Here is a 63,679-nt window from a genome sequence, read left to right on the forward strand (position 1 = left end):
ACGTGCATGTGTGTGTGTGCGTGCGTGTATATATGTGTGTGTGTGCGTGCGTGTATATATATATGTGTGTGTGTGTGTGCGTGCGTGTATATATGTGTGTGTGTGTGTACATGCGTATGTGTGTGTGTGTGCGTGTATGTATATGTGTGTGTGCGTGTGTGGGTACGTGCATGTGTGTGTGTGCGTGCGTGTATATATGTGTGTGTGTGTGCGTGCGTGGTATCTAACAGATAGTGGGGACCCACGCTGAACCTCATGCTGGGCTCTGTGCTCCGCTGAACCCGAGGAATCCCGCAGACGACAGGAACCGCGAATTATTACGTATTACGATAAAGAAAACACACACACACACAGAGAACGACAGTAATTGCTCATATAAAAGATAACTTTTAATTTGTCTTCGATACAGCAGTTAGTTACAGATTTAAAAAACAAAACAAACATAATTCATGTAGGACCCCCCCCCCCCCCCCCCCCCCCCCACTGTCTGTACCCACAATGCACCCCCCCCCCCCCCGAACATTTGTCAGCTGCCATCTGTTCCTCCGTCTCCCCTTTAAAACGATCTAATTAAGCCGCGACACCTCCCTGCCGACCCCCCCCAAAACCCCCCCACCCCAAAACACACAGAACTCTCTGAAGTGGATACGAACTCTTCACCGGACAAGTGCTACCGCGAGGACAGAGGATACGAATTATAATAATAATCATAATAATAATAATAATACGGACGACTAGACGTAGGAAAATACTGTACAATGTCTCTCTCTCTCTCTCTCTCTCTCCTGGAACCAGTGTAAACGCGCCGGGGCGGGGTCACGGGACGGGGTCACGGGCCGCCTTCGTCAACAGGTAGTTACGATACGGTAATTCGCCGCGAACCTCCTTCTGGCCTCGTTTTCTCAAGTTATTTTGAAGAAATTCCACCGTTTCACGGCGTTTACAGGATTACGGTTTCCAAACCGGGACCTTACAAGCACTGGGAGGCGGCGCCGTTCCCAACGTGTGAAAAACACACACACACACACACACACATCTACACACACAAACACACCTACACACCTCACACACACACACACGAACGGCGAGTGTGAAATGGCGGTTTTTCATCTTGGTGGACTTTCTGAGCAGCACCTGGCTCTTCAGTCAGAACACACACACTCACACTCTTACACACACACACACACACACACACTCTTACACACACACACACATACACACACACTCTTACACACAGAGTTCAGGCAGGGGTGGAGGTGGAGAATCCCGACGCTCCTTCAGTCCCTGGTTCATCTCGCCACACACACACTACTGTAACAGTCTTACACACACACACACACACACACGCAGAGTTCAGGCAGGGGTGGAGGTGGAGAATCCCGACGCTCCTTCAGTCCCTGGTTCATCTCGCCACACACACACTACTGTAACACTCTTACACACACACACACACACACACAGAGTTCAGGCAGGGGTGGAGGGTGAGTCCCTGGTTCATCCCGCCACACTTTACAGTAACACACACAGACACGATGCAGGCCGTGTAAACGGTCCAGCCGCGGCCCGCCCGTCCCCCCCCGTCCCCTCCGTCCCCCCGCCTCACACCTTGGTGGCGAGCGACTGCACCTCGCTCTTCTGCGTCTGGGCGCTGAGCGTGGAGCTGACGGAGCTCATGTGGCCGTGCACGGCCTTCTTCAGGCTCAGCAGGCACAGGCACTGCGAGCGGAAGCGCAGGTCGAAGAAGGCGTAGAGGAACGGGTTCAGGCAGCTGTTGACGTACGCCAGGCAGGTGGCGTACGGGTGCGCCAGCAGCAGGAAGTGCAGGAAGCCGCAGGACGCGGGCGCCAGGTCCAGGTAGGACAGCGCGTCCATGCTCTTGACCACGTGGAAGGGCGTCCAGCAGAGGGCGAAGACCACCACCAGCGTGGTGATGATCTTCAGCAGCCGCCGCTTCTTCTGGTCCTCCTTGCGCAGCTGGCTGAAGTGGCGCGTGACGGTGCCGCCGATGAAGCAGTAGAAGACGGTCATGGCCAGGAAGGGCAGCAGGAAGCCCAGGGCGGACGAGGACAGGCTGAGGCCGGCGATCCACAGCGAGACGTGCCGCTCGTTGGGCGCCACGGCGCTGAAGTCCATGCCGCAGGTGGTGCGGTTGGTGGCGGCGTTGTGCATGGTGGTGCGGAACAGCAGCGTGGGCGCGGCCAGCAGGCCCGACAGCAGCCAGATGGCCCCCAGCGAGGCCAGCATGGTGGCCCGGGAGCGCAGGCGGCCGCTGGACAGCGAGTGGACGATGGCCAGGTAGCGGTCGAAGCTCAGGCAGGTCAGGCAGAAGACGCTGGCGTACATGTTGACCAGCACCACGTAGCTGCTGACCTTGCACAGCGCCACGCCGAAGGGCCAGTGGTAGCCCAGCGCCGTGTAGGCGGCCCACAGCGGCAGGGTCACCACGAAGGTCAGGTCGGCCAGGGCCAGGTTCCCGATGTACACGTCGGCGGCGCGCCGCCGGGACCTGGCGCGCCACACGGTGAAGATGACCACGCCGTTCCCGGACAGGCCGAGGATGAAGATGAGCATGTAGAGCACCGGGATGAGCGAGTAGGACGGCTCCCACTCCGAGTAGTCGCAGGCGGTCTCGTTGTCGTCGTAGTAGTCGTACGCGTACTCCGCGGTGGGCTCCATTACGCGCGGGTTCCGGGCGTGGAGACGGGGACGGGGACGGCGTGTGCGGGGCAGGGGGGACCCGGGCCGGCTTTTTAAACTCGGCGTCCCCACCCCCACGGGCCGCGAGGTCCCCGCCCACCCCATTCCGCCCCATTCCACCCCACCCGCGGCTTCCTGCCTTTTCCACGCGAGGGTTCGGGTTCGACGCGCATCGTTTTCTGTTTTCTCTCCGTTTCAGGAAAAAAAAGAATCTATATAAAAATATAAATGCAACAATTATAATAAATGTCATTAATGTTGTTTTTTTATTATTATTATTATTTTATTGCAGCGCGAGCGAAAGGTCCGGGCGGGTCGCGCGCCTCGAACCCGCGTTCCAACAGATCGGCGTCTAGAAATAAATCCATAAATCATTATTTACATTTCCAGCATTTACCAGACGCCCTTATCCAGAGCGACTTACAGTCAGTAGTTACAGGGACAGTCCCCCCCTGGACACACTCAGGGTTAAGTGTCCTCCTCAGGGACACGGTGGCAGTAAGTGGGCTTTGAACCCGGGTCTTCTGGTGAGTGTGTTACCAGCCTTATATTATACAGACCAGCATCTCGAAATAAATTCATTAATCAGTATCGATCCCCGTAATGAGGCTCAGATCCTCATTAAAGGTGCTTTAAAGGCGATCGATCGGGCTTTAATTCCATCTTTCTGGGATTCATTAGAATGATAATGCCGAGGCGCGCGATGCAAAGTAAACCGACTCGACAGGAAACCAGGGACCATCGCGCCGCTTCACACCTTATTATCGGGGACAGGGGACACCGCGGGACAACGAGGACGTGGTTTTACTGGATGCACCGTGATATTAAATTTCACCCGGACTGCGGGTCCCGGCTTTTCCTTCCCTCGCAGGTGTGGAAGTGGAGCCCGCAGGAGGAAGCGCGCCCCCTGCTGGACGCGGACTCGGACCCGAGACCCGCAGGTGAGGGGGTCGGGGTGGAGCTACGGGGGTGTAGAGTTGCTGTGTGACGTCTGCAGTTAGAAAACGCACTTTAATGTGCAGGTCTGCTCCGCACGGCCCACCGTGAGATTTACACTCTTTTACTGTGTGTGTGTGTGTGTGTGTGTGTGTGTGTGTGTGTGTGTGTGTGTGTGTGTGTGTGTGTGTGTGTGTGAAATGTAAAGGGTGGGGCTTAAAAAGGCCACAGTCACAGGTTATTGGACTCACTCCACACCTCTGACCTGTCAGTCATCGCCGTGGAGACGCTGGCGCCTGGAGATTACGCCACCGAGACACAACTAACACTCTCACGTGCACACACACACACACACACACACACACATGGACGGGCGAGCGTGCATCTACATGTACACACACTCTCTCTCTCTCTCGTGCACAGAAACATTCACTCCAACATTCAAACTTCCTCTCTGTCCCTCAAACACACACACACACACACACACACGTCTTCCTAGGTGGGTTCTGTATCTAACTCCCTAGTGGGGATCGGCACCCCGCAGCTCCCACAGATCCGTTAGATAAATAAATGCGGTAATTAAAGCATAAAGAGCTGATAGGAAACAGATGGCCTGATTAGAGGGGCGGACACACAGATATAGAGAAACACACACACACACACACACACACACACACACACACACGAGCAAGTGTGAATCTCGAGAATTTCTGGATTTATTTGTAATCGCTTCTACACATCTGAGCATTTAGAGCGTTTCCAGCATTTACCAGACGTTCTTATCCAGAGCGACGTACAGTCAGTAGTTACAGGGACAGTCCCCCCCTGGAGACACTCAGGGACACGATGGTAGTAAGTGGGATTTGAACCTGGGTCTTCTGGTTTATAGACGAGTGTGTTACCCGCTAGGCCACCACCACCACCCCCTCCTCATATAAGAATGGTGGAGGACGACGGCGGGTTTCGTGTCTCCAGCGATTTATCAGGGTTGATACCACAGATACCACGCCGTCCTGCAGTTGTGTGTGTGTGTGTGTGTGTGTGTGTGTGTGCGCTGCGTCTACTTCACAAGCGGCTGCCAAGCAGGCGTCCCTGCCAGACGAGGTGTCACCTACGTGCCGCGTCCCCCGCGAGGATGCGCATGCGCCCCCGAGCGCGTGTTTGCTCGCCATTTTGACGTGTCACATCGTGAGGGCCTCGGTTCTAAATTCCGGATCTTGCGGAACGCGGCCTGGCGGTTTTACAAACCGGCCGGAGCCGCCGGCCTCCGCCCATCTGACCCAGACGTTGCCGTGGAGACAGGACCTTGTTTATTTCTTATCGCTTCCTCACTGTCCGGACGCCAGAGATCTCGACGGCCCAAAATAACAGGCAAACTCGTTTTAGTGCCAGAAGGCTGAATACATTCGTACCGAAACCGGGAGGAGTCGGTACGGTGAAGTCCGGTAAGAGGTACGTTCGTACCTCCATCACACGGGTTTCACTTCAAAAAAATTCATTGTCCAGGTATGAATTACGTGACATGAATCTTGCCCACCGTGGCGGGTAGCGGTGAATCTGGCTGCTGCCGGGTGAAGTGCCGACTGGTCAGGTTACTTTACGTTATTTTACTTTTTTTTTACGTTATGTTACTTTACTTCGTTACGTTACGATACTTTACGTTACATTACTTTTTACTTGACTTTACTTTTCGTTATGTTCCTTTACTTTACTTAACTTTTTACTTTACTTTTTTTTTACGTTATGTTACTTTACTTCGTTACGATACTTTACGTTACATTACTTTTTACTTGACTTTACTTTTCGTTATGTTCCTTTACTTTACTTAACTTTTTACTTTACTTTTTTTTTTACGTTATGTTACTTTACTTCGTTACGTTATGATACTTTACGTTATATTACTTTTTACTTGACTTTACTTTTTGTTATGTTCCTTTACTTAACTTTTTTACTTTACGTTAATTTACGTTACTTTACTTTATTTCCATAGATGAGAATTGTGAAAGATTGTGACTTTCTGAACCCCCGTGTGATTTAAGGAGGCACCACCAGCACTCCGAAGCATAAAATACTGACGCCGTGGGCCAAACACAGTACCATCGACGGCAAAGAGCTTCTGCTAAATGAGTTGCACCGACGGTAAAAACCCGTTAAAGCCCGTTAACCTTTTATTGGTTCCCTCACCCAACAGATAATGAAGAAGGTCTCGTCTCCCGTGCCATTGATCCGTTGTTTAATCCTGTTTGTGCGGCCAGATTATAGGATCATCCGAGCTGGAGTATAACAGCGAGTCGAGCTGGACTACGGTAAAACAGTCCAAGCATGTTTTCTGCATTGGAAAGCTGTTGCTGGAACGCTGAAGGGACATGAGTGGACATGTTGGATTGGATCACGGTGGACGTATCCAGTGAACAATGGTCAACATGTTTAGCATAACGACGATGTGCAAACGCAGTGCATTTTAATGCGACGGGCGTGCATACATTTATTAGCGGCGTCCAACACACCGATTCATATCCTCTAATACGAGTGGGTCAGTTTGTGCGGTGCACAACGGTGCGAGGCAATAAAAATTATTTTATCATATTATTTTATTATATTCACTAATGCTGACATCTAGTTTTCCAGAGATAGCAACGGGCGAACGCCACAGCACACAAAGCACAGCAGGCAAATGAAAGCCTGTCAAAGCAGCGGATGGAGATCTAGTCCCCGAATAACCCTTTTGTATGACTTGAATCACAAAATCAATAAAACGGTAAAAAGAGACGAAGTCGGCTGTGGTCGTATTTGACCAGTGCTGTGTAATTCGTGGTTGTCAGCCACTCTCCTTGGCGAAATACACGTTCATCTCAGATTTGATTTGGGTTACTACACTAAACGGAGCTGTGAAATCACGTCAGAATCATTGTGGGGGTGTGATGCAAACTGATCGAATCAACGTCCTCGTTCCTCTCGATTGGATCGGAAGCGACGTTGCATTGCGGCCTTGTTCACTGGCACACTTGTGCAGATCTTCGCATGGAAAGTGTAAGTAAATGTAAGTAATGTTCCACTTGTGGTGGTTGAAATCAGGAACTTGCACTCAGACTCCCTCTCCCGGTATGAGCACTCAGGGCACTGCCGTGATGGACCTCGCGAACCTCTAGCGGTAAAATGAACGCGGGAACGTCTTACGGGGACTTTTGTCTGTGTTTGTGTGCATGTGCTACTCAAGTCGGCAACAAGGGGAAGGAGTGGGACTCTTCTTCTCAAAAGGTGTTTCCTTCTTAAAGCCCAGGATCCCCGCACCTTCTGTGACCTCCGACCTCTCACACATACACACAATTAAAATAGCTATAGCAGCAGGCGAAGCAGGATGTGCAACAAGCAGGCAGTAGCTTGTGCACGTCTTTGTGCACGTCTTTGCTTGGCCCAGCTGGGGGGAAGCATCAGGCATCTGAAGTGAAAGATTTATTTACAGTAGTGCTGCACATTATTTGTAATATCAACCTCAGGGAGCAATCTTTACAATCTGTCGATCTCCCTTTCAAATTTAATTCCAGGCGAGAAACAACAGGATGTCCTCACTTGCACGGAAATTTCACGTCTTGCCTTTGCGAGGACGTTTATACAAGATGGTGCCTTTCTCAACAAACAACATTCTGAGCTTTTATGGCAAAAATAACGAGTTAGTACAGATGATCGACACCAGTCTTTTTAATGAAGAACAATTGAAGGTCGGCCAGTAGCGCAACTGAAACGCACACATACACACATTCATTAACATCATGGATGATTTGCATGTCCTTAGTGGGTAAACGGGGTCCTGCAAGGCATTCGTAGGTTAGTCTCACCGGGAGCCGAGCTACAGGGAGGGACGGACAGATGGATGGAGGGAGTGATGGACTGATGGAGACAGAGAGGAAACAGGAGGGAAAACATGGGAATGAAAACAGGAGAGGAGGAAAACAGGGGGGAGAGATAAAGGTGATGAGAGGCCAGTGCAGGATAATGAGAGGGATTAGAAAAAGGACACACACACACACACACACACATACATATAGATGCAAATACATTTTCAGACAAAACACATTTCTTTTTTGCTTTATGGGGACCTACTATAATAACTGTGTGATGCATATTTTACAGCTACCTCTATGTATAAAAACTATATTCAGATATAGTCTAGATACTGTACTGTACTAATATAGTCTTGTTTTTGTCAGGACATTTGGTCCCTACAAAGTAATAAATAAATAAAAAAAAACATTAACACACACACACAGGTTAAAAGCCACCTTCCCACTTTTCCCCCTGGGGACGGAGAGGAATTTAGCTACATCTGGACTCAAATCCCGCCACCCCACCCCCAGCACCAGCATCTCAGCTGGGGAGGGACTGACCAAACACAGCCTAGCTGGTTTAAATATTCATCTGAGCCTGGCTGAGCCAAGGCACTGGGGGGGACCTGCAGGGGCCCAGATAGAACCAGGACGGGCCTTGTCTGTAAACGTTTTACTCAGCCTGCAGTAGTTTTTAGACAGTCCCCTGTAGCCAAGGCCCAGATTTCTATGTTGGGTACTAATTATAAAATATAATAAGAACATTTGAGTTGCAGCCATGGTTTTATTGAGGTACATTCCTTATTCTCATAGCATCTATAATCCGTAACGAAATGACTGTTTCCATAACCTTCGTAAATTTTTTCCCATACCCCCCAAAAAAGCAGCAGCATTCTTCAGACGTCTTATCTGGGCCCTTCTGCGTGCATTTTTCCCAGGATGTTTTTAGTATGTGTCCCGGTCCGCCGCCAGAGCTCAGCCCGAGTCAACACCTCCTTCCCGTACTGTAAACGTGGCCGGCTACAGCGGTCAGCGATGTGTTAGCAGCATGCTAGCGGCCGAGTGGGTCTGGGGGCCTGGAGCAGGGCCACATAAAACAAGCAGGGATCCCGTTATAAAGGCCCCCGACCTGCCGCCCCTCGGTCATTCTCGTCCAGGACTCTCCTTCCCTCCTGCAACTGTGATTTTGGGGGGGGTTTAATGCCTTTTTGTGCACCTTTGGATGACTTTGGCTTTATTGAAATCAGTTGTTCTTTTCAGCACGTGCTCCATTCTTCACAAATACAGATGAAAATAATACAGTAAGTATTTGTAACTCTGACCTTGTCCAGTCCCGAGTACTGTCACGACTGGATTACTGTAACTCCCTTCTAGCTGGTCAGCTCCAAACGTGGGGCTTCACCATCCGACCTCAGAGCCCTTGTTATACCTGACACTCTCCGAGCCTCCGGGACTACGAGGAAGACCCTCGTCTACTCTCTTCTCTGTCTCGGTGGTGGAATGAGGTTCCCCTCGAGGTCAGAGCCGCAGCTTAACACCTCCCTCTTTGGAGAATACGGTCTTATGGTCTGAGTGAATAAAATGATGGTATTCGCTGTTTGGGTCCTAGCGAGCCAGAGCGTAGTAGGTAAATGGCGTAAGTGTAAAATGTGAACAGGGAACAGCTGCAGGATCCACGTTGCACCAGGAAGGGAGACGGGGTCACCTCCGAAACGGGCCGAGATGGTGGCTGAGGTGGCCATATGGCCCCAGCAAGTTCCAAATGCCGGCGAGTGGGCTGTGACGGTGTTGTCACCCCCCCCAGCCAGCGCCTTGCTGTGAGGTGCTGCTCTGGCTGTTTGAGTGACAGGTGGATTCCACGCGTTCCAAATGTTGGTGGCATTTTAGTCCCTCGCTCTGAACAAATATACGTTACGCAGGATCAACAAAGAGGACATTTGTCCCGAACCTAAAAGGGACCTGAGGCGTGGTCACGCAGTTTCAGGCACCAGGCCTCATGCTCGAGCGTCATTTGTGGAATTTTATTCTATACAACACGTACAGCACTCTTGGCAGACGCGTCTTTAAACGTGTTTTATAAATGAACACGTCCACGCAGCCATGCGGAGGAACGCGCTCCCGTCGTCTTAAATCAAGTCAGACATATTTTCCAACTTGCCTTGTTGAAGTATTTATTTAACCCCTGAAAATACATTATTCCCCCCGGCCTGTAGTTTCCATCCTAGAATTTACGGTCACTACCTCCCCGAGAAAGGTCAGAAAAGCCACTTACCAACACAGGAATTTAACAGGGCTTTGGTGGAAATTCATAAACGTCTGATCTACTTTTTAATTTTCTAAACTTGTCCTGGACCAGAAAACACTCTTGTCTTATTGCTCTTATTTGGCTTTCAACTCCACCAGCAAGTAGTTGCCTCTGTCACAGCTCCATCGTCATATTTATGAAAGATGATCTTCGTAAAGATGAATAAATGGATTTCTATGCTAAATGTCACATGAAAGGAATGAATCCCTGAGGATGAATCGGACGCTCAAATGGACCCCGCTGGACCAACACGGGCTGTTCAAGTCCCACTGGGCTGCTGCCACCCAGGAGGAAGATGAAAATGTCTTTTTAAAAAACTACACGAGGTTCCATGATGACCTCCACGTTGACCTCGACCTCAGTTTTAGGAATGCCAGACACATCCCCCCAAAAAACAAGCATTAGGAACCATTTAAAGCAAAACGGACACGTTTTCTTTATGATTATTTGGCACAGAACCGGTGAAGCGTCGTGTTTTAGTGAAAATCTCCAGCAATAAAGTCCATTAGTGGCTCTCCAGCACTCAGGGCCACGTTTGGAACCAGTTACAACCTCAACAACTGGGCTGAGGGGGTTCCTAACGGCCACGCCAGAGACATAACACCTCCAACAGTTCGTATTGACAGCTCTCTCGCTCTCTCTCTCTCTCACCACACACACACACACACACACACGGCTGTTTGTTTCCTTCTCCTTTAATCAGTCTGAACGTTACTTATTACACTCAGACTCCCGGTTTTCACACAAACCATTAACCCCATTACAGCGGAGTTATTACTGTTATCACAGAAAAGACACACACACACACACACACACACACACACACACACCATCTGTGGTAAGGATGGTGTAGAGGTCCAGCTCCAAAAGAGGAAACAAGCCCACTGTAAAAACATCAGTGTGTTTATGTGCCTGTCTCCCTCACACATCATACACACACAGACTCACACTTACACACACACTCTCTCTCTTACACACACACACACACACACACACACACATACACAGTCAGCTGCTGATTGAGGAACCGTTTTTAATGACACCAAACAGACCCCCAAAGTCAATGTCAAAGCCACGTGTGCAACACACACACACACACACACACTCTCCCAGCAGCTAGCGCACCCCTTTATCACCACCAGTCACCTTGAAAAAACATTTTACTAAATCTCTACGGACGCGTCACTTTTCTCGCCCTCCTTCTGCATGTCCCTCTTGTCCTTCCGTCACCGTACCCGTTGCGATCGGTGTTCTGGGGTTGTGAGGAGGCTGACGTACGTCCTGGTTAAATCTCACGTTCACGCGGCTGAATACCTGCTTTGGGTTAAATCTACTGCGAGTAACACACTCGTCTGTGAACCAGAAGACCCGGGTTCACATCCCACTTACTACCATTGTGTCCCTGAGCAGGACACTTAACCCTGAGTGTCTCCAGGGGGGGACTGTCCCTGTAAATCGCTCTGGATAAGGCCGTCTGGTAAATGCTGTAAATGTTGCCAGGTCTCGATTTGAATCAAACGTACAGTATTTATCAGACGCCCTTATTAAGGTCTTCTTAAGATGTGAGGAAACGCCTTATTGTTCCTATAAGAACGGAATGTACGAATTACGGTCTATAAACGGCGCATGTGCTGGTGAACAGTCCTGATTCCACGGAGAACGGACCCAGGGCCTGACGCCACAAGAAGAAAGAAGGACGTGTGGGGACCTGCCGGGCCGCGGTGAGACCCCCCTGTAACAGGCACCGCGGCCCGGATCCAGTTAAGCCTTTAATGGACAGAAAATCCTTTGGCGTGAGCGACGGCAGTGAAGTCCCTGACCAATCGAATTCCTTTCGGTGGATTCTCGCCGCGGAGGTGTTAATCGTGGCGTGTCCCAACGTCACAGGCGGACAGCGAGATGGACAGATCCGCCTCCGTCCCCCCGTTCCCTCCAGCAGCTCCTGTCTCTCACCGGCCTTTTTCAATCCATCCGTCAAAAACAAAGAAAGAAAAGAGGGAGGTGGTGGGGGGGGGGGCGCCCAGCCCCGCCCCTTTACCCCTCTCACCCACACACACCCACACACACCCACACACACGGACAATTAACAATAAGAGACTGTGTGCCAACTCTATTTTCACCGTCTACATATGTGTCTTCTGCTTATTTGCCCACAAAGACACACACACACACACACACACACACTCCTACAATAACAGGATGGGCACCATGATTGCAATTAGGGACTTTTACGGTTTATAATAACAACATAATCAGATTTATATTCAGATAGATGTGTGTGTGTATGTTCCTGTTGTTGAAGGTCCCACTAAGGCAGAAGATGACTGTGTCCTGTGGGGACGTTTTGGTGGTCTGCAGAAGTTTTTAATGTAAAATAGAGCTGAAATACGGGATTTCTGGGTGTGGTGTAAGTTGTGTGTGGATGATGGTCACACACTGTGTGTGTGCTTGTGTGTGCCATTGTTGTATTGTGGGTGGGCACACACAGGTTAAATCAGTATTATTGTGTCTCTCAGAACTGATGGACTCCCGTTGTCTGTGTGTGTGTTGAGTCTCAGGATCTCTTGGTTTTGACTCCATTGTACAGGATTTATTGTGGGAATAATTCTATTTTGGATGCTTCTGCAAGTAAACAGCATTGTGTGTGTGTGTGTGTGTGTGTGTGTGTGTGTGTGTGTGTGTGTGAATGTGTGTATGTCCTGACTTCATAATCCATTCTGAACAGAGTAGAGTCTTCTCTCTGTTTGGGAACAATGGGGGACAGTGACCTGTAGTCAGCTGCTGATTGAGACGGGCCACGCCCGCTTCGGCGCTGCTTCGTCTGAGCAGTCCGACCCGGGACGGACACCTCCACGTCACGACAGCTGACCGTGTGACAGAGATGGATTTATTACAGCGTTACCGTGACGCTCGGTCACTGTACTAATACTAGTGGGTGGGGCTGGTTGGGTGTGCAAAACGCTGTCCTGTCGTGAGAAGTGACCAACAGAACCAAGAGCCTGGTGATGTGCTGCAGCCTGTTTCATATTGTGTGCTGAACTCTGCTGATTGGCTGTAGTTAGTTATCAAATTACATTTACATTTACAGCATTTATCAGACGCCCTAGGCTGGAAACCTAAAAAATGGCCTTTAAAATGGTGTCAAAGCACAACACATACACACACACACATATATACACACACACTCCAGGCCCCATGGGGTGCTGAGTTGGGACGAGTTGGGACCTGCAGCGTCCTTCCCAGCCTCCATTTCCTCATTGTCCTCCTGCCACTCGTCCCCGTCTCCCTCTTTCTCCCGGTAATGAAAGTGTTCAGGACTCCTGACAGACTGTCAGCGTCTCCTCAGCGTTTGACATGCAGTTGAACTCTGACCTGAAACGATGCCTCCGGCCCTGTAACACACACTCACTCACACACACACACACTCACACTCACACACACACACTCACACTGGAACATTCCAGCACGCCGGCAGCACAAGCAGGTCATCAAAACATCACTACAGGCAACATGACCTCTCACCCCTCAGGTAATGTGCAAGGTGAGGCTGGAGGACGAGGCCTATCTTCATCTCAGGGGGCTAGTAGACTAGTGTGTAACACACTCGCCTACGTACCAGAAGACCCAGGTTCAAACCCCACTTACTACCATCGTGTCCCTGCGCAGGACACTTAACCCTGAGTGTCTCCAGGGGGGGACTGTCCCTGTAACTACTGATTGTAAGTCGCTCTGATAAATGCTGTAAATGTAAATATCATGCTCATGTACACTCTTGCACTCCAAATGTGTTGTTTTCACTTTTATCAGCATGTCTGTCCTTTTTTGGCTAAACCTTCTAGCTTCTAGGTTCACACACACACACACAAACACACACACACACACACACTCTTCCCGAGACTGGATGTGTCTCCAAAGGAGTTTTAGCAAGACCACACACACGTTGCCTGTTGCCTACTGCTTTACGTGCCCCAAAACAAACCCACTTTGGCCGTCATTGTCCCCACTCGGAACGCCGGGACACCTTTTCCTGTTGGGCAGGGGCGGAGCAGGAAGCGGGTGAGCGAGGTGGAGATAGAGGTGAGGGGTGGAGAACGGCAGCAACCAAAACACATGCGAAAAACTCTGAATTAAAGCGTCCACTGTGTGTGTGTGTGTTTGTGGGGTGGGGTGTGTGTGTCTGCTTACTGAACACACGAACACACACACAGCACGCCTCATTCTGCAACAGAATGCAGAATGATATAATGCCCCACCCCCCGCACACACTGTAATTCTGAGGTTTTGATTATTCGTACACCGGACTGTGTTCGTCCTGTTAAAGCTCGTGGCAGCTTTCTGTTTAATGTTCTGCTTGAAAGGGAAAGTGATTAGTTGTCACATGTGACACACCACAGCACCCAGTGCGCACAGTGAAATGTGTCCTCTGTATTTAACCATCGCCCTGAGTGAGCAGTGGGCGGCCATGACAGGCGCCCGGGGAGCAGTGTGTGGGGACGGTGCTTTGCTCAGTGGCACCTGAGTGGCCCAACAACAACAACAACATTTATTTCTTATAACGCCCATAATCACATACAGTACGTCTCAATGGGCTTTGACAGGCCCTACAGTTGACCCCCCCCCACACTTGACCCTTCTGCACACAAGGAAAAACTCTATGAGAGAGAAAAAAGAAAGGAAGAAACGTTGGGAAGGAGTGATACAGAGAGGGACCCCCTTCCAGGGTAGAGTGAGCCTGCAAATGGTGTCAGTGCAGGGTTGGATATGATATAATGATAAGTCCTACGGTTGTAGGGTTGGAGAAGTCCAGGATGTATTCAGTGTCATGGTCTAGATTACGTGTCCATCATGATGCTACTGGTCCACTTGAAGATCCCTGAAGCTGTAGTTGTAACGGTGGTGGTGGCTGTGGTGACCCTCTGGTTTGTGTCATGGTATGTCCTTGTTAAGCAGTTGTCAGGAACCAGGATTTATCTGCTGGTCTGATCACTGGGGTCTGCCAGTAGTCTGGGTGCTTGATTCCGTGTCTCGGAGAAAAACAAACAGAAGCAGCGGCAGACGGTTGCATCGTACGCCTGGTACTGGCGGATCGGGATTCGAACCGGCAACCTTCTGATCCGCTTCCTTAACCGCTAGGTCATTGGTCATTGTTGATCATTGATCTCTGAAGGATCCACACGTCTGGTCTTCAAATGCCGTTCTTGTAAGGGTCCCGGTTTCACCGTTTTGTGCCTCAGTCTGCCTCATGTTCATCTCAGGATTTAAGAAGGAGCCATTATCTACATTATCTACATTAATCAGTGTAATTAGCCAAAATATATACTTGAAGTAGTGAATGTGTTTGGTTTTTTTACATTGTAAGCCGTCATCTCATATTTATGTTCCTTTTTCATTATTTCAAAAATAATCAGTAGGTTTATAAATTGTGAGATTAATAAAATATGAAACAACTTAATGTCTGCATGTTAATACTTTAATTTCTTACAGAATGATCAGTTTATTTGATCCCTGGGGATGTTGGAGGTGGTGCTCTGGTGACCTGCATGTTCCCATGATGGATCTTCCTGCTTGCAGTAGGAGGATTAACGGCGAAGTCGAGAGATTACAGATCTATATTTACACAGATACTTTCATGCATCAAACGCTTCAGCTTCATATCTCCCACACCTCTCACCCCGCATTCCCATAATCCTCTCCGGTTCCCCTTTATTCCTCTCCCATGACATCACAAGTTGGGCTCCCTCCAGTCTGGACCGGCGCCATGGCAACATCTGTGTCCAGGTTCCTCCAAAACACACTCACAACAGCTCTTACACACCCTCCCACACACACCACCTCACACAGACAGAGAGCGGGGAGTTGCAGCTTGTCATCTTAAGCTGTGAGGTTCTCTTCTCTACATGGGGTCAGAGGTCATGTTGTTTTAGAGATTGAGGTATTTGAGTTAATCGGCTCTGTATCAGTTTACAGCTCTGAAAAAGACAATTAAAATCTCTCCAGGATCCCCCAGGATCCCCGCATCTGGTAGAAAGCCTGTAGACACACACATCCCCAACTACACACCACACATGACGGGCACCTTCTGAACGGCATCACACTTTACTTGAAGTTGACTTTACTTCACCTGCTGATGATCGTCACTGTGAAGCACTGCAGTGTCCTCTGTATTTAACCGTCACCCTTGGTGAGCAGTGGGCACCATGACAGGCGTGTGTGGGGACGGTTATATTTAGAGCATTTACCAGACGCCCTTATCCAGAGCGACTTACAATCAGAAATTACAGGTACAGTCCCCCCCTGGAGACACTCAGGGTTAAGTGTCTTGCTCAGGGACATAATGGTAGTAAGTGGGATTTGAACCCGACCCACTAGGGCCCCACTGCTATAGCGCCAGTTCACCAATCAGAAGGCTGGAATTAATGTGCTGAAAACCCACGTGTTGGTGTTGGTAGTGGGCGCGGTCACGATTGTGTACAAGGTAGTGACAATTCTTTTGGACGTACTGAATCACTAGAATCAGTTCACTCAAAGGATTCGAACTTCCCGAACTGATACACGTCTGAACAGACAAGGAGAGGAGAGTGTTGTTGCCGTTTTGTTGGAAAAAACACATTTGTAAAAATGATGTGGTTTATAAACCGTGACATTTTAAGTGTCCTGTCCCATGGTGTGCCATTTAACTGGTCTACTCGGCAAATCGGGCTCCGCGAGTCATCCGCTCACTGGACTCCCGACAGTACATGTAGTGAAGGATTCACGCTGATCGTGCACCGTTCCCTCGCAAATTGCTGCAAACAAAAAAACTGGGTTTTTATACACGACTTTTTACGTTTTTCAGGACACTAAATCTGTTTAAACAATTGAGATACACAATTCGGGAGGGTGCAGTTCACAGAGCGACTCGTTCAGCCAGTTGATGAATGAACGAATCATTTGAGGAACGTTCCCCTAAAAGATTCGTTCTTGTGAGCAAGCAGAGCTACGTTGGTGTGTGTGTGTGTGTGTACGTGCTGCACCTGTAAGATGCCGTGCGGCTGAAAGCCACATAGAGAGTTTCCTCTGTAGAGAGTGTGAGCGGATGAAGGGTTATTAGTGCGAGAGGTAATTATTTTACAATGGGGGGATATATTAAATCGATTAAAAAGTTGTGCGGGGCTGAGTGCGCCTGCCAAGAGCCACACAGGAGCTGAGCTAATATTGTGTGTGTTATTGTCAGTGTGTGTGTGTGCAATTTATAGACCAATGCCAATCAAGTCCATACATTTGCTGGTTATTTGTGAGCATTAGCAAGATGACATATAAGATTTTGAACAACAGTCAGTTCCGGCAGAGTGTGTGTGATGAAACAAAAAATTAAACGATTTTTAAGAAATTAAACGGAGTGTCTGTTCTTAATATTGTGAACAGAATGGAACACTATTGTAAAACTGCATGAAGAATTGAATGTATGTGTGTGTGTGTGTGTGTAAGTGTATCACTCCACACCCTTTCCTCCAATAGTCAGGAGTATGAGCTTGACCCAGACATGCTTTGTGTGTGTGGGAGAGAACTTGGAGGAAGATCCACGATAACACGTGCTGTACTTACTCTGTGGGGACAGCTTGGAGTGTGTGTGTGTGTGTGTGTGTGGGAATTGGAGGACTAACAGGATACAACTTCCTCTTTATCATCTTTCCTGTTTGTATCTTCACAAAGCTGGCACAGCTCTCTCTTATTCACACACACACACACACACACACACACACACACACACAGACACACCAGAGGACAATGGCAGCGTTTGCCGCAGGTCGTCCTCTTGCACCGCGGCCGGTCTTGTTATTTTAAAAGGGCCACGGCGCCACTACACGCAACGTGGCTGGTCATTTCCCTGTTGCCGTGGCAACGTGCATCAACACAAAGCCGCGTGTGTTGAGGTTGCGACCCGCTTCACGTACCAGGCGCCGAGATGGGCATCTAACCCCTGAAAATACGGAGCCCCCGCGTCCGCCTGACTGGAGAGCTGCACGAATGGATCTGGAGTGACACTGGTGTGACGGGGACAATTCTCACGGCGAGCAGCGAGTTCACACCGAGACGGAGAATCGGTGGGATATAGAAATACACACAGGATGCTGATACGCACTCACACAACCAATATAAATCTCACTTACGAACGGGACAATGGCAGGATGCGACCGGCAAGCTGTGGGAGACGCGTCTTCGGCGTCCCCGTCCGGCACATCCTCAGTGCCTTCTCCCAAAAAGACGCTGACCTCTGACCTTCGGCCTGTTTGAACTCCCTTCCTGCACCAGTGGGCCATGAGTCCACCGTCCCTGAGAGACGGCGGTTTTTACAGGAAAACCCTCTGATGCCCTGACAGCGGTGTGTGTGTGTGTGTGTGTGTGTTTATCTGATCGTCACAAGGAGCATCTGGAAGGGCCTGAGACAGCGGAGCTCTTCCCCAAAATGTTATTTAAATGAGACATGGTGAGGTGGGAGGAGCTTTGGCAGAAACACACTTCTGTTGAACCTGGTGGAGGTGGTGGGGACACCGGAGCCTCGTTTTCAGGGCGCACACTACAGCACCCGGACAGTCTTCCGGTGTCACGACTTCACCTGCCATATACTCACCTTTCCAACGTGAATCTTCAACATTATAAACTTTTCACAGCAGGCTCGCTAGTTCCAGTTCATCTTTAAAAATTATTATACATTTTTTACCTATTTCAGATGGCCGAATTTTCCTGTTAAACCATTTTATTACATTTTATTACGTATAAAAAATGTCGGAGCGTTTTAATAAAAACACCCCCGTCGTCTCAGGATCAGGTGGAACCTTCTGTGCTCCACCAGCTCAGGTGGGGGCGGAGAAAAACTGCTGCCTGGCAACCGCAACAAACAGCGGCACGCCGGGGACCAGGGCGCCGCCCGAGAATTCGCCGCCACGTCACTCCCCGCCCCCTTATAAACCAGAGATCACACCTGATGGCGAAAGCAGAAGAACATCGTGGACGCGGTGGCAGCAAACCAAAATACGGACAACCTGGCAACCCACGTGTAACCAAAAGTAGGAGAGATGAAGGTTTTTCTGCGATTCTTTAATCAGGGAAACCTTGACTGATGATGATGATGAAACGTTCTCAGTAGAACATGCTCTGCGGTCTTCTCGGCGTGAGTCCGGTCATCAGCAGCACGTTTAAATGAAGAGTGAACCAATTCGAGATCTTTCCTCACACCTTCTCCGATGGGTTGGAGGAGCCGTTGCGGCATCTTCATGCCAGACATTGACCTTCGACCTCAAGCGAGGCCGCGTCAGGTGCCAGCGATGGAGCTGATCTTTTACCTGATTCATGCCGGGGGTTAATTGGCCGGGGCAGAATGGCGTATTGATGTTGGAATGTGCCGGAACCGAAGCCACCAATGGGACGGCAGGACCTGGCCGTTCGGATCAGACATTAGCGGAGCTGATGGGACGTTCCGGGGGTGAAGTTCGGGTCGGAGAGGGACGATCGGTGTCTGATGGGCTCCGCCAGGTGTGGGGGGGGTGGAAGAAATGGAGGATTTACGGCTCCCCCAGTAAACTGATCATCCATAACTGAATTATATCTGACGGGAGAGAGAGTTTTATAGCATATCATTTATTTTTTAAAAAAAATCCACGAAGGACCGGGTTTCACGTTCACACACCGCACTGTCCCTCAAATACAAATTTTAAAAATCGCTCAATAACTTGCAATTGAAGTGAAATTAAAAAAATCTGGTTTGTTTAACCAACCTTATATATTTATGTATTTGTAAAGTATAATCTTACTACCATCTTGTCCCTGACCTGGAGTGTCCCCACTGACTGTAAGGCGCTCTGGATCAGGGCGTCTGGTATGTGCCGGAAATGTAAATTTTACTTCAGGAGAAAGGATTAAAGACAAATGAAGGTGAAATGAGGCCGATATTATATATATATATATATATATTCCCGTCACTCGGATTGAACGCATCTACAGGTTTACGAGGCTTTTAAAGAGAACGGAGGGCGGAACCAGAGAGTGTAGAGACACCGTCCCCGGAACCCTCGTGTGGCAAGACACTGCAGGAGCAGGAAATATCATGGAGTAATATAGTTTCCCCTTTTGACATTATAAGGAATCTTTGCCATTGTTTTTAATAAACCCGTATTCCCGTACACGGTGTTTGTTCAGATTTACATTCATCCAATCTCGTTGCTATTAGTAGTGTCGTCTTCTGGGAAGAACTGTAATAAATCCAATTCCGATCGTGTTATTATGACTACGATAATCCATGAAGGAATCCTGACCGAGCGGAGGATCGCGAGTGAAGTTCTCTTTACCCCCCCGAGGGGAGATCAGCTGTGGCCGATGGGAAAAGACCCCCGAACCCGGAGCTGCCCTCTAATTACCCCCCGTTGCAGGTGGAAGCAGCTCGCCTTTCATCCTCACGCCCGTTCCCCCACGAACGCGGCCACGGGCTGAACTCGTAAATCTTTTATTTGTACAAAAAAAATGGCATTAACTTAGGCACCCGAGTTAGCGTACGTCTACACAATACATCCGACAGAGAGAGAGAGAGAGAGAGAGAGAGAGTTACAGCAGAGCAGAGTAACAGATTAACCATTAAAAAACGCTTACAGAAACGTTACATACTAGTGTTGAAACAGCGTAAAGGTATTAAAGAACGTAATTCACGTAACGTTAATTCACGTATCACTGGACTACAGACAGAGAGGAGGAGGCGAGAACCAGGGGGACAGATAACTGAGTAAAACGCGCCCCCTCCTGGCTGAACGTGGAACTGAACCGCACAGGCAGCTTATGGAACGTCCGAGAACGTGCTTTAAAAAGAAAGGTAAAAGTTTGGCATATAGAGACTGTTATATTTACTGAGAAAAATGTTAAACGCAGCGACAGAAGATCTGTCCTCTCTACCCATAATGCACGGCAAGAACGACTCTGTACACAGAAGACAGAAAAGTAACAGAAGAACATCAGTAGTGTCGCTGGACGCGTGAGGAATGATATTTTGCTTGTAAGGCACGGTATTGGGGACCCTCGACCCGCCTCTGAAGTCCAACGTGTTCATTCCAGGTCCTACCAAGAGATCGTGTGTGTGTGTGTGTGTGCGCGTGTGTGTGCGTTTACGAGGCTACAGGTAGGTGTCTTGTTCGGAACTGTTCACACTCTCTCTGGAGTGGCACAGCGGAGGAGGACCTTCACCTTGTGGCGCCGGGCCGGCGGCGTTCTGGGCCGGCGGCGGAGCAGGGGTCTCCGTCGTCGTGCGGAGTGGAGGTGGGAGAGGTCGGAGGTCAGGTGCTGGCGGGGGCAGGAAGTTGGGAGGAGGCGGCACGTCTAGAAAGGGGAACGCGGCCTGCCTGAGCGGCTGCTGCTGCGGAGGAGGAGGACGATAGAACATGGGCGGGTGGAGGTTGTTGACTTGTTGCTGGCTCGCTGAGGGTTGGCCAGGCGGCACATTCATGAGTAGCGGCTGGCTCCTGATTGGCTGTTGGGGTGAAGGCATTGCCAGAGGCTGGCTTCTTACCGGCTCGGGCGGAGTAACCTGGTTCTTGAATGATGCTTGTGATGGAGGTTGTTGTGATGGAGACTGATCGGTAAGTAGCTGCTGGCTCCTGATTGGCTGCTGCGGGGAAGGCATTGGCAGAGACTGGGCTACGATGGGCTCGGGTGGAGTAACGTGGTTTTTGAATGATGCTTGTGATGGAGGCTGTACTGGTGGAGGAAGGCTGGAGAAGACTTCTTGTGACCGAGTCTGATTGGTAAGTGGTTGCTGGCTCCTGATTGGCTGCTGCGGGGAAGGCATTGGCTGAGACTGAGCTACGATTGGCTCGGGTGGAGTAACGTGGTTCTTGAATGAGGCTTGTGATGGAGGCTGTAGTGGTGGAGGAGGGCTGGAGAAGACTTCTTGTGACCGAGTCTTATTGGTAAGTGGTTGCTGGCTCCTGATTGGCTGCTGCGGTGAAGGCATTGGCAGAGACTGGGCTACGATTGGCTCGGGTGGAGTAACGTGGTTCTTGAATGAGGCTTGTGACGGAGGCTGTTGAGGTGGAGTCTGACTGGTAAGTAGCTGCTGGCTTCTGATTGGCTGCTGCGGAGATGGCAGGGGTAGAGGCGGGCCTACGACAGGCTCGGGTGGAGTTACGTGGTTCTTGAATGAGGCTTGTGACGGAGGCTGTTGAGGTGGAGTCTGACTGGTAAGTAGCTGCTGGCTTCTGATTGGCTGCTGCGGAGATGGCAGGGGTAGAGGCGGGCCTACGTCAGGCTCGGGTGGAGTTACGTGGTTTTTGACTTGTGGCTGCTGTGATGGTGGCTGGTAAAACATGGGTGGGTGCGGTGGGGCGGGATCTATGGCAGGAGGCGGCGTCTGATTGGGTGGCTCCTGGTTCGGAGGGCGGTCCTTCACAGCTAGTTGCGTCTGAGGGACCGTGGGTAAGGCGTAGGGGTTGGGGATGTCCGGGACCGGCTTGGGATTTTTCCGGAGAGTTCCTCTCTTCTTGCTACGGTTGAACTGTGACATGGGCACAAAGGAGGGGTCTTGGGAGGATGCTGCTGGTACCTGCACCACGATGGTGGGGTTCTGGCAGAGGTCCTGGCGGCTGTGCGGCTCCGCCCTCATGACGGCGTAGGCGCCGTGCAGCCTGGGAGGGGACTTGTAGCTGAGCTCGCCGTGCTTCCTCTTCCAGCGCTTCAGTTGGACATGGTACTCCCTCTCCACCTCACGCACCGACAAGGACAGCTCCAGGATCTAAGGGGTGGAAACAACACCAGACACGGTGTAAACATCTCACCAAACTGGCAGGACGCCCTCCCAGCTGCACTAGGTCAGGGGTCACCAACCCTGGTCATGGAGGGCACCAGTCCATGTTCCACCACACCTCATTCAACTCGAGAACTGGGTGGTGACGAGTACGGAAGCTGCAGGACAAGTGTCCTCCAGGACCAGGGTCGGTGACCCCTCGGTGCGGGTTTACCTGGTGCACCAGGAAGCCCTCCTGCATGTATTTGGGCTCCAGCGCTCGGAGCAGCTCCATGGTCTCATACTGGCCCGGGCACGCCTTCAGTTTCTCGCGAGAGCCCAGCATGCTGCGCAGCAGCACCAGCCCAACGCGGAATATGATCTTCACCCCTGGGGTGGGAAGACAGAATAAATCAGGATATTTCCATTAAAAGAGGTGGTCGCTGCAATTAAATGATGGTTTTTATCCACTTTGGGGCATGTAGGTCTGGCATATAAATCCATTTCCACATCAATCTATTCCTCTTCCTACAGGTCTGAACTTTCAAAATCTCCATGACGATTATATAAAATATATATACACAATCTATTGAAATATTTTCCAACTTCATGAACTTAAGCCTAGCGGTTAAGGAAGCGGCCCCGTAATCAGAAGGTTGCCGGTTCGAATCCCAGTCCGCCGAGGTGCCACTGAGCAAAGCACCGTCCCCCCACACTGCTCCCCGGGCGCCTGTCATGGTGCCCACTGCTCACTCAGGGTGATGGGTTAAATGCAGAGGACACATTTCACTGTGTGCACCATGTGCTGTGCATCACAAGTGACCATCATTTCACTTTATAAATGTCCATCTAAATCTTTGGTTTAGTAGCCCCGTATCGCGACGCGCATCATACGATTCCTGTTCAGATGATCTTTGCTTGCATGGCCTCCGGCTACACAGGAGACAGAAAGACATTCCTGGACAATCATTTTCAACCCGGTCAGCAGACCCACCGTCACACAGGAACATGTCCCACACCCTCAGCACCGAGGCCCAGGGCAGCGTACGGGAGAAGGCGCACATGAACCACTCGGTCATGTACAGGATGGGCTCGATCTTGTGCTTCTCCAGGTGCCGGTAGGCCACCGTCGACGTGTGCTTCAGCAGGGCGAAGAGGATCTCTCCGTCCAGCTGGATGGCCTCCTACACACACAGAACACACACACACACACACACACACACGTGACTTCCCCGGACCAAAAAGCTGAATTTCCACCAGGAATGTCTAATCTAACGTTTGAGTGCTGGGCAGAAAGGGGCATTTAAAGGGGTTATGGGATTTAAAACTGCGTTTACATCGTCATGGCTGAATATCGGCCATGTTAGCGAGTGTAAGGACGTACGTGGACAGAGACCTTGAAAAGATCTTGCGTTCTAGAACATTCATTTACATTCACAGCATTTATCAGCCGCCCTTATCCAGAGAGACTTACAATCAGTAGTTACAGGGACAGTCCGCCCCTGGGGACACTCAGGGTTAAGTGTCTTGCTCAGGGACACAATGGTAGTTGGTGGGATTTGAACCTGGGTCTTCGTCACATGTGATACACAGCAGCACAGCACACGGTGCACACAGTGAAATTTGTCCGCTGTATTTAACCATCACCCTGAGAGAGCAGTGGGCACCATGACAGGTGCCCGGGGAGCAGTGTGTGGCACCTTGGCGGATCGGGATTCGAACCGGCAACCTTCTGATTACGGGGCCGCTTCCTTAACCGCTAGGCCACCGCTGCCGAACGTTCCACATTTTTATAGCGGGAGAAAAGGCGCATTAGGTTTTGGCTACTGTACTATATTCTATTAACAAAACTCCCTGACTTGGCAACCAAGTGATCAAATTCAACCCAACATTCCCTGTCTGGAGACTCCCTGACCAATCAGAACACATCAAGAATGCGGTCCTTCAATCCAGGACTCATGTCCCACATAATATGACTTATCATGATATGATAAAACTGACGTTCCCATATTTTCCAGTCGATTGTAAAGTTGCCAGGGGACCAGAAGACCCGGGTTCAAACCCCACTTACTACCATCGTGTCCCTGAGCAAGACACTTAACCCTGAGTGTCTCCAGGGGGGGACTGTCCCTGTAACTACTGATTGTAAGTCGCTCTGGATAAGGGCGTCTGGTAAATGCTGTACATGTAAACGTTCACTAGAGGGCGCCAGTACTCATATTGTTTTATTAACGCCCGCATTACACAGGATGAAGAAAGCAGCGGAAAACCGTCTCACTGTCACATCTGGTACAGTCTCAAGACACAAACGTTCATAATGACAATGACATTTAAATGTCTGCAGCTTGTAAGAGATTTTCACCAACAAAAGGTTTCCGTGGTAACGTGGTGTTTTGGGTGGGTCAACCGCAGAGGTCTGGACAGGCACAATGACGAGCATTCACTGTGGCAATCCAGAACCTCGGCAGGGGGACATTCTGGCGGAACGCAAGGACCGGGTCCAGTGAAAGTTCGGGACAGGGGGTCAGGAGAGGACGCGGCGTCCCCCAAGAAACACCACAAGCCACACACCCCCCCTTCACACAGAGTTACACAACTTACCAGACCGGCGCTGTAATAACCCGGAAGGTACTTCTCACAGATCTGAACAAGGCCCCAGAAAGCGTCCTACACACACACACACACACACACACACACACACACACACACACAAAAAGAAGGAAACAGGTGTCATTTTCATCAAAGCCCCCAGCAGCCATGCGATTAAACAACCGCATTATTAAATTTTACACCCTACGTCACCACATAAGACCAGATGTGGAACTTGATTCAGGTCTGATACAGATTATGATATAATAATAATAAAATTTTATTTATACAGCACTTTTCTAGACACTCAAGAGATGCTCTGTGTTCACAAACAGGTACGACTGACAAGTCATATTCTATGTTTAAAAAGTGTTCGATATTTTAAAATGCATTTCATTAAAATGAAGAGAATCCCACACGTTCACAGCAGTGTCTGGTAATGTTCGTGTAATAACGGGCTGGCGTGAATAAAAATTTACGCCAAAGCTCCGCCCCCACCGCTTGAGAAAAAAAATAAATAAATAAAATTACAATTTAACCGTGTAATTGTTAATATGAGGTTGTAAAATCCGCATGGAAAAAAAAAAAACAATCCAAATCTGCGTCCGTCTTTAATTAAATGTAAATATATATATTACTGCGGTATTCTGGCCGTGTTATTCGAGTTGCACGTTAAAAACAGGAGAAACGACGGTCGGCTGAAAGGGGACCTCGGCAGGCATGTGCATGAGCAGCACGGCAGCGATGGGCGCCTGGGCCTGGCAGTAGCCCTCCTCCGGCCGGTACAGGGTGTAGGCCTTCAGCACGCGGAAAAGGTCCTGCTGCCTACAAAACACACGTACATCCGTCTGCAAGCGCACACTTGTGGCCATCGTACGGTCCTCCGTGCGCGAGCGCGGCCTTACCCATGTCCCCCGCGCGAGACGAACATCTCGTGGAAGGGGAACTGGCGGTGCAGGTCTCTCTCTATGACGTCCAGCCACTTGGGGTCTCCCTCCGTACCGTCCAGCTCCTGCAAAAACATATCCGGCAACCCAGCGTTACGGCAGCCGCCCCCGTCCTACGAATCTGTCTACGTCAGCGTAGTTTCCCCCGCCGACGCGTCACAGCACCGCCCAGAGGACAGAGGACCACAGTCCATGTTGCATTTTATATTTTGTGGAAATTCTGGTCAATGCCATCATACTGAAAACACACGGGAAATATACGGAATACGGTGAGAGATGGTGATGACATTATGCATGGTGACAGTTCCTCTGCTCACTTCCTGTATGGAAGCAGCTTCGTGTTGAATGCAGATTAATTCTGTTCTTTATTAAAACCGGAGGCAAGCGATCAGGACAGCCGCAGGACACAGAATGGTAGCGGCCTAGCGGGTAACACACTCGCCTATAAACCAGAAGACCCAGGTTCAAACCCCCACTTACTACCATCGTGTCCCTGAGCAGGACACTTAACCCTGAGTGTCTCCAGGGGGGGACTGTCCCTGTAACTACTGACTGTAAGATGCTCTGGATAAGGGCCGTCTGGTAAACGCTGTAAATGTAAATGTAGGACTTTTAAAGACCTTTTTTATGACCGCTTTACACAAAATTTAACGTCGCACCTTTCCTAAAGCGAAGTGATTGTCACTTGTGATACACAGCAGCACAGCACACGGTGCACACAGTGAAATGTGTCCTCTGCATTTAACCATCACCCTAAGTGAGCAGTGGGCGGCCATGACAGGCGCCCGGGGAGCAGTGTGTGGGGACGGTGCTTTGCTTAGTGGCACCTTGGCGGATCGGGATTCGAACTGGCAACCTTCTGATTACGGGGTCGCTTCCTTAACCGCTAGGCCACCACTGCCACCACTTCTTGGCATATGAAGGAAATATATCATTTGTCTGTCAATAATAATAAAAAAAAAAAACGCTGTAAACATGAACCAAACATGCTCAAATTTCACAGGCACATTCAGGGTGACACCTGGTGTGAAACCTTGAAAACGCCCCACGGGACCTGACGCGGCACACACCTTTAACACCGTGACTCCGCCCCCGGGCAGATCATCGGGTAGATGATTATAATATGGTCGCATACACAGCACAGCGCTGTTTATTATTACGACTAATCCGGTACTTATCCCAAGCGCCGTCAGGTCTACTGATATATGCGGTTTACACCAACACGGCTTATCACAGGTCATGACAGAGACAGAGACGGAGGACGAGTGTAAAGCAGGACAGTGTGTGAGAGACTGTTTTATAGGACAAAACATTAATCTTTTACTTCAGTAAGTGACTCATTAAATAACTGGATAAAAACTTTAATGCACATTTTGAGGTGAATAAATTGAGACGCATACATTACAGGACAAAAGTTTGGACACCTTCTCATTCAACGTGTTTTCTTTATATTCATGACCATTTATGTTGGTAGATTCTCACTGAAGGCATCAAAACTATGAATGAACACATGTGGACTTCTGTACTTAACAAAAAGTGGAGACCTGACCTCCAGTCACCGGACCTGAACCCAATCCAGATGGTTTGGGGTGAGCTGGACCAGCAAGTGCTAAACACCTCTGGGAACTCCTTACAAGACTGTTGGAGAAGCATTTCAGGTGACGACCTCTTGAAGCTCATTGAGAGAATGCCAAGAGTGTGCAAAGCAGTAATCAGAGCAAAGAAACTAGAATATAAAACATGTTTTCACTTATTTCACCTTTTTTGTTAAGTACATAACTCCACATGTGTTCATTCATAGTTTTGATGCCTTCAGTGAGAATCTACCAACGTAAATGGTCATGAAAATAGAGAAAACGCATTGAATGAGAAGGTGTCCAAACTGTAGAACCATTTAAAAGGTCAAACATGGGACAACAGTTTGTGTCATTACGTCCATATAGTGCAGGTATAAGCAATAATAAGAATCAAATGGGGGAAAAAAAAAGCTATTTGGTTTATTTGGAAAATAAATGTACATTTTGCCCTTTTAAACTAGACTAATATCTGTGTGTGTGTGTGTGTGTGTGTGTGTGTGTAAAGGAGAGGAGTTAAGTCTCACCAGGAACTTGCCCTTGTTCTGCTCGCGCTTCACCTTCCCGCCCGACAGGTAGAGCCACGCCCTCCCGCGCAGCGATGGTGGGATGCCTTTCTGGCAGCGCTGCCTCAGCTGGGTGGACGCAGCACACAATGTCACTTTAGTTTACTTCAGACTCCGTTTTTTCCTCGCCACGGCGCGAATGTCCCCGGCGCGAATGTCCCCGGCACGGCGGCTCTGACCTTCTTGAAATTTTTGGATATCCATTTGTCCCAGTCGCTCAGCATGTCCAGCCACTTGAGCTCGCGCTGCCGGAGCACTTCCGTCGGAACCTCCTGCGCCCTGCAGAGAGAGGGGGAGAGAGAGAGAGAGAGAGAGAGAGAGAGAGAGAGAGAGAGAGAGACAGAAGTCCTTTATTACATACGGCGGTGCCGGACGGACCTCGGGTTCGCGCTCACACGGTTTCTGCATGACCGCCAGGACGCCAAATGCAGTGAACCACCGGAGCGAACAATATAAACGTGTAAAAGAAGTACGTTTATTTTGTTTAGGACTTGTTGGTGTCCTAAAACTGTATCTGAAGTCTTTTTTTTTTAAGCCAGTCCCACAATGAGACGTCCCCAGGACGCGCCGTTACGGTGTCTGTAGCTTCAAATGCTAATGAGGAGGAGAAATTTTATTCTTTTTAAAGTTAAAGTGAAGTTATTGTCACTTGCGATACACAGCAGCACAGCACACGGTGCACACAGTGAAATTTGTCCTCTGCATTTCACCCATCACCCTTGGGGAGCAGTGTGTGGGGACGGTGCTTTGCTCGGTGGCACCTCAGTGGCACCTTGGCGGGTCGGGATTGGAACCGGCAACCTTCTGACTACGGGGCCGCTTCCTTTACCGCTAGGCCACCGCCGCCCCAGAAAACAACAAGAATCGGCATTTTTTTTTAGGACAGTTTTGTACACAACATCTCGCTAACCTACAGACAGGGATGAAGCAGCGACCCTGGATGGGAACGTGGCTCCACCCTGTCCACATTTACTTATTTAGAAGTAAAAAATGGGTTCTACTCCGGCTGTCCTGTTTTAAACGAGGAAAACGAGACGCGAGAGACCCGTTACCGCTCGGGGGTTTTAATGAAACTCGTCCTGAAGGCAAGTAACTAACAGCAGGATCAGTGGGACCGGTGGTGGTTTACTGGCTCCTAGAATTCGCTGGAAAGCCGCGAGAAGAGGCCGAGTCCCTGTAATTACGTCCAAGCGTCTCCCGGCGAGTTCCGTTTGAAGGCAGCAGGACTCCCGCCCAGCGGCGTCCACGTTCTCTCGCTCACCCCTGCCTCAGGGCCACGCCCTTACGTGGCCACATTTCAGTCAGCAGGGAGCTGAAGATAATCACAGGCGTGCTGGTCTTCACAGAGCAGGACCATCTCCATCCACAGACTCTCAACAGAACACACAATTACAGATGCCAGGAGGCTTCTGAATGGAGGTGCCACTCCCCACCGAACATCAGACGGCTCCAAAACAACAACGTTCCTCTAGAGGAGAACCAGCTCAACAACCAAGAAAGCCCAGGAGCGTCTCTTCCTCCACTCTGGAGTGACACACACACACACACACACACACACACACAACTTCTGTTATATTGAGTAATATGATCTATTAATGCACCATTCCATTTTGCACAGCAGTATTTGCACTATTTATTATTCATTTCACCTGTTTATTGCTGTCAGTCTCGTTGTTGAGACGGGGGGGTTCTGTCCCCGTCTCTACTGTCCCCGTAAATGCCATTAATGCTAAATGTGAAATTTGCAGACCTTCAATAAAATATCTTCCTAATAACACGCATCTATTACAACAACAACAGTAATTTCTTATACATCCCAAAATCACATAGATTACATTTACATTTACAGCATTTATCAGACGCCCTTATCCAGAGCGACTTACAATCAGTATTACAGGGACAGTCTCCCTGGAGCAATTTAGGTGTTAAGTGTCTTGCTCAGGGACACAATGGTAGTAAGCGGGATTTGAACCCGGGTCTTCTGGTTCATAGGCGAGTGTGTTACCCACTAGGCTACTACCATCCCTGTCTCAATGGGCTTTATTAGATTAGATCAGATCTATTTGATTCCTGCATGTAATGAATGAGCGCCTGGTCTCACACGAGGAGTCATAGTGGCTTTGTAGAGCACAGGGTCCTCTTCTGTTTGAGGACCAGGCAGCTTCTGAAAGGCCCCGGGCGCCATTTCACCGCGGTCATGAAGCGTCATGAGAAGGAGCCCAGCTCACATCATCTACATAAAGAAAAACAAGGCGGGACCACCACCCCAGCTCTTCCAGTCCAGAACTTTCCGTTCTGCTTTCGTCACCGCAGCTGAAAGTTCCTCAACCAACGCTCAGCAATACACCCCCAAGCACGGTTCACACTGAACCGCGTCCTGCTCCGCGGTTCCTGTTCCGCCTGCAGACAACTTATGGAAAACGGTCATGTGGGGTGAAGGCCTCATAAACACGAACCAGGCAGAGTCTCACTTCAAAACAAGCTCGCTGGAGACACCACGACCACCCAGAAGACGAGAGACGGTGCTAGGACAGTGTGGCCATTACGGCCTTTTTATATAAATATAAAGGTTATACGAGTATATATATATATATTTGTAGAGAGGCGGGCACGGGAACCCGGCTTCCCGGCCCCGTGTGACAGGAAACAGGAAGCGCCAGTCAGCAGAACTCTCACTTCGCGACCTTCCCCTCGCTACCGCAGCGCCGCCTTCCCAAACAGCACTTCAGCGGAGCGACCTGTCAGGCGGGTCGCCGAGGGGTGGAGTCATCCCAACGCGGCCAGCGACGCGAGGGGGACTTCGCCTGTTATTTCACCAAAACCGCAGACCGCGGTTCCATCTTAAATCCCCCATAATGCACGGTGACTATTACCATAATAGTGTAATAGTGGCTAATTCACTATATAACATGCTATAGGGGCGTAAAAGGAATGTGCTACAGTGGTAATTAAAACGCCGCTGATTCGTTAATTATAAGCCGATGGACGGACGTGCTGGACCTTGAAGGGTTAAATGCAGAGGACACGTTTCACTGTGTGCGCCGTGTGCTGTGCTGCCGAGCATCACAATGACAATCACGTCACTTTATCATTGATCGTTTGAAACTGGGGTTCTGAAGGGGTCCCACGGTGCAGGAAATGGCATAAAGTGAAGTGATATTTGTAATATTGATATTTGTAATATTTCATTTTAAGGGACTAAACGGTGCCGACGAGGCAGGGAACCTGCTGATAACGCAACAAATCACATCATTACACACACACACACACACACACACACAGGCTCAACGCGTCATATTTACCCAGAAGCCTGATTACACACACGCATAGACCAGCAAAAAGCTCCCGCCGCTGTCCGCCAATGGGGGCGGGGCCGGCATGTTTACCAACGAGAGCTGGTCGGACCGGAATAACGGAACTCGTCTCGCCTAAACCACGCCCCCTGCACCCGGCCTTCACCCCGACAACACCGGCGTCGGTGCGGTGAGAACCTCCAGACGTCTGGAGTCAGGTGACTCTTCCACGCAGCCCGCCTCGCCTCCACTCAGGGTCTCCGCGCCTGGGAAGCTCCTCCCACTTCCATTTCGTAACGGTAACGGTCACTTGTGTTCCGTGTCAAAACACGTCCGTGGCCCCGAGCCGTCTTACTGGGAATGTGGAGGAGACAACGCCTCGCTTGTGTATTAGGTTTCTCCGCCCGTCCCACGACACCGTATGTCGGGTGACGCCCGGCCTTATATACATATATAGAAACCAGGAACAGGAAGTGGGTGCTTGCTGGTTATCTGCACGTTGGACAGAAGAAAGTTTAAAAATTACATGAATAAATCAAATTAGCTGTAAACTCGACGTGGTTCACGCAACAAACATGAACTCGGCCCAATCGGAGATGGTGAAGGGCGGGACCTGCTCTGATTGGCCACGCCCCCCCGAACCCCGACATCGTTGTGGCGGCGGACACGACTGCACCGACATGCTTCACGCGCGTCACGATGCATTTCGCTCTCGCCATCGCCGGGATTAAGCATGATGCGGCCACCCCACCCCTCCCCTCCCCTCCACACCGACTGGACATTGTACAGGGGGGGACGTCAGTGGACGCCACAGACATGCAGATTACCAGCACTTTTAATTCAAGGAAAGATGCGAGCGCGCACGCGCCCAACACGCCCGCCAGCAGAATGGCCCCACTTACGCTGCACAATGGGATTAAGGAGGAGTTGCGCAAGTAATTATATAAGGACTCGCTCGGGAAGACAGGCGTCCACCGTGCCAACCTCGCAGGACACCGTTTACAACCGCGCTTACATCGTCATGGCTGAATATGGGCAGCTTGGCGTGTTGGCTGCGTTAGCGAGTGTGAGGACGTATGTGGACAGAGACCTTGAAAAGATTTTGCGGTCTAGAACGTTCCACATTTTTATATACAAAACTAGTGATCAAATTCACCCCAACATTCCCTGTCTGGAGACTCCCTGACCAATCAGAACACATCAAGAATGCAGTCCTTCAATCCGGGACTCATGTCCCACATAATATGACTTGTCATGATATGATAAAACTGACGTTCCCATATTTTCCAGTCGATTGTAAAAGTTGCCAGGGGACCGGAAGACCCGGGTTCAAACCCCACTCACTACCATCGTGTCCCCGAGCAAGACACTTTACAGGGACTGTCCCTGTAACTACTGACTGGATAAGGAAGTCCGGTAAACGCTGTAAACGTAAGTGTAAAATGTAAAATGAGGTGAAGGCTCCGAGCCAATAGAATCCGTTCAGGCCATTTTATCGATCTCTTTAATCGCTTTAGACACGCCCACCCTCGACGTACGCAGGATCACTAACTTATTTATAATATGTTAAATACTCTTAACTAACGGCAGCAAACGCCGCTTATGAACCAAGTTCTTGGTGGTGTCTCCGGCATATTTGCACCTGACCCTCAGACTCCGTTCGCTTGTCCTTCTGTAAGACATGGCGGCGGCGTCCCCTGAGGACAGATAAGCAAAACCACACGCGCGGGCACAACAAGCGAGGTGAGGAGCGGATACGGGGACGAGATGGAGATAAGATAGCGGCGGCCAGAGGAGGGAGCGCGAGGAACTCCTCATCTTTCATCTGCCGCGCTGCGCTCCGTCAGGCGGCGCGTAAGCAAAGCGGGGACCCCCGTCTCCAGGAGACAATTACAATCACACACACAAACTATATAAAAACCCTCAACAAAACCCACAAAACAGGCCACACTCTCGCTCGCTCGCTCGGGGATCAGGACCCCGGCCCGCGTCTGCACACGTAAGGAGATTATGGGCCATCGAAGCCACTCCGGAATCCGGACAGTAACACGGGGTCACGAGGTCACCAACTAACACTTTAATCAGCAGAAGTCCCACTTGCCAGACATCTAAACTGTCCACATTCAATTATTAAAGATGTCCGAATGCTGCAGGTTAAAACCTGGTTAGAACCCCCCCCCACTTACCACCGTGTCCCCGGGCAGGACTGTCCCTGTCCCAGTCACTCCGGACAAGGGTTCAAAATTAAATATACAGACACCGCAGGGTGTAAAAGGGTAAAAAAGTCTCCGGATAGGCTGGTAGTAGCCTAGTGGGGTAACACACTCGCCTACGAACCAGAAGACCCAGGTTCGAATCCCACCTACTACCATCGTGTCCCTGAGCAGGACACTTAACCCTGAGTGTCTCCAGGGGGGGACTGTCCCTGTAACTACTGACTGTAAATGTAAAATGGGACTTACGACTCGGCCGAGTGCCGCTGCGCGCCGCCGATGAAGCCGTACTTGTCGGTGCGGCGCTCGGCGAAGCCGTCCAGCTCCGAGTCGGAGCCGAGCGAGCTGCCGTCCTCGAACGGGCTGCCGGCCAGCGTGCTGAGGGTGGCGGTGCTCGCCGAGTCCGACGTCCGGCGGCCGTTCTCCAGCCGCGCCATGGCGGCCGACTAGCGGCGGTGCGGGGCGGGTCTCCGACAGGAGGAAAGTTCCAGCATTCACACCCTCGTTAGCAAGCGAGCTAAGGCGACGAAAAGTAAAAAGTAAAAATTATCTTTAAAAAAAAACGAGATACACCACCGGGCCACGGCCGATAAAAGAATAACAATTAAAACTTTTCCCTCAAAAACGTAACCAACGCGGCGTATTTCACCAGAACAAATATGTCTTTTTTTGTGTGTGAATTAAAGCGATAACTTTCCCGCGTCCGCGCAGCGAATCCAGCAATAATACAAAATAACAACCATACAAGTGTCCCGTCTCGGCGTGGAAAGTGGCCGCGGGCTCATTTCCTGCCCCCTGCCCCGCTCCTCCCGGCGGGACGAATCTGCGTGAAAGTGAGGCCGCCGACGGCCGCCAGCCCCGCCGCCTCCCCGGAGCTCCGGAGCGCGGCTGCGGGCGGCGCCACTGCGCCTGCGCAGCGAGTCGACCTGCTCGGGGGGGAAAAGAAGCAGAAATGCGGAACAAGTACGGATTAAATATACATTTATTTTTATAGTCTTAAATCCTCGTGCTGACTTATATATATATATATATATAAACTATGAATGAACACATGTGGAGTTATGTACTTAACAAAAGTACCTAACTCAGGTGTTTGCAGAGGACAATTTTCACTGTGTGCTCCGTGTGCTGTGCTGCTGTGTATCACATGTGACAATCACTTCACTTCTTCTTCACTTCTTCTCTTAAAAAGTGGAGACCTGACCTCCACAGTCACCGGACCTGAACCCAGTCCAGATGGTTTGGGGTGAGCTGGACCAACAAGTGCTAAACACCTCTGGGAACTCCTTCAAGACTGTTGGAGAAGCATTTCAGGTGACGACCTCTTGAAGCTCATCGAGAGAATGCCAAGAGTGTGCAAAGCAGTAATCAGAGCAAAGAAACTAGAATATAAAACATGTTTTCACTTATTTCACCTTTTCTTGTTAAGTTCATAACTCCACATGTGTTCATTCATAGTTTTGATGCCTTCAACGTAAATGGTCACGAACATAAAGAAAACACGTCGAATGAGAAGGTGTCCAAACTTTTGGCCTCTACTATATATATATTTATATTTTTATATATACATTTTTTTGTATTATCCCTCTGCCGCTACATGTTGAGTTTTAAACTCAACTCTGTTATCCTTCACATAACACATAAAAAGAAATCCCAGTCACATGCAGTGTCTGAGCAGTAAGGGTTGCTGACCCCCCCAGGGGATCAGGGGTTCGAGCCCCGGAACGTTCCACCTTCGCGTCTACCTTGGAAGCTGTACAATATCTGCACAGAGATATTTTTAAAGAAGCCACTTTGTGGATCTTGAAGGCCTTTTCGGCTTGATCAGGAGCTGGAACGTTGCCCCCGTGCCGATCTGAGATCCTCCACGGCGTCACCACCACCACTCCCGGCTCTCCGCGGTAAAGGAACGGCAGAGACAGGGCAGTTTTAATGGAGATTTATTGGCGCTCAGGCAATTTAACACGGAGGCTGCGTAAAGCTGAACGGGGAAGCATCACACGTGTTCCAGCGCAGACAATGCGGCTGAAAGAGCGTTTGCGGACACAGAAGTACATTTTACAGGAGCGTGTAGGTGCGTAGAGCAGATTAAAATCCAGGTTCAGGTTCAAGATTACGTACAGCAATTCCACGGAAACCAAGGCAACTATCATATTTCGGCCATATTGAGCTAACAGAACATAAACCCCCCCCAAAAAAAACATATATATATATATATGTATGTAAGTACGGGAGCCACGGGACGATGCGAAGATCTCGGGCGTGGCCGCTCACTTCTTCCTGCCGCCCCTCTCCTTCAGCGCCAGGTGGATGATGGAGCCGTTGTTCATGTTGTAGTAAGCCAGCGAGTTGGAGTCTTTAATGAAGATGCCCTGCGGACGGAACGGAGCGGGTTTATTTGTATTTTTCTACGGTCCCGGCATGAAGACGGAGGCGGCGCAGGAAGGAGGGCCGGTTTACCTCGTACTGGAGCTTCTGCTTTCCGGCCGGCATGCCCGTGGCCTCGTGGATCTTAACCTTGATGACGGACACCTGGATAAGTATAAGCAAGTAAGTGAAGTGATCGCCACACGTGATACACAGCAGCACAGCACACGGTGCACACAGTGGAATTTGTCCTCTGCATTTAACCCATCACCCTGAGTGAGCAGTGGGCAGCCATGACAGGCGCCCGGGGAGCAGTGTGTGGGGACGGTGCTTTGCTCAGTGGCACCTTGGCGGAACGGGATTCGAACCAGCAACCTTCTGATTACGGGGCCACTTCCTTAACCGCTAGGCCACCACTGCCCCTTGAGGGCAGCCAGGGGGGCGGAGCTTAGCAGAGGTTCTAAAAGCCAGGCCGTCTGGCGTGGCCGCATCTCTTACCTGGTCGGTGAGGGGCACGGTGAAGTTGAGAATTTGTCCGCTCAGCTTCCATTCGGTCTTGTCCTGCATGTTGGGCACCTGCACCTTGACAGCGACGGGACCCTGGGTGCGAGGAACGGAGACACTTAACAACATGCATCCCAGCATTCCCTGCTTTCTCGTTCACTAATCATTTTTCAGGAACGTCGCCGTTCCGGACGCATCTGTAATTTTGAAGAGTTCCTCACATTTCGATAACAGAGGGGGCGGAGCTTCGCGAGGGGCTTCGGGGTGGTGCGACAAGCTCAGAACGGACCATTAAAGAGCAAGAACTTACCAGTTCCGCACGGAAACTAATCCTGAACGTAAAGAATTTAGGCGGCAGGGGGTGCTCACCTCTAAACCTTCTTCATTCTAAATGCCAATCACCAACACGCCAGTAAAACGGAACGTTCTAGTGCAGGTTCACTCTCTACAACATTCGCAAGATTCGGCCTTTCACAACAGGCTACGCAGCTCCACCAGCCAGCTACACTCCTGCACGCCCTCTCAGATCTACAAACGAAACCGGACTGAAAATCCCCTCTTCACGGAGAGTTGCTGGTGTCCTCTTGTAAGTCGCTTTGGATAAAAGTGTCTGCTAAGTAAAGGTAAAAAGTAAAGATAAAGGAAAGGTAAAAAGTAACGGTAAAAAGTAAAGGTAAAAAGGTAAAAAGTAACGGTAAAAAGTAAAGGTAAAAAGTAAAGTAAAAGGTAAAAAGTAACGGTAAAAAGTAAAGATAAAGGAAAAGTAAAAGTAAAGATAAAAGTAAAAGTAAAGGTAAAAGTAACGGTAAAAAGTAAAGTAAAGGTAAAAAGTAACGGTAAAAAGTAAAGTAAAGGTAAAAAGTAACGGTAAAAAGTAAAGATAAAGGAAAAGTAAAAGTAAAGGTAAAAAGTAACGGTAAAAAGTAAAGTAAAAGGTAAAAAGTAACGGTAAAAAGTAAAGATAAAGGAAAGGTAAAGTAGTCCTGTTCCGTCCGAGCACCTTGTTTCTGCGCAGGAACTCCTCCTCTGGGATGAGATTGTCCTCGGACTTCATCTTCTTGTTGACAGGCTCGTCGTCTGAAGGTGGGGGCGGGTGGGCGGGCGGCATGGGGGCAGCGGGCACGCTGGGGGGCTGCGGGATGGGCGGAGCCGGGACAAACGCTGTGGAAGAAAGCCGGTTTTATTTAACGATCGGAACGGCACGATTAGCAGTAAACGGTGTAAACAGAGGGCTGTGATGAGCAGACCTGCAGGGACCACCATGGGAGGGGGTCTGGGCGCCATGATGTGGGGCGCGGTAGGGGGCATGGGCACCACGTTGATGCGCGGCGTGTGCAGCATCGGGGGCATGGGGGTCAGGACCTGGCCTGGGGCCAAACGCACAACGGGGGCCATGGGGGGCCGCGGGATGACTGGCACGGCCGAGAGCAGAGTGGTGCGCACCGGTGGCGCCACCTGGTGGTGAACAAGCACAGTTTATTGTGACCACTACTACAAATTAGTACAAAAATAATTAATTAGTATAAATGGATGAATATATATTTCAGTATAATTATATATATAATAATTCAGTGTGTGTGTGTGTGTGTGTGTGTGTGTGTGTGTGTGTGTGTGTGTGTGTGTGTATATATATATATATATATATATATATATATAAAAATTAGATATTAGAATATTTTCTAATCACAAACATGAGACACAGAGAAGCTTATTGCTGCACTCACAATCGGTGGTGGGCGGGGCACAGTGGCGAGGGGCGGGGTGGGCTTGGGCAGCATGGGCGGAGCGGAAGGCAGAGGCGGCTGGAGGACCTCGCTGGGCTTGCTGGGGCCGATCTTCTCCTTGGACTCGTCCTCCTGCACCAGGCCCTTGGCTTTGTGGATGGCCTCGATCTGCTCCTGCAGTGTGATGTTGGCCTGCGCCGCCTGCTGCGTTCGGGCCATGCTGCCCGAGTGCCCGTCCCAGGTCACCTGGTGCCAAGGAGACTCGGTTAAGACTGTAGATCCTTCTCGGTTAAATAAAAACATAAAAACACCCACATGCATCTTCACGCCACAGATAAATCCACGTTATGTTTAGAAACACTATATGCAGTGAGAATGTGGCGCGAGAAACCAATGAGAGGCGGGACCTCCTCTGATTGGCCACCTCTGATTTAAAGTTAGGCGCACCAGTGCAAAAAGTGTCGTAAGTGATGCCGATTTTTACCTGCTACGTAGGTGCGTATCGTCGTTATAACAAATTTTTCATGAAGACGTTCCAGACCAACCTTCTCTTCCGGCTTCTGGATCTCCTCTTCTCCGATCTTCTTACCGATGGCCGTCTCCTCCACGCCGAAGATGTCGGTACGCCTCTCGGCCAGCTGCTTCAGGCTGCTCTCGATGTCCAGGCCGGGCGCGTACACCTCGTCCTCGATCTGGCGCTCGCGCAGGCTGCGGTCGCGCTGCTCCAGCCAGCGGGGGTCCAGCAGCCCGATGCGCATGTGCTCCTGCATCTTGCTGGCCGGGATCTTCTCGCCGGTGATGGGCGAGATGAGGTACTCGTCGGGGGCCGCGATGGTGGGTGGCGGCTTCGAGGCTGGGGGAGAAATTAATAAAGTTCTTCCAGCCCACGACTCACGTCCATTTTAACTGAGACGTGACCTCTAACCTTTGGGATCGTAGTCCTTGCGGATGATGACCTGGTCAGGTGTGGGTGGCAGTGGTGGTGGCATCGGGTTCTCCGGAGGCAGCGGAGCCTTTGTGCCATCGTCCTCGTCATCTGAGCCCTGGAGGACAATTTTTTTATTTTTTTTATTATTATTATTATTATTATTATCATCATCTGATGTGTCTGTAGCTCTCTGACCTCGTCCATGTCCTGCAGCTGTGTGTCCTGGTCAGGCTGCCCTTCATGGCGACCTTCGTGGCGCCCGCCGCCCTCGTCCTCATCCTCGCTCTCCACCTCCATCTCCACCTCCTCGCTCTCGCCGTACTTCTCGTAGCGCTCCTGGATCAGGATGCGGGCGCCCAGCTCCTCGGGGTTGGTGGGTGGAGGGAAGTTCCCTGCAGCAGAGGCGGTTGTTAGGGGTGTTGGAATTAACCGTATACATTTATCGCGTTGCTTGGTGATATTCTGGTTAAAAAGTGGTGCCGGTAGTGACTGTGGAGGCCTGATCTGAGAACAGCGACGCTCCGTGTAGTTTCACCGCGGTTAGAGTTCAAACATGTTGGGGGGCAACACACTCGCCTGTGAACCAGAAGACCCAGGTTCAAATCCCACTTACTACCATGGTGTCCCTGAGCAAGACACTTAACCCCGAGTGTCTCCAGGGGGGGACTGTCCCTGTAACTACTCTGGTAAATGCTGTAAACACACACCTTGCTCGTTGGGCTGGAAGTCAACCGTCTCCACGACGACAAAGTCATGCCAGTCGATCTGGGCGTAGGCCACCCGCTCCCTCTCCCGCTCCTCCTCCTCCTTCTTCCGCTCGCGCTCCTGGATCTTGGCCCACTCCACACGGTAGCGCACCTGGAGAGCCAGGAGAGCAGAGCTGCGGGACGCCTGGCGCGGAGCAGAGGAACGGTGACAGCGTCCTGTCAAGGTCTTACCTGGTCCAGCACCTCTTTCGGGTTCTCCGCCTCCTTCTTCAGCTTCTGCAGGAGACCTTTAGGAGGAATCAGGACCTGGGGAAGGACGCAGAAAAGGACTGGGATATGACGATAACGCCTCTTTCAGGAGGTAAAGGAGCTTCTCCCGCATCTGCTGTACCTTGGTGTACTGCTCCACCAGCTTGGTGAAGTAGTTGAAGAGGCTGTGCTGCGGCCGCAGGAAGTCGAACTGGTAGTTCCTCTGCTCCTTCTGCATCAGCTGGGTGAGGAACTGCCGGCCGTTGCGAGCCACGAACTGCGCGGTCAGCTTGACCACGTCCAGGTCAAAGGCCGAGATGGAGGGGGGGTCCGCCATGAACTCGAAGTCCGGGGGCGGCTCCTTCGGCACCACCGCCTCCTGGATGACCTGGGCCTGAACCTGGAAACACCGAAATGTCTGCTTAGATCTGGATAATTATCTGGACAGCGAGGGATTTCCTCATATGAAGGCTGGTTGTGATAAAAACGTTATCAGAATAAAAAGTTAATTATAACCATTTATCAAAATAAAAGCGTAACGGTGGTTGCCAGGTAGTCTTTTGGATTTCCAAAAAATTAACTAAGGCCGGAAACTTTTAATAATTAGGGCACTGGCCAATAGCAGAATCCTGGTCTATGATGTATTTTCTACAGGAGCCTGACCTTCTGCGGGAGCTGCTGCGGCGCCTGCTGCAAGGCCTGCTGCTGCATGACCTTCGGGATGGCCGCGGACGGCTCCTGGGCTTTGCCCTCCTTGAACTCGTTGACCTTGTGACGGTAGTAGGCATGGTAGGGGTCAGTGGGGTTCAGGAAGTTGAACTTTGGGTTGTTGATCTCGTTCTGGCGAATCCTGGCCTCGAACTCCGGCCCGTTCCTGGTTATAGGCGAGAGGGGAAAAAAAAACATGGTGCTCACCAAGGGTGATGGTTAAACGCAGAGGACACATTTCACCGTATGCTGTGCTGCAGTGTTTCACAATGACAATCACGTCACTTTCAATTGATGTGGTTATTAAGAAAGACTTTAAATGTCCCCTGACATTTTATTTTGCTTTTATATCGGTCTTGTTGGTCCCTTAATACTGTATCTAAAGTCTCTTTCCGAAATTCAGCCTGGGTGCAGAATTACATGACACGATGGTAGTAGGTGGGGTTTGAACCTGGGTCTTCTGGTTCGTAGGCGGGTGTGTTACCCACGCCGTTTTGGTGTCTGTAGCTTTAAATACTAATGAGGCGGGACGAGGGGGAGAGCGGCCTATAGAAGTTGAGGGGGCATTCCTGGAAATTACGTCTATGCCACCATCCACAACGCTTTGCACAGACAGGAAGTCGTGTAACCTTTCCCCCTTATGACGTCATATAGGAACAAATTCCAGATCCAACCGTCTGAGCAGCTGCTAAATGTTAAATCATCTCACAAAGTAAAATCTACATGATAGGGGACTTTTAATCAAACAAGGATTAGATGCCACGCGATAAAAACGAGACCATATCGAACCTGGCCACGAAGCTGGCTGTCTTGTCGACGATGTTGCGGACCTCGGGAGGGGGGTAGATGATCCCGACCATGGGTTTTGTTGCAGGGGGTTCATCTTTCGTCTCCTCTGGCTGAGGCGCAAAACAACGGTTCAGTCAACACCAAAGCAAGGGATTTAAAATCCATCTCGAGTAGTGAGACATATCATACTGGCTGCATCTTGTACAGAATTATATTATAAAAAACTTCGCATGCCACTGTTAGCTTAGCTAAAAGATTAGCTTAAAGCGGCGGAACTAACATTTAACGTAACATGAAAATACGTCCAGAAATGTGTAAGCTATTACAAGCAGAATATCACTTTCAAAATCGAATTCTCTAACAAAGAAATACTATGAGCATGAACGCCAGCGACGCCACCTTGTTGTTGGGCTCCGGCTGGACGATCTGGACTGGGCCGGGCGGCATGACTGCGATACACGGGCGAGAAACAGGCCTCGGTTTCCTTAATCACGACACAGCGGCGTTTCTTCTTCCAAATTGACTCGCAGATCGGACAAAAACAACAATCCACAGCTTTCCAGTTTAAAAAAACTGGGTGGGAAACACAAAGCCTGGGCAAAGCGCGAATCGCCGAAACCGCGTCGGCGCCGCCAGGAGGTAATTTCAATGTACTTCCGGGAAAATGATGACAATGCATTCTGGGAAATGTAGTTTTTTTTTCTTATTTAGCGTCATGGGAGAAGTTGTCACTTTCTCACTTTCACAGTGAAATGTGTCACCGTGAGCAGTGGGCAGCCATGAAAGGCGCCCGGGGAGCAGTGTGTCTTCTGACTACCGTTTCTTTACCCACTAGGCCACCATTGTTATTTGATTAAAATTATTAATAAAACAAATACAATAATAAATAACACAACGAAACCACATTGAAATATGTTTGAATGTCTGTTTCACTGTTCGTGTAAAGTGAAAAAAATAAAGTAATTCGAATAAATGAACAAATAAAATTGTTGCCACATATTTACACGATGGCAAAACAACGTGGATCATAGTCCTTTCCACAGCGGGATGTTTGGAAGGTTTTTACCAAGTCCTGGCAACACGACCACAGGGTTGCTATGGAAATAAATAGACAACAAAGCTGGCGAACGGACGTTATGCGAAGTTGCGGAGTTATGAGCCACCTCCTGGGCCGCCAGGACTGCGTCGACAGCCTCTGCCCATAATCTGCAGGTAATAAATAAAACTGCTGTTTTGGCGTTTAAATGGTTAAAAGTAAAGCAGTAAAAGTCGCGGCTATAAATCAAGACCCGCCCTTTCCAATCCTGGCCAATCCCTGGCCGCGTAGTAATGATTGGCGGGTGCTGGACCAATTGGGACAAATGACAAAGTTTCTTTAAAGTTTCTATGGAAATAAATAGACAGCAAAGCTGGCGAACGGGCCATTTGCGATCGGAAGTTATGCGAGTGACGCCAAGTTGCGGAGCTATGAGCCACCTCCTGGGTCGCCAGGACTGCATCGACAGCCTGCGGAGGGACGTCATTGACCTCCAGGGCACCGTCATCGACGTCTTCTCTCGGACCGGCCCGGTCCGCTGCCCATCGTGGAAGTTCCCCGACAAGCTGGCGTGCCACCTGGACCTGGTGTCCCTGCTGGACAAGTACGACTTTGTCGAAGGCGAGGAGGAGATTAACCAGAACTCACACATCGTGTTGTTGGAGCTGGTCATTGACAGGTGGGCCAATAAGAACTTTATTATCTTTTATTAATATTATATAGTATGAAGTGACGTCACACTGACGGTCCCATGTGTCTTGCAGGCTGATTCTGCTGCTGCACAGTTTTGACCTCCACGCACGCCTCATGCTGGGGGCAAAATCGATCAAAGCCGGTCAGACGCCATCCGGGGTGTCCATCGGGCCCGTGGTGAAGACCTACTGGAAGAACCTGGTGCTGCTGCCTGGACAGGCTCTGCAGGTGAGGACGTCTTACTGAGACGGTTCTACTCACGTTCATTACAGTTCACATTTAAACGGGTCCATTAAACAGTGTCCAGTCTGGGGACACTGGGGACCCCATTTACCTGGATCCCCAGTGTCCCCAGAGTCCGGCTTTAAAACACTAGTGTATACGTTCATACGGCTAACGCACTGCAAATTACTGACTTGGACACTCTAAGTACTTACGAGAATCTTGTCGTCAGCGTGAACGCTTAATGGCGGCGTATGGAGGACTAGGACAGTTCTTCCTTTCCTCCCTGTATTCTAATTTCCTCTCTCTCGTTTTCCAGGAAAATGTCTCAGAAGAGCGACGGACATCGAGTCGGACATCGTCTTCCTTCCAGGAGAGCAGCAGCGATGTCCCCCATCGTTCCCCTACATCCTCGGGAACATCAGTCAGCCCCCACTCCCAGAGTGCCCCGCTTGCACTCAGAGACCCCCCTCGTGCCGCCATTTCGTCAGATGCTCACACCGTGGGAGTCCAGACGCTGGAGTCGTCCCTGGTCCCCTGTGACGCCTGTGGCCAGGTGCAGAAGGCGCTGCGTGAGTCCAGCAACGCCCTCGTGGCCCTCTGCCGGTCTCTGGGGCTGCCCTGCTCCCTGCAGAGCCTCCTAGCGGAGATGGAGGAGTGCGTGGGGGTGGGCCGCCTGACGGCCTACGACGTGGCCCAGTGGGCTTTGCAGCAGCAGAGGGACATGAGACGTGTGGATAAACACCTGCATGAGGTGATGGACACCATAGACCCTCTCAAGGAGAACCTGCGTCTGGCGGAGAAGGAGAGGGAGGAGCTGACGTCACGTCTGAAGAGAGAGCTGGACAGGTGGAAGATGATGGAGGAGGAACAGGAGCGCAGGGTGATGCAGCTGAAGAGCAGGCTGCAGGAGGAGCAAGATCATCTCAAGAGAGGTACTCCAAAATTGATATCTGGCCCCTAGTGAGAAGTTCTGCTAAATGAGCTGATCAGATTTTAGTCATATTAACATGAGATAAATGAATACGAGGTCTTCTAGCCTGTCCATGGTCCTGCAGTGGCTAGAAATGGTGATTCTTCTTAACCGCTTGGAGAGCGGCAGCTCAGACGGTCGGATCTGGAATTTGTCCCCTTATGACGTCATAAGGGGACCGGTTCCAACCCCTATAGGCCACTCTCTCATCCTCGTCCCGCCTTTGTCCTCCCCTGTAGCATTTAAAGAACTTGCTGGAAGTGGCTGTAATTCTATGAAAGCAAAAAAAAAAAGTTTAATTTCATGGGACCTTTAAAATTGCTTCCGTTTATATGCGGGCCGCGCCTTCGTCGCTGGTATAACGGAATAACAGAGTATGTTTTTTTTTTCTCAGGTGCTGACGTTCTCAAGTCGAGAAACCAGGAGTTAGATACAGAACTCAGCTCGCTGAAGGAAACCAGAAACGCGCTCGGTAAATATCAGTGTTTCCGTAGTCTATTTCCCACAATGCATGGTGGTACGAGACCTGATCGTTTGTCCCCGTGTCCCTGCTAGAGCGTGAGAGGGATGCGCTGCAGGAGGAAGTGAAGCGTGTGCAGCAGCTGGAAGACGCCCGCGTCCAGGTGGAGGAGAGGAACGTGGCGCTGGAGGCGGAGCTCAGTGGCGCCCGGATCCTATTGGACAAGGAGAAAGCCAAGTATCAGAGCGCCACACGCCAGCAGGAGGTCTGTATTCTGAGATGGGGTCAAAGTGTTAAATGTGCTTTATTGTGACCGGGCAATGCGGGTCATTTTTACAAATATTCAAACGTGAAAGTCCGGTATTTGGCGTCTTTCCGCTGAACTCGGATTTGGCTCCAGACCTGGCAACAGAGCCGCTATAATGGAGTGTTTGCATTGTGTGTGCAGTCTCTGCAGCAGAAGCACCAGACTCTGCTGGAACGTGTGGAGTCTCTGGTCGTGGAGCGTGAGGATCTGCAGAGCAGACTGGAGGAGGAAGAGGAGAAGAGAGAAGAGCTCACGCGTACGGTAACACACGGCACGCGGGAGAAGGACACGCTGCAGGAACAGCTCACGCAGAAACAGGTACAACACACACACACACACACACACACACACTAAATTACAACCAACAGTGCAGTTCATGGGCTCGGACGGACCTGGCTGGGAACGATAGGTCTACCTTGTTGAATATTAACCAGTTATATTTAATGCTTTTGCTATTATCAGGACATGTTGTCAATATAAACTGACACACAAAAGGAAACAGAAATAAATTAGCTTTAAAAAAGCAAAACTGTTGACGAAAGTAGGAACTACCAGGTGAATATGGGTGGTAGTAACCCCACTTACTACCATTGTGTCCCTGAACAAGACACAAGACACTGTCCCTGTATCTACTGACTGTAAGGCGCTCTGGATAAGGGCGTCTGGTAAATGCTGTAAATGCAGGATCAGGGTGTTGGAGTTTACTGTGTAAAAGGTGACAAATACGTAGACAGTGAAAAATACCAGAAAAATGTCAAAGTTGAGAAATATTTACAACAAGATGTTTCTGGGGGACATTCAAAATTACACTGAGGTCTTCTTGAAAGTTAAAAGCACCACCCTTCACACAGCAGAGAATCAGTGCAACTCGAATCTGTTCCTTATTATTGTCATTAATTGTCATTATTGTCCCTGTGTGTGTGTGTGTGTGTGTGTGTGTGTGTGTGTGTGTGTGTTGTACAGGCCCAGTGCAGCCTTCTTCAGAAAGACACTACAAGGCTGGACGCTCGTGTTGTTGAGCTGGACGAGAACATCGCTCAGCTCAGGGCGGAGCTGGAGCAGGCCACCCAGAGGGAGAGGCTGCTGGTGGACTTTCCTGAACTCAGTGGTCCACCTCAGGGCAAAGTAGTCCAGAGTAAGAACCTCCAATGTGAAGCTTCGTAACTGGAGACATTAGGAGCTCAGACTCCATAGAACCGGGTTTAATTTTGTGGGTTTTCATCTGATCTCTGTTTCGCGTCTCAGGTTCTGGTGACCTAGTCCATGACATGGAGCAGCAGCTGCAGGCCAACCAGTTGAGAATCGGGGTTCTGGAAGAGGAGAACGTCTCACTGCGGAACGGCCTGGAGAAACTGCGGGGTGGAGATGTGATCGGAGGCAGCAGTCCGGTAATCAAGGTGGGTGGAGCCTCCGCTACGCCACCACGGGCTACAGATTCACACCGTCCACTTCTCAGCCTTTATATCATTTGGCCGCATTAGTGCTCGAGCTGTTCAACTTTTCAGAGGTGAACAGCTTCATGTGGTGAAATGTTGTTTCTGTTTATGTCACACAGGCCGTCTCTCCACAGCACAAGTCTGCACCTGAAACGTCCCCACAAGAGCAGCTTTGGTCCCACAGCCTTGGCACATCGTAAGTCCTGAACATAGTCAACACAGAAATACAGCTAGTTATAGGCTGCTAGTTATGTGTATCGAGCTAACGACCCATCCAGACATTTGTGTGTAGTTGTTTCTGTATAAAGGGGAGGAGCCTGTATGCATGATTGACAGCTGCTTTACTCTGGGTCTTCTATACTTAATTTGACTGTATATCTATATTACTCTATATCTCTATTTATTTCTGTAGTTCTGCTGCATTGCCGAAGGGTAAAACTTCCTCCCGCCACCTGTCCTCCTCCTCCTCATCATCATCATCATCCGTTCTTCGTCAGCACGCACTGCACCTCGCCATCCCTCCCGACACAACCAACGCTGAACGGGCGTGGCATGCTGCAAGAAACCGCTATGCAGGCAGCAGGCGGAGGGGAAAGTGAATGGATATTTATTCACAGATCAAATGACAAAAAACATGGATAATTTTTGTTCATACTGTCTGAAATAAAATACAATTTGAGGAAAATGTATTACTTGCTTTTTTCATTTTTTATTCACATTTTCCAAGTTTTTCTTATTCGGGGTCGTAGAATCAAGCAACAAATTACCAAGTCGTATAAAGCAGCTGTTCTGAAAGTAAAACTACAAGCTCTTTTATTTTCTGTCTCTTTACGAACGAGGTTGTGGTTTTATAAGGATATTTCAGTGCTTTTGGAACCCTGGTAGAATTCTGTGTTGTCGCCCTTGAATGGTTCAAATCATATTTGACCAACCGATATCAGTTTGTGGACATCAATGGTGTTTCGTCTTCACACAGTAAAGTAGAATTTGGTGTTCCACAAGGTTCTGTCCTAGGTCCGTTACTTTTTTCTCTATACATGTTACCTTTAGGCGACGTCATCCGCAAACACGGTATTAGCTTTCATTGCTACGCTGACGACACACAGCTGTATCTGTCAGCAATGCCAGACCAGAGGCAGCAGCTGAACAAAATAGAGAATTGTCTGAAGGACATTAGACAGTGGATGCTCACCAACTTTCTCCTGTTAAACCCTGACAAGACAGAAGCGCTTGTACTTGGGCCTCAAGCAGCCAGGCATAAACTGGCTGACTACACAATAACCCTGGATAGCCTTTCTATCTCACCGAGTATTGAAGTGAAGGATCTAGGTGTCATCATTGATGCAGGTCCCTCATTCAGTTCGCACGTAGATAATGTCACTAGAATAGCATTCTTTCACCTTAGAAATATTTCGAAAATAAGAAATATCATTTCAATGCATGATGCAGAAAAGTTGGTCCATGCATTTATTACATCAAGGTTAGATTACTGCAATGCATTATTGTCTGGATGCTCTAGTAGGTGCATGAGTAAACTCCAGCTAGTACAGAATGCTGCAGCCAGAATTCTAACCAGAACCAGGAAATTTGACCACATCACCCCAGTCTTACAATCACTGCACTGGTTACCCATCAAATTTAGGATTGACTACAAAATCCTACTTTTAACCTATAAAGCTCTAAATGGTCTCGCCCCACAGTACCTGAGTGAACTTTTGGTTCCTTACGAACCGCCACGCCCCCTTCGATCAATGGGTGCGGGGTCACTACTGATACCAAAGGTGCAAAAGGTCACAGCTGGGAGCAGATCCTTCTCCTATAGAGCTCCGCAGTTGTGGAACAGCTTGCCTGTCAGTGTCCGGGATTCAGACACAGTCTCAGGGTTTAAATCCAATCTCAAAACCTATCTGTTTTCTCTGGCTTTTTGCTAAAGTCCTAGACCCTCATTTCACTTGATTTTGACACAGTGTCAATTATAAAGTCCAGTTTATCACAGAGTCCCCCTGTTAGACACACACAAAGTTAAATTCACCAGTTAGGCTGTCCTAGTTAGGGTACCGGGCCACTGTAGCACCAATATACCACATATTTCAGTATCGGTCGTACAGTGCAACCGTCTGCCGCTGCTTCTGTTTGTTTTTCTCCGAGACACGGAATCAGGCGCCCAGACTACTGGCAGACCCCAGTGATCAGACCAGCAAATAAATCCTGGTTCCTGACAACTGCTTTACAAGGACATAACATGAAACAAACCAGAGGGTCACCACAGCCACCACCACCATTACAACTACAGCTCCAGGGATCTTCAAATGGACCAGTAACATCGTTACAGACACCTTATCTAGACCATGACACTTAATACATCCTGGACTTCTCCAACCCTACCACCGTAGGACTTATTATTATATCATATCCAACCCTGCACTGACACCGTTTGCAGGCTCACTCTACCCTGGAAGGGGGTCCCTCTCTGTATCACTCCTTCCCAAGGTTTCTTCCTTTCTTTTTTTCTCTCTCCTAGAGTTTTTTTTGTGTGGAGTTTTTCCTTGTGTGCAGAAGGGTCAAGTGTGGGGGGTGTCAACTGTAGGGCCTGTCAAAGCCCATTGAGACATACTGTATGTGATTTTGGGCTATATAAGAAATAAATGTTGTTGTTGTTGTTTAAGGCTTTACGACACTATCGTAAACCGAGCGTTTGCGGCTGCTCGTGTCCATGGTGATGTGAGTGCCGGGAAGTTTTCTTCCTGTTAGGAACTCTTTCTGGATCCTGTGGTCTGCACCGCTTGGGGAAGGACTGCAGGGAGAGTGACGCTTCCCGGGAACCTGCAGGACCATCCAGGCGACAGAAGTCCGTCATTTTATTTCCACACGGGCAGCGCTCTCAACTAGTAGCGCCATTTTTTACTTCTTTACGGACCTCAGATTCCAGGGAGGGAATTTTGAAGTTAAAAAGGGACAAATACTGTTTGGTTTGTGTTTTGTTCATTAGTGTTCTATGTTAATGGTGTTGCAGTTTTTATTCTGATCGGGTTGTTAATGTGACCAAGTGGCCTGTGCTTCAGTCCGACAATAAATGTTAACTGTGATCAAATTATTGGACCGGTAGTTTACTTCTACCAAACCCTGCAGCTTCTCCTGTCATTGGGGTCACACTTTCACCAGCTAATCTGTGTGAAATGGAGAAAACACTTTATTCCCTTAAAAACATACTAGTATAAGCTTGTCCACAAGAGGACTGACGACAACGGGGGGAGCGACATCTTAAAAGCGCACAAACTGTTTCACACTTTTGTCGTGTATTTAGTGGGATGTTTCGTACACGCGTTGTTAATATGATTTATTCATGAATTCGTGGTTTATTAACCTCGTGTATCACACACACCGCCAGTCCAGCACTACTGGGATCCCGGACACAGCAAACCCCGCTCGGCCACTCTGCTGTAGCCGCAGCCCGTGTTCAGCCACCACATGAAGCCGCCTGCCGCTATAAAACCCCGCGATCTGGTCCCGGAACCGAACCGATAGCCGATAATCGCTAATAATCAGATGTAAACAGTCGCGGTCACGTGACGCGGCCAACGTGCTGTTGACGCTCGTTACCAGTGACGAGACGTGATTGGCTCGTTTCAGCGTCACGAACGCTGATTGGTTAAAAACCCCAGGACAGTGATTGGCTCATATTCGGATGACGTCACCAAGAGAAGCGTATATAAAGAGGCGCTCAGGCGGTTCTGCTTTAGAGCGAGTTAGGAGAGACTTTAGAGTCGGAGCGAGTAGCAGAACTTTAGTGGCTTTAGCGATTATTCAGCAGAAATATCAGCGATAGCAGAACGTTCTCTAGAATAATTAATATGCCAAAGAGAAACATGTTTGCTAAAAGCAAAACTGTCCTCAAAGCCAAATGGAAGTCCATTCGTCAAGGCTGCAGAGATCTTGCTGCCAGAATTTCAAATTCACGCTGCAAGCGTCACAACACCCCGAAAGCCAGAGAAGACGGTGGCCATGCTGAAGCAGAAGAGCTCCACAGAGAACTGGAGCAGCTTTACACTGAACTTCATACTTCTGCACAGAAACTGGAGGAAGCGCAGGCCTTTTCTGATCACATTAAAACGTGTCTTCACGAGGAGCGTCATGAAAGACTGGCACATCGTGAAGCCACGACATCTGAACTAAAAAGGCTCAAAGTGCTCAATCACACTCTTGAGGACCAATTAGGGGATGAGCGGCAGCTTAGAGGACAACTTGAACTTGAGCTTCACAATGCAAGACTGGAAAATGCCCAACTGCAGGGACAATTCCAGGAGCTAAAGGAGAAGCAAGCTCAGGACCATGATGAATCAGAAAGAGAAGAGCTTCACACAGTGCTGGAAGAGAAGAGGTGCCTCCAAGAGGAAACATCTCAGCTTCGCATGGAGCTCAAAGATTCTGCACAGAGGCTGGAGAAAGCGCAGGTCTTTGCTGAGCACGTTAAAACGTGTCTTCACGAGGAGCGTCATGATAGACTGGCGTATCACGAAGAATCGTCACGCAAACTAAAAAAGCTCCGAGTTCTCAACCACAAGCTTGAGGAGCAATTAGGGGCTGAGCAGGAGGCTCGAGAAGAGCTTGCACAGAAGTTCAAACTATTGCAAAAGCAGAAGAAAGAAATGTTTAGGAAATGACTCAAGGCTGGTAGTAGGGTGCAAGTAGGGTGCTAGTAGGGTGGTAGTAGCCTAGTGTGTAACACACTCGCCTACAAACCAGAAGACCCCACTTACTACCATTGTGTCCCTGACCAAGACACTTAATCCCGAGTGTCTCCAGGGGGGGACTGTCCGTGTCACTATTGATTGTAAATGCTGTAAATTTATTGATACACAATAAAACTGTGAATAATAAAATGCTGTGGTTGAGCCAGTTTTATTTAGCTATTCTATTTATGATTATTTTATGGTTTATTAAAAATAATGTGGGACTGAGAAATTCCATAAGATGTTTCCTTCAATTGGTGTAAAATTGGTAGAATGTATTTCTCCCAACAATGAAAACCTTCAAAGTTTTTATATATATATATATTATATATAACATAGACGTTAACCATTAAGAGTTCCATTGATATCTTCATCTATTTCTTCCTTGAAAATGTAACAGCAAGAACAACAAAAATGACAAAATAAAGAAAATATCAATTTAATAGTGAAATGAATAAAATGCACAGACATAATACTGGTACGTACCTTTCTGAAGTTGGAACTTCATAATCAGGATCATTATTGTCTGGGTCCCATTCTGTAGTCAGGAGACCCTCTTCATCTGACTCAAGATCGATGTAGAATGAAATCGCAGAAGAAAGAAATAAATCCAGTAAAATATATTCTTTAAACAGCCAGCAATTTAGAAAATGTATCTGCAAAAAGACAACTTGTGGTGAAGAGTCAAGATACCTTCATTGTTCCTGTGCAAGTAGAGCAAGATAATGTTTGGTGCAAACCAGCAGATGCTCACTTATAATAGCAGCAATAAGAATAAAGAACAAAGAAAACTTCAGATTCATTTAAATGGAACGTATAACGCAATGAAAATGAAATAGAATAAAATGCTCATACATACATGAAGGGTGCACTTATACACGCACATGCGTACACATTGCACAAAACAGTTAAAAAATGAATATATACATTATAATTTTTGCTTCGTCTAGCACTTAACAATCTCTGAGCATGCTCTTCGCTGACAAGTTGAGCCTTATCAGGGCTCTTAGTTTGTAAATTCTATATTCTATATTTGTATATTCTATAGAAATCGAACGAGAATTGCTGGTGTCTTCCTCTTGTAAGTCGCTTTGGATAAAAGTGTCTGCTAAATAAAGTAAAGTAAAGTAAAGTAAAGGGTGCATGTCACTACACTCCACCTCTCCATTTCCCACTTCGACCAGAAAGACACTTACATTACAATGCTATCCATAGATTTCAGTTCAGCATTCAACACATAAGATAAGATAAACTAGACTAAAATAAAATAAGATAAGAAGAGATAAACTAAAATAAGATCCTATATTAGTCCCACTAGTGGGAAATTTACACTGTAAATGTACAAGATTAGAGCAGCAAAAACAATAGCACAGACACTATGTTGACTGTATAATATAAGATATATTATAAAAGTATGCATATAGTCCTAGAATAGAAAAAATAAATCTGTGAATGTGAGTTGTAAATATAAAAATATGACATTATATACATAAAAGGTATATTTGTGAGATTTTACATATGTACAGAGTGGGTAGATATACACATCTTGCACTTAAGAGAAATGGAGATGTTGTACTGGATGTCTGGTCAGCTGATGTAGAGCCTGACAGAGGTTGACAGGAAAGACCTTCTGAATCTCTCCATCCCACATTGTGGTGCCGCAGCCTGCCACTGAAGCAGCTGCTCGGTGCTATCAGGGTCTCCTGCATGGGGTGGGAGATGTTGTCACTCACCAGCTCCACTGGGTTCAGAAGACAATCTAGAACAGAGCTGGCCCTCCGGATCAGCCTGTTCAGTCTCTTCCTGTCCCCAGCAGAGATGCTACCTCCCCACAGACCACACCATAAAAGATGGCTGAGGCCACCACAGAGTCATAAAAGGTCTTCAAGAATGGACCTTTCACCCCAAAAGATCTGAGCCACTGCAGCAGGTACAGGCTGCTCTGCCCTTTCCTGTAGAGGGCGCCAGAGTTGTGAGTTCAGTCCAGTTTATTGTTCAGATGAAAACCAAGGTACCTGTAGTTCTCCACAGCCTCAATGTCCAGACCCTGGATGTTCAGTGAATTCATGGTTTATTAACCTCGTGTATAACACACACACCGCCAGTCCAGCACTACTGGGATCCCGGACACAGCAAACCCCGCTCGGCCACTCTGCTGTAGCCGCAGCCCGTGTTCAGCCACCACATGAAGCCGCCTGCCGCTATAAAACCCCGCGATCTGGTCCCGGAACCGAACCGATAGCCGATAATCGCTAATAATCAGATGTAAACAGTCGCGGTCACGTGACGCGGCCAACGTGCTGTTGACGCTCGTTACCAGTGACGAGACGTGATTGGCTCGTTTCAGCGTCACGAACGCTGATTGGTTAAAAACCCCAGGACAGTGATTGGCTCATATTCGGATGACGTCACCAAGAGAAGCGTATATAAAGCGGCGCTCAGGCGGTTCTGCTTTAGAGCGAGTTAGGAGAGACTTTAGAGTCGGAGCGAGTAGCAGAACTTTAGTGGCTTTAGCGATTATTCAGCAGAAATATCAGCGATAGCAGAACGTTCTCTATAATAATTAATATGCCAAAGAGAAACATGTTTGCTAAAAGCAAAACTGTCCTCAAAGCCAAATGGAAGTCCATTCTTCAAGGCTGCAGAGATCTTGCTGCCAGAATTTCAAATTCACGCTGCAAGCGTCACGACACCCCGAAAGCCAGAGAAGACGGTGGCCATGCTGAAGCAGAAGAGCTCCACAGAGAACTGGAGCAGCTCTACACTGAACTTCATACTTCTGCACAGAAACTGGAGGAAGCGCAGGCCTTTTCTGATCACATTAAAACGTGTCTTCACGAGGAGCGTCATGAAAGACTGGCACATCGTGAAGCCACGACATCTGAACTAAAAAGGCTCAAAGTGCTCAATCACACTCTTGAGGACCAATTAGGGGATGAGCGGCAGCTTAGAGGACAACTTGAACTTGAGCTTCACAATGCAAGACTGGAAAATGCCCAACTGCAGGGACAATTCCAGGAGCTAAAGGAGAAGCAAGCTCAGGACCATGACGAATCAGAAAGAGAAGAGCTTCACACAGTGCTGGAAGAGAAGAGGTGCCTCCAAGAGGAAACATCTCAGCTTCGCATGGAGCTCAAAGATTCTGCACAGAGGCTGGAGAAAGCGCAGGTCTTTGCTGAGCACGTTAAAACGTGTCTTCACGAGGAGCGTCATGATAGACTGGCGTATCGCGAAGAATCGTCACGCAAACTAAAAAAGCTCCGAGTTCTCAACCACAAGCTTGAGGAGCAATTAGGGGCTGAGCAGGAGGCTCGAGAAGAGCTTGCACAGAAGTTCAAACTATTGCAAAAGCAGAAGAAAGAAAAGCTCCAGAAATGACTCAAGGCTGGTAGTAGGGTGCAAGTAGGGTGCTAGTAGGGTGGTAGTAGCCTAGTGTGTAACACACTCGCCTACAAAGCAGAAGACCCCACTTACTACCATTGTGTCCCTGACCGAGACACTTAATCCCGAGTGTCTCCAGGGGGGGACTGTCCCCTTCACTATTGATTGTAAATGCTGTAAATTTATTGATACACAATAAAACTGTGAATAATAAAATGCTGTGGTTGAGCCAGTTTTATTTAGCTATTCTATTTATGATTATTTTATAGTTTATTAAAAATAATGTGGGACTGAGAAATTCCATAAGATGTTTCCTTCAATTGGTGTAAAATTGGTAGAATGTATTTCTCCCAACAATGAAAACCTTCAAAGTTTTTATATATATATATTATATATAACATAGACGTTAACCATTAAGAGTTCCATTAATATCTTCATCTATTTCTTCCTTGAAAATGTAACAGCAAGAACAACAAAAATGACAAAATAAAGAAAATATCAATTTAATAGTGAAATGAATAAAATGCACAGACATAATACTGGTACGTACGTACCTTTCTGAAGTTGGAACTTCATAATCAGGATCATTATTGTCTGGGTCCCATTCTGTAGTCAGGAGACCCTCTTCATCTGACTCAAGATCGACGTAGAATGAAATCGCAGAAGAAAGAAATAAATCCAGTAAAATATATTCTTTAAACAGCCAGCAATTTAGAAAATGTATCTGCAAAAAGACAACTTGTGGTGAAGAGTCAAGATACCTTCATTGTTCCTGTGCAAGTAGAGCAAGATAATGTTTGGTGCAAACCAGCAGATGCTCACTTATAATAGCAGCAATAAGAATAAAGAACAAAGAAAACTTCAGATTCATTTAAATGGAACGTATAACGCAATGAAAATGAAATAGAATAAAATGCTCATACATACATGAAGGGTGCACTTATACACGCACATGCGTACACATTGCACAAAACAGTTAAAAAATGAATATATACATTATAATTTTTGCTTCGTCTAGCACTTAACAATCTCTGAGCATGCTCTTCGCTGACAAGTTGAGCCTTATCAGGGCTCTTAGTTTGTAAATTCTATATTCTATATTTGTATATTCTATAGAAATCGAACAAGAATTGCTGGTGTCTTCCTCTTGTAAGTCGCTTTGGATAAAAGTGTCTGCTAAATAAAGTAAAGTAAAGTAAAGTAAAGGGTGCATGTCACTACACTCCACCTCTCCATTTCCCACTTCGACCAGAAAGACACTTACATTACAATGCTATCCATAGATTTCAGTTCAGCATTCAACACATAAGATAAGATAAACTAAACTAAAATAAAATAAGATCCTATATTAGTCCCACTAGTGGGAAATTTACACTGTAAATGTACAAGATTAGAGCAGCAAAAACAATAGCACAGACACTATGTTGACTGTATAATATAAGATATATTATAAAAGTATGCATATAGTCCTAGAATAGAAAAAATAAATCTGTGAATGTGAGTTGTAAATATAAAAATATGACATTATATACATAAAAGGTATATTTGTGAGATTTTACATATGTACAGAGTGGGTAGATATACACATCTTGCACTTAAGAGAAATGGAGATGTTGTACTGGATGTCTGGTCAGCTGATGTAGAGCCTGACAGAGGTTGACAGGAAAGACCTTCTGAATCTCTCCATCCCACATTGTGGTGCCGCAGCCTGCCACTGAAGCAGCTGCTCGGTGCTATCAGGGTCTCCTGCATGGGGTGGGAGATGTTGTCACTCACCAGCTCCACTGGGTTCAGAAGACAATCTAGAACAGAGCTGGCCCTCCGGATCAGCCTGTTCAGTCTCTTCCTGTCCCCAGCAGAGATGCTACCTCCCCACAGACCACACCATAAAAGATGGCTGAGGCCACCACAGAGTCATAAAAGGTCTTCAAGAATGGACCTTTCACCCCAAAAGATCTGAGCCACTGCAGCAGGTACAGGCTGCTCTGCCCTTTCCTGTAGAGGGCGCCAGAGTTGTGAGTTCAGTCCAGTTTATTGTTCAGATGAAAACCAAGGTACCTGTAGTTCTCCACAGCCTCAATGTCCAGACCCTGGATGTTCAGTGAATTCATGGTTTATTAACCTCGTGTATCACACACACCGCCAGTCCAGCACTACTGGGATCCCGGACACAGCAAACCCCGCTCGGCCACTCTGCTGTAGCCGCAGCCCGTGTTCAGCCACCACATGAAGCCGCCTGCCGCTATAAAACCCCGCGATCTGGTCCCGGAACCGAACCGATAGCCGATAATCGCTAATAATCAGATGTAAACAGTCGCGGTCACGTGACGCGGCCAACGTGCTGTTGACGCTCGTTACCAGTGACGAGACGTGATTGGCTCGTTTCAGCGTCACGAACGCTGATTGGTTAAAAACCCCAGGACAGTGATTGGCTCATATTCGGATGACGTCACCAAGAGAAGCGTATATAAAGAAGCGCTCAGGCGGTTCTGCTTTAGAGCGAGTTAGGAGAGACTTTAGAGTCGGAGCGAGTAGCAGAACTTTAGTGGCTTTAGCGATTATTCAGCAGAAATATCAGCGATAGCAGAACGTTCTCTAGAATAATTAATATGCCAAAGAGAAACATGTTTGCTAAAAGCAAAACTGTCCTCAAAGCCAAATGGAAGTCCATTCTTCAAGGCTGCAGAGATCTTGCTGCCAGAATTTCAAATTCACGCTGCAAGCGTCACGACACCCCGAAAGCCAGAGAAGACGGTGGCCATGCTGAAGCAGAAGAGCTCCACAGAGAACTGGAGCAGCTCTACACTGAACTTCATACTTCTGCACAGAAACTGGAGGAAGCGCAGGCCTTTTCTGATCACATTAAAACGTGTCTTCACGAGGAGCGTCATGAAAGACTGGCACATCGTGAAGCCACGACATCTGAACTAAAAAGGCTCAAAGTGCTCAATCACACTCTTGAGGACCAATTAGGGGATGAGCGGCAGCTTAGAGAACAACTTGAACTTGAGCTTCACAATGCAAGACTGGAAAATGCCCAACTGCAGGGACAATTCCAGGAGCTAAAGGAGAAGCAAGCTCAGGACCATGACGAATCAGAAAGAGAAGAGCTTCACACAGTGCTGGAAGAGAAGAGGTGCCTCCAAGAGGAAACATCTCAGCTTCGCATGGAGCTCAAAGATTCTGCACAGAGGCTGGAGAAAGCGCAGGTCTTTGCTGAGCACGTTAAAACGTGTCTTCACGAGGAGCGTCATGATAGACTGGCGTATCGCGAAGAATCGTCACGCAAACTAAAAAAGCTCCGAGTTCTCAACCACAAGCTTGAGGAGCAATTAGGGGCTGAGCAGGAGGCTCGAGAAGAGCTTGCACAGAAGTTCAAACTATTGCAAAAGCAGAAGAAAGAAAAGCTCCAGAAATGACTCAAGGCTGGTAGTAGGGTGCAAGTAGGGTGCTAGTAGGGTGGTAGTAGCCTAGTGTGTAACACACTCGCCTACAAAGCAGAAGACCCCACTTACTACCATTGTGTCCCTGACCGAGACACTTAATCCCGAGTGTCTCCAGGGGGGGACTGTCCCCTTCACTATTGATTGTAAATGCTGTAAATTTATTGATACACAATAAAACTGTGAATAATAAAATGCTGTGGTTGAGCCAGTTTTATTTAGCTATTCTATTTATGATTATTTTATGGTTTATTAAAAATAATGTGGGACTGAGAAATTCCATAAGATGTTTCCTTCAATTGGTGTAAAATTGGTAGAATGTATTTCTCCCAACAATGAAAACCTTCAAAGTTTTTATATATATATATTATATATAACATAGACGTTAACCATTAAGAGTTCCATTGATATCTTCATCTATTTCTTCCTTGAAAATGTAACAGCAAGAACAACAAAAATGACAAAATAAAGAAAATATAAATTTAATAGTGAAATGAATAAAATGCACAGACATAATACTGGTACGTACGTACCTTTCTGAAGTTGGAACTTCATAATCAGGATCATTATTGTCTGGGTCCCATTCTGTAGTCAGGAGACCCTCTTCATCTGCCTCAAGATCGACGTAGAATGAAATCGCAGAAGAAAGAAATAAATCCAGTAAAATATATTCTTTAAGCAGCCAGCAATTTAGAAAATGTATCTGCAAAAAGACAACTTGTGGTGAAGAGTCAAGATACCTTCATTGTTCCTGTGCAAGTAGAGCAAGATAATGTTTGGTGCAAACCAGCAGATGCTCACTTATAATAGTAGCAATAAGAATAAAGAACAAAGAAAACTTCAGATTCATTTAAATGGAACGTATAACGCAATGAAAATGAAATAGAATAAAATGCTCATACATACATGAAGGGTGCATGTCACTACACTCCACATCTCCATTTCCCACTAGGACCAGAAAGACACTTACATTAGAATGCTATCCATAGTTTTCAGTTCAGCATTCAACACATAAGATAACTAAAATAAAATAAGATAAGAAGAGATAAAATTAAATAAAATAAAATAGGATAAGATCCTATATTAGTCCCACTAGTGGGAAATTTACATTGTCATGGCAGAATAAGAGCAGCAAAAAAATAAAAAGCATAGAGAATATGGCGACCGTATAATATAAAAAGTCACCATACAAATAAATAGTCTGGAATAAAACTGTGGATGAGTGTATTAAAATTATGTGTATATATAAATAAATGTACACGTGTATGTCTGTGTACATACAGTCAATCCCAGAATTATTCATACCCCTGGCAAATTTGGACCGGAAGTCAAATTTTATTCAACCAACAAGTTTTTTGAAAAAATTTTTTGAAATTACACAGGCGACTGTCAGAAGATAATAAGATGACATACAGTCATTGTCGGGGAAAAATCTCAGCTTTTATGTACTTTTGAGCCAAAAGCGTCATGTCCATTTATTCATACCCTTCTCAATAATCAATACAAAAACCTTTATTGGCTGTTACAGCAATCAAACACTTCCTATAATTACAGACCCGCTTCTTGCATGTCCCCACAGGTACTTTTGCCCATTCATCTTTAGCAATGAGCTCCAGCTCTTTCAGGTTGGAGGGTCTCCTTGGCATCATCACTCTGATCTTTAGCTCCCTCCACAGGTTCACAACTGGCCACTGCAACAGGTTCATGTTAACCGTGCTAACCATTTCTTCACCACTTTTGCTGTGTGTTTTGGGTCGTTGTCGTTATCAATGCACTATAATTTAATTGAAGTAGTCCAACTCATTTTTATCAAATGCAGCTGCAATAAAATAATTACAATAAATAAGTGAAAAACCTATATCATTAAAAGGAAATGAAGTTATTAAGTTATATTTTGCATTTTATCTCCAATTAAGACATGAAACAAAACCCATTGAGGTGTTTTTATTGATAGCCAGTAAAACCACCAAAGGATGGACAGTGCAGCTTACATTGTATTTTTAAATGTTAGAACAACCTGGAAATCACTTACAATTCAATAATTAAATACACACACCAATATATTAACTTTTAGACTTCAGGTTTACCTTTTTTAAAAAGGATTTAAGAGCGGTGAACTGAAATAGTACTTATGTAACAGGTTTGAGACAGACCAAGCTGGACGTCGGGTTTGTACAGATAGAGTCCCAGGTTCTCACACAAGTACTGAACATCCAGACCTACACGTCTGTCAGCTGTTGTCTTTACTCTGTGATCAAGCACCACTGTCTATCTGATTCCAAAACTCTAAGACGCACCACCATCCACACCCATGGCAAAGTTATGATATTAAGTTATGATATTTCAAGCTCGGGGATGGTTTATGTCTGCAAGTCCTTCAGTGCTTAACACTGTGTGACTCCAACTTCACATTTTTAGTGTACAGTTCATGGTTTGTAGTGTTCAGCATTCTCCTTAACGAGTGTTAAGGAGAATGCTGAACAAGTGTTGTGCGTGTGGTTTGCTGTTCAGGCCTCCGCCGCTGAGGATGGATGCGTCACTGGGGATTTACAGGATCCGAAGCGACGGTGCTGAGGACTCCGAGGATGTGAAAGTGAAAGTGAAGTGATTGTCACATTTGATACACAGCAGCACAGCACACGGTGCACACAGTGAAATTTGTCCTCTGCATTTAACCCATCACCCTTAGTGAGCAGTGGGCAGCCATGACCGGCGCCCGGGGAGCAGTGTGTGGGGACGGTGCTTTGCTCAGTGGCACCTCAGTGGTACCTTGGCGGATTGGGATTCGAACCGGCAACCTTCTGATTACGGGGCCGCTTCCTTAACTGCTAGGCCACCACTGCCCCAGTGGCCGAAGGCATTAAAGTCCTGAGCAAGATTGGCAGTGTCATCATGCTGTTTGGGCTCATTTATGCCCTTGATTTAAGCTTTCCACAAAACCTCAAGTACACGTTTGAGTTTTTCCAGAAGGTTTTAATAAATTTGGATGGACACAAGCTGGATACAAAGATACAGCAGCTAAAAATCAAGTAGTTCACAGAACAGGTAAACACAGGTCACAAAGTACAATTTTTATTTGGTTTGCTTTTCCATTTTCATCTTTGGCTTCAGTCAACAGCCAATGACCATCAGAGGCAGACCATGGGAGTTCTTCACTGGACGCTGTTTAACAGTATTGGTGAACCATGTAGAGTGATTTTGCTCTTCCCAGACAAACACAAACTAAGGGTTGGTTGGGTTTAAGTTTGGAATTCCATGGTCTTCACCTCAAGCTGGCCTGCTTCACCTTCAACTTTTTCAACTTGCCATAAAGCTGATGGCAGTGTCAGCTGGTGCATCCATATTTTCCCACATGACACGCAACTCAAGTCAAGTTGAAATGGATCAAAACTGTAATTCCCTTAGATTTGTTTTGGTGTAACAAGTCAGACTTTACGGTTTGTCACATTTAAATGAGTTATTAGTAATTTAATACTAGTTATTAGATGGGTTAGTGGTCGATTAAACCAGTTTCTGTTTTTCATTGTCTGAGTATTGTATGTACTATGGGGAAGAAATCAATACTACAGGTTCACTACCCTGGAAGGGCGTCCCTCTCTGTATCACTCCATTTTACTTCTGGTTTGGTCAATGACCTGATACGGTAGGTAATGTAGATTTACAAAAAAAGAGTGTCTTTTCATGAAAATATTTGTGTGATTGTATCTGCGTAATTACTAGTAATAAGTAGACGTGAAATGAAATACGCGGTGAACCGGTGTGGGCTGGACGTGCCACTTCTTCACATCGACTAAAAGTGAAGGAGAAGTGAAAAGTGGTGTCATTTACGTAGAATTACGGGAAAAGCTGAAGAGCGAAACTGAGAGCAGAATGCCACTGAACTTGAAGAATAGTGGATGTATCTTAATAATAATAATAATAAAAAACTATGAACGTATAAAATGATGTTTGGCGCCATGTAAATACATTTATCATATCATGTGATATTTATTTCTATTTTCCACTCTGGTCTTGAAGCACAATGTCAGACGTGATGGAGATAGAGGAACATCAAACCAGACCGGACTTGCAAGGTACAACGGCAACCATGATGGAGAAACAGGGTAAAAAGCTGAGCAGGGCGTTCGAGCGAAGCACAACATCAGCCCTGAGAGAGAAACAGGGATGGAAGCGAAGTAGAGCAGTCACACGAAGGACAACGTCAGCCCTGATGGAGATAAAGAAACAGAAAACAAGAGAGGACTTGCAAGGTAGAGCGGCAGCCACGATGGAGATAGAGGAACATCAAACCAGAGCGGACTTGCAAGGTAGAGCGGCTGCCACGATGGAGATAAAGGAACAGCAAAGTAGAGCAGTCGCGCGAAAGAGAATGTCTGGAGCAACGTCTGGATCTATAACGGTGACCTACCATTGTAGGTCACCGATCTATAACGCTGGTTTATAACACACTACTGATATAGATGATGCACAGTCACATGCTCCTAAAATGCACGACTTATCTACTCATTAATTCATCACTGAAGCAAAGCAGATCAGTCTAGAAAAGCTCAACATCAGCCAGGAGAGTTATAAAGCAGAACAAACCTCCATGAGACACAGATGAACAGATACAGTTCATCAACCATCATGTCTGAACTGCTCGGGCCCGACAGCGCAGAGTTGCTGCAATGTTAAAAATTCAACCCCCGTTTAACATTAACATAGAAAATGCAACGAGAATGAAAATGTTTTTTAAAAAAGAATGAAACAATTTAGTATTGGAGCTTGTATCTCATATTCTTTTCCTGATCTTAAGAAATATTTCAATGTTTGGTGAATTTACATTTATGGCTTGTATCCTATTGAGTTGGCGTACCGCCACCTCCAGCGGCCATCTTCCTGGACGCCACAGAGTCCCACGTTCAAACCATACTTACTATCAAGGTGTCTTGAACTGCATGGAAGTGCACCCTCCTGTATCAATACAATACCAGCCAGATACACTCCTGCACGCCCTCTCAGATCGGCAAATGAAACGAGGCTGAAAATCCCCTCTTCACGGGGTCTCCGATCCCCTCTGTTCTCCGTTGTTGTCCCTGGCTGGTGGGACAACTTGCACTGCACAGTTGAAAACCCTCTTATTCAAAAAGTATTTCAGACGAATCTAACACACGCACATGCAGATACACTGCACAAAATAATACAAAAAAAATTAAGATCTCGTGGGAGGGGGCGTGGCTTAACAGTAGGTTTCTGGGGTGGCGTCTGGACAGGAGGGGTCTCCTCGGTCAGCTCTTTTATTTGCTGTCTCACCCCGACTGCTTTGTCCACGTCTGGAATCAGGGTCCCCTGCCTCA

The 63,679-nt window shown here is 48.1% G+C and overlaps 4 protein-coding genes and 1 long non-coding RNA gene across 8 annotated transcripts; 1 reads left to right on the plus strand and 4 right to left on the minus strand.

The window, feature by feature from the left end:
* Positions 1-1,549: 1,549 nt before the first annotated feature.
* Positions 1,550-2,709, minus strand: aplnra (apelin receptor a). The gene has a single exon (XM_028997233.1). The coding sequence runs from the start codon at positions 2,674-2,676 to the stop codon at positions 1,600-1,602; it is 1,077 nt and encodes a 358-aa protein (XP_028853066.1). The 5' UTR covers positions 2,677-2,709; the 3' UTR covers positions 1,550-1,599.
* Positions 2,710-14,875: 12,166 nt separating this feature from the next.
* Positions 14,876-15,495, minus strand: LOC114800151 (uncharacterized). The gene is made up of 3 exons (XR_003751338.1): positions 15,427-15,495; positions 15,245-15,323; positions 14,876-15,012 (listed from the first exon to the last, which is right to left on the minus strand). It is a non-coding gene; the product is annotated as an uncharacterized LOC114800151 (long non-coding RNA).
* Positions 15,496-20,226: 4,731 nt separating this feature from the next.
* On the minus strand, positions 20,227-34,592 carry LOC114800084 (TBC1 domain family member 10A-like). 3 transcript variants are annotated; one of them, XM_028997176.1, is made up of 10 exons: positions 34,432-34,592; positions 33,936-34,203; positions 28,360-28,459; positions 28,142-28,249; positions 25,999-26,105; positions 25,804-25,918; positions 25,106-25,171; positions 23,499-23,688; positions 22,740-22,894; positions 20,227-22,513 (listed from the first exon to the last, which is right to left on the minus strand). In XM_028997176.1, the coding sequence occupies exons 2-10, from the start codon at positions 34,121-34,123 to the stop codon at positions 20,900-20,902; spliced, it is 2,643 nt and encodes an 880-aa protein (XP_028853009.1). In that variant the 5' UTR covers positions 34,124-34,203; positions 34,432-34,592; the 3' UTR covers positions 20,227-20,899. The 3 variants fall into 3 exon arrangements, with proteins under 3 accessions (XP_028853009.1, XP_028853008.1, XP_028853010.1); XM_028997175.1 differs by having other exon boundaries at positions 34,427-34,592; XM_028997177.1 differs by lacking the exons at positions 25,804-25,918; positions 34,432-34,592 and having other exon boundaries at positions 33,936-34,067.
* Positions 34,593-35,610: 1,018 nt separating this feature from the next.
* sf3a1 (splicing factor 3a, subunit 1) lies at positions 35,611-42,311 on the minus strand. Its single transcript, XM_028997184.1, has 15 exons — positions 42,062-42,311; positions 41,663-41,772; positions 40,829-41,039; positions 40,308-40,565; positions 40,148-40,222; positions 39,917-40,067; positions 39,405-39,601; positions 39,207-39,324; positions 38,827-39,134; positions 38,282-38,527; positions 37,805-38,012; positions 37,558-37,718; positions 36,552-36,653; positions 36,147-36,218; positions 35,611-36,058 (listed from the first exon to the last, which is right to left on the minus strand). The coding sequence occupies exons 1-15, from the start codon at positions 42,107-42,109 to the stop codon at positions 35,957-35,959; spliced, it is 2,367 nt and encodes a 788-aa protein (XP_028853017.1). The 5' UTR covers positions 42,110-42,311; the 3' UTR covers positions 35,611-35,956.
* Positions 42,312-42,761: 450 nt separating this feature from the next.
* Positions 42,762-47,407, plus strand: ccdc157 (coiled-coil domain containing 157). Of its 2 annotated transcripts, XM_028997186.1 has the most exons (11): positions 42,762-42,874; positions 43,154-43,377; positions 43,463-43,619; positions 43,933-44,548; positions 44,981-45,058; positions 45,142-45,311; positions 45,495-45,671; positions 46,317-46,488; positions 46,599-46,750; positions 46,909-46,985; positions 47,202-47,407. In XM_028997186.1, the coding sequence occupies exons 3-11, from the start codon at positions 43,506-43,508 to the stop codon at positions 47,386-47,388; spliced, it is 1,743 nt and encodes a 580-aa protein (XP_028853019.1). In that variant the 5' UTR covers positions 42,762-42,874; positions 43,154-43,377; positions 43,463-43,505; the 3' UTR covers positions 47,389-47,407. The 2 variants fall into 2 exon arrangements, with proteins under 2 accessions (XP_028853019.1, XP_028853018.1); XM_028997185.1 differs by having other exon boundaries at positions 42,778-43,377.
* The last annotated feature ends 16,272 nt before the right edge of the window (positions 47,408-63,679 follow it).

The sequence above is a fragment of the Denticeps clupeoides genome, chromosome 11 (assembly GCF_900700375.1).
Source record: "Denticeps clupeoides chromosome 11, fDenClu1.1, whole genome shotgun sequence".
NCBI classification, from domain to species: domain Eukaryota; kingdom Metazoa; phylum Chordata; class Actinopteri; order Clupeiformes; family Denticipitidae; genus Denticeps; species Denticeps clupeoides.

Excerpts from the sequence above, each read along its gene's own strand:
- aplnra (XM_028997233.1), bottom strand. The coding sequence starts at position 2,676 with ATGGAGCCCACCGCGGAGTACGCGTACGACTACTACGACGACAACGAG.
- LOC114800084 (XM_028997176.1), bottom strand. The coding sequence starts at position 34,123 with ATGGCGCGGCTGGAGAACGGCCGCCGGACGTCGGACTCGGCGAGCACC. Across the intron at positions 26,106-28,141 it reads AGAACAAGGGCAAGTTCCTG|GAGCTGGACGGTACGGAGGG; the intron begins GTGAGACTTAAC and ends ATGTTTTTGCAG. Across the intron at positions 23,689-25,105 it reads GTTATTACAGCGCCGGTCTG|GAGGCCATCCAGCTGGACGG; the intron begins GTAAGTTGTGTA and ends CTGTGTGTGTAG.
- sf3a1 (XM_028997184.1), bottom strand. The coding sequence starts at position 42,109 with ATGCCGCCCGGCCCAGTCCAGATCGTCCAGCCGGAGCCCAACAACAAG. Across the intron at positions 41,773-42,061 it reads AGCCGGAGCCCAACAACAAG|CCAGAGGAGACGAAAGATGA; the intron begins GTGGCGTCGCTG and ends TTTGCGCCTCAG. Across the intron at positions 40,068-40,147 it reads CGAAAGAGGTGCTGGACCAG|GTGCGCTACCGTGTGGAGTG; the intron begins GTAAGACCTTGA and ends CTGGCTCTCCAG.
- ccdc157 (XM_028997185.1), top strand. The coding sequence starts at position 43,049 with ATGGAAATAAATAGACAGCAAAGCTGGCGAACGGGCCATTTGCGATCG. Across the intron at positions 45,672-46,316 it reads AACAGCTCACGCAGAAACAG|GCCCAGTGCAGCCTTCTTCA; the intron begins GTACAACACACA and ends TGTGTTGTACAG. Across the intron at positions 46,489-46,598 it reads TCAGGGCAAAGTAGTCCAGA|GTTCTGGTGACCTAGTCCAT; the intron begins GTAAGAACCTCC and ends TTCGCGTCTCAG.